This window comes from Zootoca vivipara, chromosome 9, assembly GCF_965207765.1.
Source record: "Zootoca vivipara chromosome 9, rZooViv2.hap1.1, whole genome shotgun sequence".
NCBI classification, from domain to species: Eukaryota; Metazoa; Chordata; class Lepidosauria; order Squamata; family Lacertidae; genus Zootoca; species Zootoca vivipara.
In genome coordinates, this window is record NC_142592.1 from 56,610,606 (window position 1) to 56,681,642 (window position 71,037).

The window sequence follows — 71,037 nt, forward strand, 5'->3', positions numbered from 1 at the left end:
TTGCCTGTAGGCCACAAGCTGGCTACCAGGATTCTACAAAAGGCCATGCCGCTAATCTTTTAGAAGAGACCCCTCTCGTTTGTTTTATTATGTCCCAGTTTCCAGAGCACCTTACAACAGCACTTGGCAAACAAATATGGGCTTTGTTTTGTCCGCAGCAGCCAGAGAGACACTGGAGTCTGGTGTTGGAATGCAGTAGTGTTTATTTGGCCTTCTTATAAACACTTTCCCCCCAAAAGCAAGACAATTCACAGGATTTGACAACTACAAGTCATGTGTTGTTGTTCCTTTGGGGCAGCGGCAACAGGATTCCCAACTATACCAGTTTTGACCGTTATTTAATTACCACCACTTCAATATTAGCAGCTTTGCTCTACAACATTTTGAAATATTAAATAAATAAAGTGACTGTTTTGGATATTTACAATTCTGAGAGTTCAGCTGGCACAAAGACGCTCATCTTCTACACTGTACAGGGCTCACCTGCCACGAAGTTATCAAAATACAGTGCTGACATCTAGAGCAAAAGGAGCGAATAGCAGGGTTGTTTCAAGGGGTCTTGCCTTAATCTGCTGGTTCTGAAACTTCAGCAGGCAGCTTGCCAGACAGCACGAAAGGCCCCACCAGCCAGGAGAGAGGGGTGTTGTGAGTGACATATTCCAGCAGCTCATCCATGTATTCTCGCGATTTCTGCACTGTCTGGCAGCTCTGGGCTAGGAGGCTGCCGGGGAGGTCCTGGAAGGATCTGACCGTGGAAGCGGCGGCATGAAGTTCTCCAGTGCTTTGGCTGACTGTCTGCACCTTATCCTCCAGGCTAGAAGGGAATCCTTGGATGCTGGACACCAGGGTTTGGCTAACGGTCTGCAGGTGATGGATCAGGTACTGAAACATGGTCAGGGTTTGGCTTTCTACCTGTTGAGACAAGCAAGCCATTACTGACAACCCGTATTTCCGAACAGGGACAGAGGCAAAAGCACCATTGCAAAGACATACCTCTAGCTGTGTCATGTCTTTGCTATCCTTTGCTTCTGGGTTTGCCTTGTTCCATTCGATCAACATCTGGCTAAGCTTCCTTTCACCCTCATGAAAGGTCTGTCCCACACCTTGTTTCATGTATTCAATCTGGAGGGGAACAAGACACACTGGTTTAACTTTAAACAGGAACTAAGTTGTCAACATGGCCAAATTCAAATAAGCTCAGTAAAGTGTGTCCTCCGCCCCCCCCCCCCAGACAAATCTCTCTGTGTGGTGTCAGGAATGGCTTCCTTGGGCCTCTGGTTCAAAAAGCTACATGGCACTTTAAAAAAGCCAGTTATGTTACTATTGGATATTTTTTGTCCAAGCCAAAATAGGAAAAATAGAGCTCGTGAGATTTGTGGTTTTTTGGCCCCCCATTTTTTTGCTTATAGAAACAAACGGTAAGTGGTTGAAATTTGGGGATATTGCCTCCTACTATGCTGGTGACAATATGCTAGATTATGTAACATGTCTACTTTCCCCAGGATAGGTTTACCTTAGTATGTCGGAACAAGGTTGAAGCAATACCATCTATGGAACTCCCTCTATGATGAATGGGGAAACTGTGGCTCTCCAGGTGTTGCTGGAGCACATCTCAACTTGTCCTTGACTGTCGGCAGGAGAGTACTGCACGGCAAAGCCGCGCTGCGCCCGCCCACTAGGGTGGGGGTGCTGGAGCAATCTCCGCGCCAGGGCGCCCGACCGGCTTGAGACGGCCCTGCTGTTGGCCATGCTGGCTGGGGCTGAAGAGAGCTGAACATCTGGAGGGCCAGAGGTTCCCCATCCCTGTTCTGCCTTGCAATTTGTCACCCATCTTTTCTGGATAAGTTATCCAAGTCAGAAGAATATCAAAAGGCATCAGATGGAAACATCACTCTAAGCTTCATATCTTCAAGGGCCCTTTAAGATTTCTAAAGAGGGGTGTGTGTGTGTGTACACATAGCTAATGGAGCATTCCTCAGCTCAGGGATGGGGAACCCATGAATTATGGGCTTAGCCTAGTCAGGAATGATGGGAGGTGTAGTCTAAGAAACCACTGGAGGGGCTACAGGTTTCCCACACCCACGCCTTAAGCCCCATATAAGAGCTTGCCACAAATTTGCATTTGGGAAACTCTGAAAGGGTCCAGTATCACATAACCTGGACTATGCATCCCTTGCATATAAGCTTCAAAGTTCATATGGTGCAGGTGTGGAAAACCTCTAGCTTCCCAGATGCTTGCTGAACTACAATTCCCACCAGCCCCACCAAGTCATGGCCAATAGCCATGACAGGAGTTGTAGTTCAGCAACATCTAGAGGGCCAAATGCCCCCCCTACCATAAACTAAGCAAGGTTCCCCTTGGGAGTCAGATCAAGGTCAAATTCCATTCCATTCAAAGAAAATGTGGACTCTGAAATGGCGGCTTTAAAATATTTGATTGCTCAGGTGCTTTTCTGTAATTCAAAGGGCGATTTGCAGTGGCACAGGGTAGCCTTAAAAGGGGGATCCCAAAAGGCGAGACCAAGCTCATACCATGTGAATTATCTGCTGAAGTTGGGAGAGAGACTCGTGGATCCTTTGCCTGGCTCGTCTGATCTTTGCCACAGCATGCAAGTAGGCCCTTTGGCGGAGTCTGCTTGAAAGGCAGCCCAAGCGCACCAGGTATTCCTGCCGCTCACGCTGCTGCACAGGAACCACCACACTGCCATCCTTTGCCACTGCTTCAATCTCAGCTAAGGAAGAGAGGACCACAGTGGATTCAGCAGGGGGCAGCCTTGATGCATTATGCTCCTTTAGTAGAATCACGTGTAGGGAAGGGAAAGTTTCACTGCCCATTTGAAGGGGCAACAGGGCAGGGAATCCGGGGCCTTTTGGCATGCCTGGTGTATTGCTTGCCAAGTTCACATTGGAAGGCAAGGACTGGTGCACAAAGTGTGCTTTCCAATCGCTCTAGCATACAATACCGTATTTCGGTGCCTAGTGGAAAGCTGCATCTTTCATAGCACAGTTTCTATTGTTCAGTGCAAGGCATGCAGCTGTAGATTTGTACAACGTGGGTCCCAAGGATGTAGGTATGAAAAACACAGTACTCCCCAGATAACTCCACAATGTCTTGCGGGCTTTTACATTTGAGGTTTCCTATCCAAACGGAAGTCAGATGGGGAGAGATTGAAAAGCAACCCTGCTGCTCTCCTTCCCTCACCCCAAACACAAGCCGTTGCACCAATGCCCTGCTCCTTGAAAGAGTCAAGGGGATTGCAGCCCATTACCGTTATGCACTGAAACAGATTCCTAACTAGTTCATAGAATCAAATTGTAGAGTTGGAAGGGATCCCCCAAGGGTCATCTAGTCCAACCCCCAGCAATGCAATAATCCTGCTGACAGGTGTCCCTGGGTGGGTTCGAACCACCATCCTTCTTGCGAACTGCCGGACACACTGACCCATTGAACAGATATCTGAGAGACTGTTTCCTTCTGTATATACCTGTCTGTGGGCTGAGATCTTCAGAGGCCTTGTTAGTGCCCTACCAACAAAAGTAGTTTGATTGAACATGAAACAGGGCCTTATCTGTGGTAACACCCCCCCCTCCCAAGGCGGCAAGACTAGTCCCTTCTCTAGTATTTTAGGCAGGTAATGAAAACATTTTTGTTTGGAATGGCTTTTTAAAACCTCTGGCAATATATTTACCTATCTGGCATTGAACTCTGCTTCTCCTTCTTGACTTTAAAAAAGTTTTAGGAAAGAGGTCATTGCTTTTTAAGTTACATACCCAGTTCTTCATCTGTTATGGGGAGATATTCGTCTATCAGGTCTTCAGATCTGCCAAGCATTGCCTCAGCACCACTGACAGCTATCTGGCCCATTCTGGATTCCATAACAGTGGTCAGACTCTGGCCAATAGCAGACTTGGTTGCCTCCATGCCATCCTGCACAGCTTCTTTCGTCATGCCTACAACTCCAGACAGCTTGCCGGCAATGGCGTCCTTAGCGCTTGCAACTGTGGACGACACCATCTCCTTGGTGTCGGAAGCAACCTGTGAGGCAGCAGAAAACCACACTTCGTTTCCATACAAATACTCGCCGGCAATGTAACAGAACCATGCCATTATCTTGTATGGAAGGATAATATTTATTTAAAGTGAAAATAGTAAGAGCAGGCACACGAAATCATGTGCATACTTGGGCTGACATGTTACTTGACCAGAAAATGTTCTTGAAATAAGAAGAGAGGATGCCCAGGTGCCAATAAGGGCCAATGGCAAACAGGCCTGACATCATCTGCCACTCAGTGGTCAGTTGATGCCCCTGATCTCTGCCTCCCTGGACTTTGGCTCCTAAGGTCCCAACCTAGCTGCACCACAGCTTACCTTGTCAGCTGACATCTGAAGAATTGGCAGCTTCTCCTCCAGGGCATCCAAGCCCCGGGAAGCATACACATTTGCTGCTGCAACTGCAAAGACAGAAGATTGCTATCTTATTGCTTTCTACTACGCCAATATGAGAATCTCAATGTATTTCCAAGTCTTCATTTTCACAAGCTTTAGCTTTCCCATCTACAAACACACCTTTTGCAGCTTTAAGAGAGTCGCAGCTTTAAGAGAGTCGCAGCTTTAAGAGAGTGGCATTATTCTAATACCTTTCTAGATTTGTAAGGGCAATTTGAAAGCCTCACCCCAGGGATGGGGAGCTGCCATGAATGCAACTGGCATGAGTAGAGAAGGCGGGTGCAGGAACCAGGGCAATGTCACCAGTTTTCAAGCACAGCTAAGAGCTTTCCGTGATGCTACACATTCATACATGCCCTACAGGGGCAAAGTTACCAGTCCAGTAGCACAGAAGGATGTATCAAGGACACAAACTACCTGAATTTCACCATTACTCAGTTGCTAGAAATGGTAGACCAGTTCTCAAATTTCATTTTATTTTAAAGCATTTACTTTGCTCCCTTGGAAAAATTCCTGTGGACACCTATGCATGCAACCATCTCACGATATAATCTGAACATGCAAACCACCTCCACTTATTAAGCAGGAAGTTACTCCATGGACATTGCATCAATAGGCATTTTTGTCCCTGGTGTTTCGCCTACCCTGTTAGAAGTCTGCCCTTGACTTACTCTGGGGTTCAAGTTTAGTCAGGATAGGATGTGCAGTGCCAACCACCACTTCTTTCAGGGTCTTCATGCCCTTCTCAGCAGCATCACAGAAGGACTTCACATAGGGGTGGCTGCCCTTGGTAGAGTTGTAGGCGTTCGCAGCCATGTCATAGGCAGAGCTAACCAATGGCATGCCGGCTACTCTTCTCAAGACATTCTGCACAGGGAGGAAATATTTCGTCAGAGTGTGGTACGTACAACCTGCGTAGCCCTGCAAAACCAATTTGAGCTAGGACTAACCGACACGTGTCATTTAAAACACTTTGTACAAAACAACCCGTAATAATGCATTTGGGAGGCTGTTCATTGCATAGACTTGTTCACAGCCCATTTTCTGAACTCACCTCTTCCTGTGCAGATGCCTCCTGGACCTCGTCATGGGAAGACACATTTGCTTGGCCGTTGGAAGACATAACTTGGCACTGCAACTAGCACGAGCTGGAAAAGGAGGTTTAATAAAAGGAGTTTATTGGCCACAGAAGAGTTGCATTGACCTAACAAGTACTGAACAAGACAAATCACTCTCATTTTACTTAGGAAGGCTATCATGTTTTGGCTCTTGTCTCCAAGAACTTAAGTGAAGCTCTTAAAACAGAAGTGTTTGTAGCTAGCAGCTCACTAAACCCATGACTACAACGCTGAAAAAGATGACACCCCCAGTTCTCTCTTAAGTGGAGAGGACTATTCCCCAAATGGGAATAGGTCTGTGCAACTTGGAACACTGGTCCATCTCACTTAATAGTGTCTACACCTGGGGTCACCAACCTTTTTGGGGCCTTGGGTACACCTGGAACTTTGAGAACGTGCCATGGTCCCCAATCACAAAATGGCTACTTATGGGGGCATAACGCAAAATGGCTGCTGCAAAGGTGTGGCATAACACAAAATGGCTGCTGCACCTAAAACAGCAGAAGAGACAGAATCACAAAATGATCTGTATCGGCCAATTCTAGCACCAAATGAAAAGTGGGCATGTTTAAGAGGCCGTATTTGATGTAAAAGAGACTGACCCATTGCAAAGAGGAACTACTCAGAAGTAACAAACAGCTTTATACTGAAGATCTTTTGAGGGGATTTTTACTGACATCTTTCATTTGTGCCTTGCAGGAACAGGCACACTGATTCACACAGGAGGCCCAGTGGTACACTGACCAGATGTCTCTGCTCTTCCTGCTTGGAACTTCTGAGGTTCAAACCTGGGATCTTGTGCATGCCAAGCAGACTGTAGGGCTAAGTGACCATACTAAGATATTATCACCAAGCTCCAATTAACTCAGCAAGATCTATTTTTGAATAAAGGACCACATTAGCACAAGGAAGTGTTGCAACATAACCACTTATTAAGACATATTTGCCATTTCCTAAATTTCTGTTTAAGTTCTCATTGCTAAAGACTGCCAGTTGGAAAGAAGGCCTGGCTTTCTTGCTTTGCATCTGTAGAGCAATATACAGATATGGTTATCTGAAAGCAGAAGCTGCTGCTCTCAGCTTACTTATATTTCCTTTCCTTCCCCCACAAATAAGCCAAAAAGATCAACTGCCATACAGAGCCTGGCAACAAACACCTTCACAGATAGAAAGCAAATGGGACACACTTTCAGAACAATGCACTATGCACACCTATCACAATCCCAAACCCTTTTTACTAACCCTCTTACCTGTAAGGGAAAACCACCAGAAGAACACACTAGTCACCCATACATTTCCCCTTTTAAATAACTGTGATGATGTCCTGGGGTCAGGGTAAGGTCATGAATGATCTTCAGAGAACCAATGAAAATAGTAGCTTTCTTTCCCCCAATCAGTTAGGAATAGGACAGGTGGAATATGTCAAATCATGAACCCTGAGAGAGGGTGAGAATGACATTGCTTCTCACCTGTGCTCTGTTTTGCCACTGCTCTATTAGTAGCAAAGCTCTCTCACTCAGATTTAATTCTCTCTCACTCTCTCTCTCTTTTTAAAACAAGATTTTATTAAGACATTTCATAATACGGTATAATAAAAACAAACTAACAACTCTAAACAAAAACAAAGAAGAGAGAGAGAGAGAAATACCTTTTCACAGGTAGATTTACCGTAATTCTCCATTGTGGGTTATTATGGTGCTAGTCCCTGCTGTTCCTAGTTTGTGTTATTGCTTTCCTAACCTATCCTGAGGGATCATCGAAAATCACAGTATATATTTGGCCTTTTCAAACAGAAATTATGTAAATTGGTAATAAAGCTTTAATAACTAGGAGTAACTTTTTATATATATTTTGGACAGGATCCTCTGCTTTTGACAGCTTCAGGACAAACAGCATTTTAATGAATGAAACTTCTGAGCATGAAAATGCAATGTTAGCTTTACCTGATGAATTCCCACCTGCTATGCTTTAGTTAAAGAAATAAGCACCCTGCCAGAAGAAAATGTGGCACCCAATCCTTATGATCTCATGAAGGCAACAAAACATACTCCACACCAGGCACCCCCAAACTTCGGCCCTCCAGATGTTTTGGCCTACAATTCCCATGATCCCTAGCTAACAGGACCAGTGGTCGGGGAAGATGGGAATTGAAGTCCAAAACATCTGGAGGGCCGAAGTTTGGGGGTGCCTGCTCCACACCATCAGCCTGCATTCAAATGTCCTGCTATAGCAGGATATGGGGAAACTGTGGTCTCCCAGGTGCTGTGCGACTCCAACTCCCATCAGGCCCAGCCAGCACGGCCAGTGGTTAGGGATGATGGCTGTTGGAGTCAAACAACATCTGGAGGGCCAATTCTCCCCACCCCTGCCCTAGAGCGGGAGCCCTCTTCTCACTTTCAAAGCCAGGGGAACTGAACATGTGGAATTTGGGGCTGGAAATCAAAGCACACTTACTATGAAGTAAACTTCCTGACTTTAGTGGGGCTTAAAAAGGTAAAGGGACCCCTGACCATTAGGTCCAGTCATGACCGACTCTGGGGTTGCGGCGCTCATCTCGCATTATTGGCCGAGGGAGCCGGCATACAGCTTCCAGGTCATGTGGCCAGCATGACTAAGCCGCTTCTGGCGAACCAGAGCAGCACATGGAAACGCCGTTTACCTTCCCGCTGTAGCGGTACCTATTTATCTGCTTGCACTTTGACGTGCTTTCGAACTGCTAGGTTGGCAGGAGCTGGGACTGAGCAACGGGAGCTCACCCCGTCGTGGGGATTAGAACTGCCGACCTTCTGATCGGCAAGCCCTAGGCTCAGTGGTTTAACCCACAGCGCCACCTGTGAAGGGCTTACTTCTGAGTAAACATGCTTAGGATCACAATGTGATAGTACTTGCACACCTTGTCTGGATGGAAGATTTTCATATTGCCACACTACATTCTGTTTGTATGACATGTTTGTATGCAATATGTTTCATATTTTCTTTTTTTATATACATTTTCTGTCTATAGTGGACTTACACCTCTGTGGCTTCCAATGCCACACAGTAGACAGGGAACTGTGTCTCATATAGTACTTTCAGTCACATGATGAGCCAGCTTCCATACTGCTGAGAAACAGACGGAACTAGGACCACAGAAATGCTCATCTTTTCACATGCTCAGAGACCCCACATGATGACCAAGTCTCCATGTGACGAGCGCTACCAAGCCCCTATCAAGCAGTCACAACGTGACCAGTGCTTGTTCGAAACCACTGCTTGTGGATGCTTCCCACTCACCAACTTTTGTGGCTGAAATTATCCATGACGTCCAACAGGGCAGAGCGCCACTTGGGAGGCGATGCTCTGAGTTCCTCTCCCTCTAGGCTTCAGGTTGTATATATGTGTAAATGAACCATATATCCTAAAGGCACCACAGATCCCACTGTGCCTTATTGTCCTACAGGAAACACAAACCCTGCGATCTCACATAGCGCAGAGATAGAGGTTAACAATATATTCATATGTTAACTCTTTGCAGAACCCTCTGCTGTTAGCATTCTGAAGTCCCCCAATTAGCATAGCTTCCACCCTTATTTGATGGGGATCCCAGCAAGAAGCAATAATAATAATAATTGTTATGCATTGCTCATCCCTTCCATACATCATCTTTGCATACTGAATAATTCCTCCCTAGAAGAGGACAGCACACCCTCTCGCTGCAGAGTGGAAAATTTCAATTGTGAGGGGTAAGCTTCCAGAAAGTTGAGGGCAAGCAAGGACAGCTGTTAAATAAAGAGCTGCTTACTGTACTGCTTTTGGCTGTACACGAGGCTGGCCCAACTTCTTGCTGAAGCAGAGACATCAAATTAAGCAGAATACTTCCAAAATAGGTGAGAATTGAAAGGCTCTTTCTCTCTCCATTTTTGATACCTGTCTCTAGCAGGCTGTGTTTAGTCTGAGGCTCAGAGCATTTGTGCTTTGGGATTCCTTTTTTTAAAAAAATTAAAATAAAATAAACATACATAGCTCAACCTCAGTTTTGCTGCCCTGTTGTAGCCATGTAAGCAACTTTAAAAAGGGGGGGGGTTATGAATTGAAGCAAGCAAGGGCTAAAGAACCAGCCACAGGATCTGCCCTTAATTCTCCCCTCCTCTCGCAGAGTTAGGATTAGAAAAATCTACCTCACAGGGATGTTGTGAGGAAGAAAAGCGGGAGAACCATGTACACCATTTTGAGTTTCTCTGAGGAAAGGAGGGATGGTAGCTGTAACTAATAATTAGTACTAATTACAGGTAGGTAGCCAGCCGTGTTGGTCTGACGTAGTCGAAACAAAAAAAAAAAAATTCCTTCCAGCAGCACCTTAGAGACCAACTAAGTTTGTTATTGGTATGAGCTTTCGTGTGCATGCACACTTCTTCAGTTACCATGCACACAAAAGCTCATACCAATGACAAACTTAGTTGGACTCTAAGGTGCTGCTGGAAGGATTTTTTTAAATAATTAGTATACAAGCAAATACATAAATATTCTTATTATGTTATGTACCTCAGCCAATCAATCATGGGTGTTCACATCACATGAACAACCGGTGTACGAATTATTGAGCTGTACACATGCACAGTTTTTCAGAATGTGCACAATCTATGTAAAGTGTACAGTTTAGGGCAGGCACCTTGGTTTTACTGTTTTCGATGCCTGGTAAAACAAAACGTTTATTTTTGTTTACCCAAGCTTACCCCGGCATGTAATTTTATTGTACACATTTCTTTTCAAAACTGTATCTATATTTTGATCATTTCACTAAATCTACTATTTTCGTTGCCTTTTGAATTATTTTACACCATTTTGTGTAAAGACTTTATTTCTTATTAAGGGGTATATCCAGTTGGCTAATGCAAGCAACTCTTCAGATGTTACAAGTGGAGTCTCCCCACACAACCCGGTCATTCTTAAACACCCTCTGTGTCGAGGACCGCAATCTGCTAAAGCAGCCGTGAACAAGTGTGGCAGGTCACCCTCATGGAGAAATTGACATGGCAACTAATACTTGGATACTTGGACCGAACCTAAAGCTGGATTTTAAAAAATAATAATAATCTGGATGCCTGTATTGCTTTGTCCTCATTTTCTTAGCTGAGTAGATTTGGCAGGTTCAAGTTATTCAGCAAGGGGAAGATGCTTATCACTGATTAATTTCACTATGAATGAATGGGCACTGTGGTGCTTATCTTGTATTCATTGGAGCTGCGCATAGAACTGTCACAAACTGTTCCATGGCCATTTGGCCCTACTATGTACAAAGGTAGGTTCCCCCTCCATCCAATACCCAAGTGTGTATGCCTATTGTCCAAGTGATATACAGTTGGGGATAAGACTTCACATGCTTGATGAAGTGGCTTCTAGTCCATTAAAGCTGGCAATATATCTGTTAGTTGCCAAGATGCAGCAAGACACTCTCTCTCTCTCTCTCTCTCTCTCTCTCTCTCTCTCTCTCTCTCTCTCTCTCTCTCTCTCTCTCTCTGTGTGTGTGTGTGTGTGAAACATGTAGTGACAGAAAGGCATTCTGATAGAGATCAAGGAAGTATTTTGATGGCAGAGGGTGAGGTCCAATATTAAATTAAAAACTGAATCCAAAAGTGATCCAAATTGTACTGAAATAATTAGAAGCTTAGTGCTCAGGGGTCACCGTCTCTTGTGGCTAACACAATACAGTTACAGCATATTTAAAGCACATGAAAGGCCCCCCACTGCAAGAATCCTGGGAACTCTACTTTGTGAAGTATACAGTGGTACCTCTACTTATGAATTTAATGCGTTCCGAACGCACATTCATAAGTCGAAAAAATGTGTCAGTCGAATCCCATAGGACATGCATTGGGAGAAAACATTCGTAAGTCGAAGCAACCCTATCTAAAAATTTGTAAGTAGAAAAAATCCTATCTAAACAGCATCCAAGATGGCGGACGGAGCTCCATTCGTAAGTAGAAACATTTGTAAGTCGAGTCATTCGTAAGTAGAGGTACCACTGTACTGAGAATCACCATTTGGCTTCTACTTGCCTCAGTCCGCCTCATGGATGTGCTGGCCCTGGTAGGCTCTATGGTGAACTCGCTCGATGGGTCTTGCATCTAGGAGGGAAGCACTTATCAGCTGGAATGCTGATAGAAAGGAAACTTACTGAGTTATAGTTTCCACAGCAATGTAACTCTCACTCCTTTACAATAAGGCCTTTCAAGATACCGTCAAAGCACTGGGGAATGTGACCTCCCTGCTTGGTAAGCAGAGGCTAATGGAAAGCAAACAGGCCCTTTTCTGATGCTTTGTTCAAAGGCATATCGTGAATTGTTATGGTTTTCTTGGGCTTTGATTGGTGTCCTCAGCGGGGTTAGAAATCCATCAAGACTTATCCATGGCCTTAGACAATCCACTTTTTTTCAGCCTGCAGCCATGTCTATAGTATGGTTATAGCTATAATGGGAGAGCTGTAACAATTGCTAAATTAAATGTCCCCCAAACCAATTTACCTACAGAGTTTGTTACCATATTTTAATCAATGGTGCTTGGTTTCATATATATTACATGAATGAAGCAATGCATATCTGGGTATATCATTCCTTCTAAACAGGCAGCCCTGTTTAGGGAAGCTTTTAATGTTTGGTTTCTGTATTTTAATGTTTTGTTGGAAGCCGCCCAGAGTGGCTGGGGGAACCCGGCCAGATGGGCGGGGTATAAATAAATTATTATTATTATTATTATTATTATTATTATTATTATTATTATTATTATTATTATTATTATTGTAACAGCAAACTCAATTGGAGGGTGAGCAGGTCTGTTGCCCAAAATGGGCCACTGGGGAACCAAAGGGAATTATCAGCATACTTGGTGGAACCCCAAGGTTTGCAGAGTTACATTTTTATGATTTCTTTCACAAGATTTATCTACCGCTTGATTAAACCTCAAAGCAGTTTACAAAAAGAATAAAACAACCATTTAAAACATTCAAAAATAAATAAAACACTAAGCTAAAACCCAAATTAAAGCACATGTTGACATTCTGTATGTCTGGGTAGGCTTCCCAAAACAAAACTGTTTTCAGCAGACACCAAAAACAGTACAGTAAAAGCACTTGTCTGGTGACAATAGGCAGGGAGTTCCAAAGTTTGAGTGCTACCACACTAAAAATAAAGAAAAAAAGATTTCTTACAAATGCAGAATGTATATTATGTGGCACCTATTACAGAGCCAGTTCTGCAGATTGAAGTGTTTGAGGTATTTGAAAAACCCACACCAAATAACACCCAGGACTGAGCATGCTCAGAAATTTTGAGTGACGATTTTGAGTGACAATTGAAAAGGAATAACAGAGCAAGAATTTCTTTAGCTCCTTGCAACTTTTACTGCCATAAGGACCCTTCTTTCCTTTTGAAAGAGTCTAGACCAGGCTTCCCCAAACTTCGGCCCTCCAGATGTTTTGGACTACAATTCCCATTTTCCCCGACCACTGGTCCTGTTAGCTAGGGATCATGGGAGTTGTAGGCCAAAACATCTGGAGGGCCGCAGTTTGGGGATGCCTGGTCTAGACTCTTAATGAAGCAGAAAAGCTTTCTTTGGCTGGTGGCAAGGTTACATCAATTGATAATTATGTAGAGAAATGTTGTGTATATGACTCCCTATTTATCTTTTGTCCTTTGGAAGCTTTTTCTGTGACCTCGTTTTGAAGCCAGAGTGTGACTCTCAAGGTTTTGAGACCTTGGCAGTTGCTACTATGTTTTGAGCCCATTGAGCAGTTGCTTCATAACAGGTTCTGAAAGAGGGGAAAGAGAGAGAGAAAGATTGTGTTTAATATTTATAGATCAGGTAAATTTATTTTGATTGGTCTGGAAACTCCCTTTGGGGGAGAAAAGGCAGGTAACCAAGAGTGGAGGTTAAAATAATAATAATCAATATGGGAAGTTGGTTGCTGATAGATGTGAGGCAAATACTGGAGAAAGCTGAGGTGAAGTTGGATAGCTGAGGCCTGAATATTAAGCTATTCTTCTCTGGTGTGATAACTATTCTTTGCTGGTGAAGAGTAGGAGGACACAGAGCCATCCTGTGTAAAAATCTTACTGGAATAAATAGCTTTTAGCAGCTCTATTATTTTTAGCTGCTCTATTATTAATGTTGCTAATATTGTTTGAGTACTGATTGCTGTATGGATTTGTTAACCATATGACGTTTGCTGTAATTCCGATGTTCAGCTTATTTTTCAGTTGCTGCTTTGTTAATAGTGTCTTATAGATTGTTGCAGCAGGAGAGGGAGACGCCTTGGCTTCTTTGGCAGCCTGGCTCATCTCTGCCTCGACTGCCCTCCTCTCTTGCTTCAGTTCCAGCTCCTGGACTTCTGTCTGCCACAGACTCTCCCTGCTCACTAAGCCCTGTTACCTCTTCAGCTTCCAAACACTTCCTCCTCCCAGGTTTCTCCCTCTGACCACTCATTGCCATCCCACCACCAATCCCCAGGCTCTGAGCCTTTTGTCCCATGGGGGTTCCCCAGCTAGTGCCTCCCCACCATTCTTCTGGGTCCATTCCAGATGACTTGGCCACAAGAAGAGACAGTGGTGGTGCATGGGAACCATCTACCAAGAAGTATATAGGCATCTTATATGCCAGCTGGACCTGTTAACTCAAGAAAATAACAAGAACCTTCCTGGATCAGACCAAAAGCCTATGTAGTCCAATATCCTGTTGCCATAGTAGCAAAGCAGATGCTTCTAGGAAGCCCACAAGAAGATGGGTGCAACACTTGTGTTCCCCAGCAGCTGATATTCAGAGTCGTATTGATATGGGGAAGTAGTAAAACAATCATGATTAGTAGCCATTTCTAGTCTTAACTTCTATGTAGATGATGCATTTATAAAACAAATTATAGATGTTTCAGGGAAGTGAGAATCAGTAGCAATGGGAAATTTCAACTGCCCTGAGAAGTCAGCGATAAAATTCAAAACGACATTGATCGGATGGAAAACAAGAGCCAAAACTAACCTAATGAAATTCGCTAGAGGCAGATGTCATAATTTGCCTTAAATGCATGGTTATAAGATGGAAGATCCAGAACTTGGTCGCAGTACATGAGAGAAATCTAGCTGATCACAAGGTGAACATGAGGCAAGAGTGTGATGCAGCTGAATTAATGTGATTTTAGGCTGTTCTAATGATACCATCATTTACAAGTCATCGGAATTAACAGTTCCATTTTATGTTTGCCCTGTTGCAAACCTAAGGCCTTCTGCGTCCAATTATGGGTGCCACACTTTTAAGAAAGATGAGGAGGAGGGTAATATAAAGATGGTCAGTGGTGTGGGAAACAAGTCTGATGAGGAAAGGTTGGAGAAACTTTGTGGGTTTAGCCTGGAGACAACAAATCAAGACCACAGAAAGGGCATAACACTGGCTAGTCAAATACCTGAAAGTCTGTCATGGATAAGAGGGCAGACTTGTTATTTGCTACCTCAGAGGGCCAGACCAGATGTGATGGTCTCGAGGGCAGATTTTGGTTGAACACCAATAGAAATTTCTTGACTGTAAGGGAGTTTGACAGGGGAACATCTGCCTGGAGTGGAAGTTGCTGGAAGTTTTCCAAGAGGCTCAACAACAGTCATCTCTTGGAGATGCTCTAGCTCTGTAGTTCCTGCATTGAGGAGCGTTTGACTAGACAACCTACCAGGCTCACTCCAACAGGGGCAGAATTTGGTAATCTTTTGCAATATGACGCCCTGTGTGAGGCAAAAATTTGGCAACCCCTTGAATGGACATTCTCAATTTAGTGCCCATTTTGCAGAGGAACTGCCTGCACCACCCTGAATCCAGTGCTGCACTCCCAACTCTGTGTTTCCATTAAAATAATTTGCATTTTCAGCAGAAAATGTTGTGCTTATTGGATGCCCATAGCAGCTCCAGCACAAATTCTCTTTTTCAAAGGTGATGTTGATGTGTGGCAAAAATCAGGACCCTTACCACACAAAGTGGACCTGCACAATTGTAAGCTCCTTTTGGGGCGAGTTATTGGCAATAGTTAAGTCCATGAAACCACATTACATTTCAAAGATATGCACGCTTTGATGAATTATATCCCTACTTGGAAGTTGTAATGGAGCTACACCAGGCATCCCCAAACTGCGGCCCTCCAGATGTTTTGGCCTACAACTCCCATGATCCCTAGCTAACAGGACCAGTGGTTGGGAAAGATGGGGATTGTAGTCCAAAACATCTGGAGGGCCAAAGTTTGGGGGTGCCTGAGCTACACATTGTCAGCCTTCATACAAAGATGGATTTACACTCCCTCCACTTATCTGATGTGTGACCACAAAGATGATAAATATGAGAACAAGTCTCGAGAGCTATGCTTCATGGTTGGCAATTTAGCATACAGTGGTGCCTCGCTTAACAAATGCCCTGCTTAACGAAATTTCCGCTTAACGAAAGGTTTTTTCTAGCGGAGGTTGCCTCGCTAGATGAATTTGTTTTACGAAAAATTCGTCTAGCGAATCGCGGTTTCCCATAGGAATGCATTGAAATTCAATTAATGCGTTCCTATGGGCAAAAAAAATTCAAATAAAATTCAATGCATTCCTATGGGATTCGCTAGATGAATTTTTCGTTATAAGACCCGTGGAATGAATTAAATTCGTCTAGCGAGGCACCACTGTACTTGTATTTCCCATTTATAGCAAAAAACCTTAATCTTAATGCTTCTGGGAAACCGCCAAGAAAGACATGTTGCTCCCCAGAAACAGGCATTCAGTGACATTCTGCCTCAGCACATACAGACATAATAGCTAACCGATTTTGCTTTTATTTATTTAATGACATTCGTATGCCTCCTCATAACTAAGTTCTCTGGGGAGACTGCTTTAGTTAGCGACGGTTTTGCAGTTGCAGTTCAAGCAAGCATATTGGTCTGGTCTCTCTCTCCTAGGACAGCAGTGATTTCCACATTTGAATATGTTCTGAGAGTGATATATCTTCGGGAAAGGTCTAAGTTTTTGAACTACTGTACTGATGCATTTTATTATCAGGAAACAACGACTCACACCATTATAGTAACCAGGCAATTTTATTAGAAGCAATACTGTAAGAAGAAAACACTTCAAATCCTTTAGAGAGAGCTACCCATGTAGCAACGAACAGACTGCACACAAACCTATAACTTAGAAGCTCCCAGTGTGGTGCCAAGGCAAAGGTGTGTCCAGAAAACAACAACACAGTTTTAAAACACAAAAGGCATTAGAACTTGTGTCTCCCATAAAAAGTGTTAACATATTCTGTCTTTTCAGATGAGGGGAGGAAACCGGGGGAGAAGTGGTGGTACAAAAGTTGGATGTTACTATTCACCTCTCTATAATTCCAACAGCTCGTATTGGCAAGGATGATTCTGCCAAATAAAGATGACACATCGCTTTGTTCTTTAAAATACCTCTGCTCAGAACATATCGCATCTAGGCTGGAAAAGGTTTATAGAAGATGTGTGGAGAGGACAGATTATTTATTTATTTATTTATTTTTCATGCCAGGAAGTCTACACAAAAAGTCCACATTTTCTGTTTTGAAAAGTTTCAGGACCAGACTTAATATTCGGTTTTGAAAGGATAATCCTTGTGGTTCGCACACCTATGAAAAGAAAGAGTTAAATCAGAAGTTTGGTTTTCACTTATGCCAACGCCTATTTTAGGGGACCATTGCAAACTGGAAGCATGGAGCACCCTAAACTCTCAAAACGTATCTATTTAGGCCAGCACAATTTGTGACCCAACAAGTAAAATGTGGCCTTCTAGTCATACACCCAAGGCAAGATAAACCCCCCGTTTTTCCTGCCCCCCTGAAAGTGCAAAAAGGGGGACTTGTTGAGCATCTGTAAAAACACAATATTTAGCTGGTGGTCACAAGTTGTTAAGGCCTTATCCAGCATCACCCCCAGCAGACACCAGCTGGCAGCATGAACATACTCAGTACTATAATGGATGTCCTTGCTGTACAAGGAAGAATGTCCACAGGGTTTATTGTGGGTTTTTTTATTATAAAAATGATATTACAGCAGTGTCTAGAAATTGAACTTGAAATTTGAGTGCAAAATGCTGAGCCTTCAAAGTACGATAAGACAATTCCACAAAGTTTGCCTTTGCCAGACATTTTTGAAATTTACAGCAAGACCATCCATTTAAAAAACCTTAAGAAACCAGGAACATACTGTAGTAAACCTCAAACCTCAAAGCAGAATGCTGAATGTTCACAATTGTGGAAGAAGCCACATGAAGAAAGTATGAAAAGACACTTTGAATTTTTTAAAAAAGGGGGAAACAGCTGAGGAAACGTTTCCAACCCATCTCTGCCTCTGGAACTGAGAAACGACTCTTTGGATACCAACCAGCTATCTCAAACAGTGGTGCTGTCATGGCAGGACTTTGGCACAAGACATCCAGGACTCCACTCTGCAAATGAGAAGGACGTCCCCCCCCCCCCAGTCGCTGCTTGGATGGCTTCCTTTAACTTCTAAGCGAAGTTAAATATTACCATCTAAAGCGAAAGATCCCCAACACACTAAGAAGTCCCGACTGCACCACTGATCTAGGAATTAAAGCAGGCCTCGAGATTGCCCTGAGAGAAAGCTGATTCACAATTCTCCTAAAAGCGGCAGATACGCCAACAGAAAGTGGTGGTGGGGATTCTGTGGTAAAGCTTACGGGACATCTTAATGAGAAAATGGCAAGAGCCTGTTTTAAAGGGGTGGTTAAACGCTCAGAGCTTCCAAACTACACTCATACCTCAGTTTAAGTACGCTTCGGTTTGAGTACTTTCAGTTTAAGTACTCTGCGGACCCGTCTGGAACGGATTAATCCACTTTCCATTACTTTCAATGGGAAAGTCCGCTTCAGGTTAAGGACGCTTCAGACTTCCAGAACCAATTGTGTACTTAAACCAAGGAACAACTGCACAGCAGAGTGTGACCAAGTCAGTAGTCATGCCTATCAATGGTAAGGATAACGAACCTGTTTCACAGGTCAGGCAATTGTTAACTTTATGCTAATCATAACTGCCAGTTGTCAGAAATGATTAAATGATAACCGAACCAGCTTTTTCAGCCACTGGGTGAAAACTGATTTAATGTCCTCTAACAAAGGTCCAGCATTAGCAATAATCACTACTGGCAGATCTCTGGGTTATTTGTAGTAGATCAGCAAGAGATTGCAACTGCCAGTCCTCTATAGTGGTGGCTACAACTGAAAACGTTCTGCCCCCACAGACTGCCCCACCTGCAAATTCAGATTCTGGAAAAGAACTCTGTGGGGGAGGAAATGGGAGCGGATTTTAGTGTGAAAGGGCCTGAAGACTTGGTTCTGGTACTGATCACGAATTCATGGACTGAGGAAATGTTTAGAATAATCTTGTACCGGCAATCTTAATGCATGTCTGCATTATATCATATCTCACGAGCTTGATGTCTGCCCACCCCAGACTAGAACAGGATGGTCTTCCTCTCTGACTGCCCCAAATGCACTGTGTAAAAGAAGGTTGCCACAAATGCCTTTTTTAAAAAATGGAATTACTTTTATCATTTCCCCCCAAGAAGGTTGTTTCCCCAATCACCTTTTAACGGTTTTGATTAAAAGCTCTTTTGATCTATTTAACCAAATGTCTGACTAAGCACTGTAGAACTGTTCTACACTGATCCTGGACATGAGAGTTCGACAATGCTGTTAATCAACCCTTTTCGATTTTCCAGGCCCTGCTACTTACGTGCTAAATGCACACACTCTCCAGTTCCTGTTGAAACTGAGAATGGTTTCCAGCTCCTGCTTAGTCAAGTCAAAGTCAAACACCTGGCAAGGAGAAAGAAAAAGCAGAATCTCCAATTCATGGCAGGTTCACAAGAATTGTGGAGGTTAACATCACTTGTTTTATGCATTATTTGCGTTTGCAGCCTGCCTCTTCTTCCTAAGTGTTCAATGCAGCACACACAGGAGCAAAAAACGGAGTAAATAAGCAAAAGCAAGAGTCATCCCATTTTACCTTCACTGAAATCTTAGCCAATGGCCCATCAAATCCAGCATCCTGTTCTCACAGTGGCCAACTAGATGCCTGCGGGAAACCGGCAAGCAGAAGAGCAGCTCTTCTCCCGAGGTTCCCAGCAACTGGAATCCAGAAGCATTGCTGCCTCCGAAAGTGACGCTGGTCAGGTTGAGAGATGCCCAAAGCAGCCTAGTAGAGTTGGCCTCTTTTACTGGTTTGGGGGTTGGCTCCAATTAGTTGGGGGAGGACATTTAGGGCCAACTCTGAAATGGGGTGAAAGGAGGCAGTGAAGTGGTTTATACCCTTTCTGGGGGAATGAGCTTACAGCGGTGGCAGCAAGGACTCAGATAGATGACATTCCCAGCTCTACCTGGAGAGACCAGGGATTGAACTTAGGGCCTTGAGGAGAGGACATGGTGTGTGTGTGTGTGTGTGTGTGTGTGTAGATTTCCCAAGCACAATTACCACCCCTCTCTCTCAGTTTCTAGACTCTCCTCAACCTGTGGTAATGACAACAATTTCAGAAGAAGGGAACAGAATGACAGCCTTTGAGCTGTTGGTCTTTATCACTCATTGCTGTCTTCTTCTGGTCGGCACAGACTCTCTAGGCTGTTTCTCAAACTTGGGTCTCCAGCTGTTGTTGAACTACAACTCCCATCATCCCTCAGTCCAGTATACCTGAAGGAGCGTCTCCACCCCCATTGCTCTGCCCGGACACTGAGGTCCAGTGCCGAGGGCCTTCTGGCGGTTCCCTCACTACGAGAAGCCAGGGAACCAGGCAGAGGGCCTTCTCGGTAGTGGCACCCGCCCTGTGGAACGCCCACCCACCAGATGTCAAAGAGAAAAACAACTACCAGACTTTTAGAAGACATCTGAAGGTAGCCCTGTTTAGGGAAGATTTTAATGTTTACAAGATTATTGCATTTTAATGTTGGAAGCCGCCCAGAGTGGCTGGGGAAACTCAGCCAGATGGGCGGGGTATAAATAATAATAATAAATAATAATAATAATAATAATAATAATAATAATAATAATTATTATTACCCCTGACCACTGCTCCTGCTAGCTGGGAATGATGTGAGTTGTAGTCTTTTGCAGCTGTTTTGCCTGGATCTTAAAACTGGAGAAGTCAGGAAGTGAACCTAAGCCCTAATGTGTTCTCCCGCTGAGCCATCTGTCGGCAGATATGCAATCAAAAATAGATTATTCCCTTAATGGTAGCTGTAATTCATGTTAAGAGTACAAATAATCCTTTATTTGCACCAGCCTTCCCCAACGTGATGCCCTCCAGATGTTGCTGGGCTGCCATAATCTCTGTTCACAAGGTAACTGGAGGGCACTTGTTTGGGGTGACATATGGCATGTAGGACCCGAACTGATCCCGTTGGGAGCTGATCTTACTTTCAATCTTACCTTGAAGTTTTCTTCAATACGTGCAGGAGTGACAGATTTGGGAATCACAATGGTATTTCTTTGGATATGAAAGCGGATCAGGACCTAATGATCAAGATAAAGCCAAACCAAGTAAATCTTCCTGTCCCAAGCCACAAATACATTAAACATTAGATTTGCCAGGGAAAACACACACCACATGCTCTTTAGCAAAATGGCACCCCTTTCTGCAGAGTTTGGCTTCAAGTCTCAAATTCCTGAATGGAGTTTAACTGCTGAGGGATCCAAGGGTTGTGGGTCTCCCTCAGTTTTCCTGGTACACATCTGTTGCCAGAAAGTTTACATCCTTGAAATCCCCATGACAAACGCTGGCTCCCTCGGCCTGAAAGTGAGATTAGCACCGCACTCCATAGCCACCTTTGACTGGACTTAACTGTCCAGGGCTCCTTTACCTTTTTTTTTAACCTAACGGCAAGGAGCGACCTCCCCCTTAGCCTAGTATCTACAAGTGCTAACATTTTAAATCCCCATTTCAAGTAGGAGCAGTGAAGAAATGAGTTTTTGCTCACCACAATTTAACCTTGTATTCATTCAATAGGAGGGGACCTGGACATTGCTGAACACAGGAAGCCATCATTATTTGTGCATCTGGCCTAATCACATCTTCCTGCCAAGTTATTAGGTTAGGTATTTCTCAGGTCTGCTTGCCTGCCCACCGCCCTCTTTCTGCCAGTCCACCAGGTTCTTTGCTTAGGCACTCAATTCAACACATAAATCAAACACACCTGAGCTGCAGTTTTATTGTGCTTAGCAGCTATCTCTTTGATCTTGGGGTCATCCAGGAGAGAGGGATCCTCTGGCTTGGCCCTAGGAAACGCAACAAAAGCCAAAAGGTAATGAATGGTACCAAGATAACTCGCGTTTAACAAAAACAGAAAGACTGGTCAGATGCAGAGGAATAACAACAACAACAACAACAACAACAACAGCAAGAACAACAACAATTTATTAATACCACACTCATCTGGTTGGGTTTCCCCAGAGCTTCTGCACCTTTTAACAGGGAATTTCATATAGGACTTTTATTCTCTACACTATAAAAAGTACCATCTGCAATACAATGGTACAAGCTCACCCTACAGGGCTGTTACAAGCACATAATAATAATAATAATAATAATAATAATAATAATAATAATTTATTATTTATTATTTATACCCCGCCCATCTGACTCTGGGCGGCTTCCAACCGAATATTAAAAACAGTACATGCATGCATGTGAATAGCACCATCTTTCAACAGATGAAGGTGCTAAGCAAATGCTAATTATAAGACTCCTACTTCCCATGCAGTAGCCATACAAATAAATTAATAGGTAGATTTGCTGGATTTACTTCCATCGGTGGGTCTGGCTGCCAAGAAGGCAGTTTCTGCACATGATATAAAGGGAAGTGAGGGACAGATGGTGCTCATCCACCTGGGAAGGTAGCCCATCAAAGAGAAGGAAAACTCTGAACCTAAACCTCCACTGCCTTGTGGGATATCTTCAAGAGAAGAAAAGGCTGAGGAGTAAACCCTACACAAATCCGGAGCCGAGTCCCTAAGACGGTTGGATGGCACCTTGTACGCCTCCTTCTGGAAACTCCTGCAGCCAAGCTGGTGCCAAACATATTGCTCTGCTTTCCTTTCGACCACATCAGGAAGGCCAAGGACAGTAGGGTCTTGTCATCTGGGCACCCCAGGACTTCCATACCCACTGCCCAGGCTTGCGCCCCAGGGAGGTCACTTCAGTGCATACCTGCCCAGTCTCCCGTTTTCCGCAGGAAACCCCTGTTTTTAAAGCCATTTCCCGCTGTTGTCCCAAATGGCGAAATATCCCGTAATTCCCCCGGATTTTCAAAAATCGGGCAGAGCGGCACCGGAAGTCACTTCTACGCATGTCCAGACATGCCTAGAAGCGACTTCCGGTGCCGCTCTGCCCACGTCTGGGCACCGGAAATGCCTAGAAGCGACTTCCGGTGCCGCACTGCTGCTGATCCCGGATTTTTCAGTCCGGGAGTTGACGGGTATGCTTCGGTGCTGCTAACACAGCAGTTTGACTTTACCCCTGGAGGCGCACTCCACTGTCTCTTGAGACTGACAGATGCCAACAAGACAACTTTCATCATAGTGGATCGCTTCAAATCTAAATGCTTAACATATTTGGGGCTGCTGGACCTTGGTTAGTTATCCCTTATCCCACTTCCATTCCCCATTTACTCACTATGATGTGGAGCTCCAAGCTCATGGCACATTTAGCTAAGCACTAAAAGACAACCAAACATTCTCACCATGGTCTGTCAGGGGAGCCGAGGGGGCTATACGCTGTGACAGCGATCCCTTTGGACTGACAGTAGCTGATCAGTTTTTCCTGGGTAAGATACGGGTGGCACTCAATCTGTAAACATAGAAGAAAACAATTTGCCTTATTGCACCCATCAGTTATTTATTTATTTATTTCATTTTAAAAAGCCACTGCTTGATTGTAAAAAATAATAATAATAAGGGCAGGCTGCAATTATAAAAAAAATAATAATAGATAATTTTAAGATTTGCATTCAGAGATCAACTATGCATATAATAGGAAGTTTCCTGGCAGGTTTCCTGAACAGCTACTGGCAGTTGAACAGGCAAGCCGTAATTCATCTGCAAACATAGCTCAGCCTCTTTAGAAAACCACATGGCGGGTTTTACTTTTCCCCCCAATGCCACAATCTCTGGTTGCTGCACTCCTGATTCTCTCCATATAGCCTTTTCTTGGACTGCAGCACTTACTATTTCATAGTTGGTGGGATTTTCACAGGGCACTCATAATGTTCCCATTTAATAAAAGCCTATCCGCTTTCCCCAGCGATTTCCTCCTTCTCCAGCAGCACTTTCAAATGCCTGATTCAATTTCTCAACCACCCGAAAAAGACAGTTATGCTGGTCAAGGCTGAAGTAGAAGAACGAATTTTAGAAGAACAAGGAATAAGAAATGGAATTAAGAAGGAGAAATGCAATTTCAAATAAACAAAGGAATCAAGCAAGCGCCAAGCATTATTTTCTCCCATTGCCATCTCAGGTCAAGTTGGCTTTCAAGGTTTTTTTTTGCCATGGCACAAAACCCTGCAGAAACCATTTATCAAAAGCAGTGGCGGGATGTGCATATATACCAGGAACAACCAAGTTTTTCTTGCATCTTGTTCAACATTCTGTGGGGTGTGGAGAATTGTGATCACTCCAGTCTTTATTGATTGGGGCTTAGTCTTGCTGACCAGCCAAGGGTGCTGAATTATACTGCGTAGAGCTGCATCGTTGCTGGGAGTTTTATTTCTGGGTTCAACTACTTTATTAAGGTAAGGCATAATGGCAACTTCCCAAAAAACTCATGCATGAGTTTTGCATATATATATTTTTAGTCAGTTCACAGCCAGGACCCTGTAGGATACCATGTTCTGGCAGTATCCAGAAATTCAGCTGCTTGTTTGAAGGAAGAAGCACACTGGTGAGGCTTCTGTGCAGACTTACTGTATGAATCTCGCAGAACACACAGACTATATTTAGGATGAAACAGGATCCTGAAACATTCTTGTCTCTGTCACACGATACCTTGGTCTCAGTATGCACTGCTCTTTGGGGCTTCATTTCCTGCTCACTTAGCATAAATAACATACCCACTCACTCCATTCCAACCATCCTTTTGTCCGCCCACCATCAAAAGGATTAAGAGCTAAGAGCTCAGATGCAAAATCCGAAAAGTTACCATTTAAAAAAACAAAAATGACTCCACAGTGGGAAGTTCAGACAATTACAGGTGAAACTCAGAAAATTAGAATATCGTCAAAAAGTGCATTTATTTCAGTAATGCAACTTATTATTTGTTATTTTTCTTTTCTTTTTTACAAATGTTTTCTTTTGGAAATTCCACAGTAATAAAACAAATAGTTACAATAATACAAAAATAAACAAAAATAAACATCACTATTACATTTCATTAATTACATTCCATTTATAATTGACCCGCCTAACAACAAATAATTACAACAAATAAAGGCTTGACATATCTTGCTTTGCATGTCATGTATCTATCTCATATATTGGTTTCACCTTTTAAGTTGCATTACTGAAATAAATGTACTTTTCGACGATATTCTAATTTCCCGAGTTTCACCTGTATTTTGACCGAGCAATTTCCAACTGAGGGGCGGACACCATAGCAGGTGTTGATTCATGGTAATTAATTCAGCCAGTTAATTTTCAGTGCCGCCAGCCGAAAACCTCGGGCCTCCAAGCCTTTGAGGCTGATAAGAGCGCAAAGCAAGGGACAAGCTCTTGCATACTTTAAGTCTCCATGTTTTCTGATGGGGAAAGTTTTGTGTGTTCTTAACTCTTTCCTCAACGTCAATGCAAGGCGGGGCATGTTTACCTCTGGCTGGATCGTGCCCTCAGTTTTCCTTTTCTGTTTTGTGGTTTTCAGATACTTAGAAATCAGAAGCCACAATGTCACCAGCTTCCCCCCCAAAAAACACATTTCTGAACAAAATTTGTTACCAGCTGTGAACAAGTGGTTGACTTACCTCTCTCATGCAATCAAGTACAGTGGTACCTCCGTTTAAGAGCGATTTGGTTTACAAACTCCACAAAACCGGAAATAGTGTCTTGGTTTGAGAACTTTACCTTGGTCTAAGAACGGAATCCGAATAGTGGAAGGGCACTGGCGGTGGGAGGCCTCATTCGGGAAAGCGTGCCTCAGTTTAAGAACGGTTTTGGTTTAAGAACGGACTTCTGGAACAGATTAAGTTCATAAACCGAGGTACCACTGTATGGATGTATATCCCTATCAGTACAAAAGCTATGTTTCTCCATTTTTCTGAGCAGAGCCAGGACAGAATGGAAGATATAACCTGAGTTGTGCAGCTGATGCACAGCAACACGGGGATTCAAATTATGCAAGTAGAGAACACTTTGAGCTTGGTTGCACACACTTTAAAACCAGCACTCCCATTCAGGCATAAATTAACCTGCCATAAATCAGCAGGACCGGTTTACAGAAGCACCGTACAACCAACCAGTACTGATGGGGGGGAAAGGCACTCTCTTCTTCAATGACTCAGCATTGTCAAGCTACAGGCAGCCCTTCTGAATTCGTTATGAAGCCCTGAACAACTTGAGCCAGTTTACCTACAAAACTGCTTTCCCCTTTCGATTGGTGGATTATTTTTTTAGTGTGGCATCACTCAAAGTTTGGAGTTCCCTGTCTATTAACACCATGGAGACACTTTCACTGTGCTAAAAACATTTTTTGTTTCAATAAGCCTACCCAGATGTTTATTATTACAAATATATTTGTATACCGCTACATCACTAAAATATATTGGAGCGCTTTACAGCAATAAAACTACACAGTTAAATGACGAAAAAAGAGAGAACAAGAACAAAAAGGTAAGAAACAAACATCAGTAAACCATCAGTGTAACGTTTAGAAAGTTCTAGTTGCAGGTAGGTAGCCGTGTTGGTCTGACGTAGTCGAAACAAAATGAAAAAATTCCTTCCAGCAGCTTAAGCTCACCAAGCTTAAAACCATGGAGAGACCTGGCTTGAACAGAGACGTTGGATTCTTATCTCATTATACATGATAAAGCGATCCTCAGCCACCTCGCCCCTTGCTTTTTCATGCAAGTCCATTTGCAGTCATTTGCAGTCGTCAACAGCTATCAGTCAGTCAATCACCCATTTCCACCACCCCTCCCCACCCTTTCTCTACATATAAGCGTCTGGGGACTTCTAATTCAGTGTATCTGAAGAAGTGTGCATGCACACGATAGCTCATACCAAAATAAAAACTTAGTTGGTCTTTAAGGTGCTGCTGGAAGGAATTTTTTTATTTTGTTTAGAAAGTTGATCTTAATCTGTTTTTAGTTTACTGTTACTTTAACTTTTCCAGTGTCTTACATTTTATTTTTTAAAATCTTTTTGGAACAGTGTTTTGAGGCTTTTTTTTTAAAGTTACTGTCACAGGGGATGCGTTGCGACTACTCTAGAGTAACGACTATCCAGACCTTTGCCTTTTCATGCTTTTATTAAGTGCAGGCTATTTACAGTGCTAGAGCTATACAGGATACATCCTCTTAGTCTGACCCAGAACCCTGGAATGGCGCGCTCCGCGTCTTCTTCCAACATAAGAGTCTGGGCACCCCAAATCTCCTCCCGCGTTTCCTCCTGCGTAATTCCGGAACCGGAGGGAAAAAGGGTCTCCTTTCCATGTTTTCCTTCTCCCCCTCTTCCCCCCCCCTCTCTTCCTCTCCCACATGCAGCAGGGGCTCTGCTATCCTGCCAGAGCCCCATCTCCTTCTTCCTCCTTCCTCACTGGACTCTTCCCCCTCCCCGCTGGCGCTGCTGCTGGTGGAGGAGCTGCTCCTCAGGATGGGGGGGGCTCTCTGTACTCCTTCCCCCTCACAGTTACAATCAAGCGGTGTATAATTTTCGTGAAATAAATAAATAAAAGCAACACGCTTTCCCAGTCCCAGGCGTGGGTGCTGCAGAGAAACAGACTCAAATCTAAGTTCAGCTATGAAATGACACCTCAGTGACATCGTCCAATTTCACAGGGCTGCTGTGAGATCAAGGATTCCAGTGCTGGAAATGACTATGGACATGATATGATGTGGATTAAGAAAAGCAGAATAGCCATAAATTAAGAAGTTCCTTACAAGCACTGAAATCTGTCCATCTTTTTTTTTCTTGCCGCTGTGAAATGACCAACCCTTCATAATCCCCTAAAAAACTTCAGTTTACATCGTTGGGCATCCTACCTGATTATTTGCAGGCTTGTACTTCAACCCGGGCTTGTTCAAGATTCTCTCGAGCTGATCGCGGTTGAAATTGGAAACTCCAATAGCCTTCACCAATCCAGCATCCACCAGCTCCTCCATTGCCTGGTGCGCGGGGGGGAGACGACAAATGAAGACCAAATATTACATAAACATGTTGCAAACATAAATCTCCCCACTGTCCTTAGGAATTCCTCCTGGTCTGACTTTGGAAAGCTGTCACACTTTTGAGCCTGCTAAGCTCTCATCTAATGAGATACACCTTCAAAACTTATCATATGCACCTCTCTGTGAACAGGAGCAGAATTTGGAAATGGGAAACTACAGACCAAAAATCAGTTCCACACAGAAATAACTATTTGTTCAGGGGGGTGGGAGCACATGTGTGTGGTGGTGTTTGGGGATGACTACTCCCCACTGGTAGTGATGGAGGAAGGGGGTGCGGTGGGGGCGGTCCACCCTGGGTGTCATCCGGGGTGTGTGACATTTGGTCTGCCACCCGCCCATGACTCCCAAGCCTACCCCGAGCCGTTGGGGAAATGGGAGGAGCTGTGCCGCTTTGCCGGCGGCCTTCCCCCTTCGTTTGGACAGCTCAGGAGTCGGGGGAGTCTTGGGAGTCTTGGGCTGGCGGCATGCCATTGCCCTGCGCTCCTGGCTGGAGGAGGCAGGCAGGGGAGAGGACGGGAAGGAGGCAGGCAAGCAGGGCAGTCTTAAGCAGATCTGGCGCCCTGGCACCGTGGTGCGACGGATCCCTCCGGCGCCCCCGCCCCGGTTCCCAGCGCGGCGCCACCCAGCCTGCCCGTAGGGCTGGCCCTGCAGGCAAGCAAACAACCAACCAATGGAGGGGGGCGGGAAGGAGAGAGGAAGGAAGTGGGATCAGTGGGTGTTCTTTTCATTCTGCCTGGAAGACGAGCGCCTACAGCTAGACTATCAAGTGGATTTAAAGGGTCACTTTGGGGCAAACGTGGAAGGGATCTTGCAGTACGTTTACACAGACCTACTGGATTTAATAACGCTCCTAAGGGAAGGCCTGCCTATATCTGATAGAAGCTGCCCCAAGGTTAATATTTTCTATATTCAAAGCAGATTAATTCCCTAAGCACAAGGGACGCGTACTGAAAATTGGAATTTCATACTCCCTTGTAATAAATGTGATCTCTCTCTCTCTCTCACACACACACACACACACACACACACACAAGAACGCACTTTATCGGGCAAGTCTAGACTTGTCTGCTCAAAAGGAAGTCCCATTGTGTTGGGGACCTGGAAGGAGAGAAACAAAAGCTCCCTCAACTCAGGACCCAAACCCTGGAATGCACAGTAGGAAAGGTGGGGTGTGAGGGAAGCGATGGATGCAGCCAGCGCTTAAAAAGGGAAGAAAATGGTTGCTGTCTTTCTATCTGAGCTGGCTCCCTGCCTGTTACGTTACGTGCAGGGAAACCCGTATGGGGTTCCTCTCTGCGTAAAGTCTTCAAGCTGTGTAGGGTGACTGAGTGGGAGGAGGCAGGCAGACTCCGGAGGCCCCGCGGTGCACCCCGCCCTCACCCCTATGGGCTGATCACCCCGCCCCTGGGCAGCCGAGTGGCTTCCTCCGCCACTGCCCACCGGTTCTGTTGTACATGGCATCTTGTCTGGCATGGCCACAATGGGGAAGGAGAACTCGGTACATATTTTTAAGTAAATTTGCTTTCACAAATAAATCTGCAAACATCCTACCAAAGTCAAGAGCAGGGCTGGGGAACCTTTTTCAGCCCAAGATCCATGCTCCCTTTTAAGGAACCTTCCAGGATGCAGGACCAGAAGCAAAAGTGGCCAGGGCACTGAATGACTATTAGCTTTGTACAGCAGGCTTGTTTCTACAAACTCCTCTCTCTTCTCTATCTTCCATCCAGAGATGCAAAAAGGCACCATCAGAGTTCGACACATTCAAGTCAGGCAAAACCACCCAAGGAGAGTGCTGGCCAATGAGATAAGATGTGTGCCTGGCATAAGAAGCGTCCAGGGGGGCAGGAAGAGGGGCTCAGAGGGCCACATCTGACTCCTTGGTCCGAGGTTTGCAAACCCTAGTCAAGAGGGACTTTTCTATGGTATTTGCAACTATGCACAGCCAATTCCATGTAAAATCTTGAGCTTTACTTAGTGGGGAAGCCCTCCGAGGAACCGATATATAGCACAACTTCAGCCAATCGAAATCTGGAGGATATGCAATAAATAGCTGCAAGCTATGCAAAAGGTGCACGCAATAAATTGCACACAGAACAAAGAGAAACCTTTAACTGCAGCGGAACATACTTCCCAGGTGTCCTCAAACTTCGTGTTACTGGGTATTATCATGCCTTTTTCATCAGATGGGAATAGGTCCTCTCCAGCCTGTCAAATGCAAAGCAAGAACATAAGCAGGTGTGCTTTTGAGTAGATGAGGCTGTCTTGTGCAGAGTCAGACAACTGGCTTTTCCCAGTCCCCAATATACTTTAACAGGATGCGCCTTAAATTTAACCTGGGACCTTGTGAACAAAGGAATATGCTTTATACCAAGCCAGACTATATTCCTGCCTTACCTGGAGATGCCAGGGATTGACCTTAGCACATTCTGCACAAGAACCACATGCTCTGTTACTGAAATACATCACTAGTGTAAAGGGGACCGTGTGGCATCTTCTTTCTACAACGGGGCAAGAAAAGCCAGGCTCTCAAGCGACACCACTGCTCAGCCAACCAACCAGATCAACCAAACGCTTCACTTATTTTCCTTAAAAACCATAATTCTAGAAGGTAACCGGAGCAATCTCTGTAGATTGTTCCTCTGTTGTAAGCATGCCTGGAGGTGCGAAGTATCCTAAAATACTCCTGGCAGAATCATCACAGCTCCCTGCTCCAGGATCTCAGAAGCTTGAGTGTCAAGCTCACAGCTTTTTCAGGCACAAGTGCAATGAAAGAATACCAACCATATGTTCCTTTTTATACCTTTAGCCAGTGGTGAGGTGGTCCAGGGTCTTGGGTAGGTGGGGGAGGTCAAAGACCCCTTACTATTTCTGTACTGGGGTCCCCATCTCCAGCGTCCGAGAGTCGCCCAATCAGCATGAAAGGGGAGCTCTTTTTTTTTAGCCATCATATTCTCCAAAGCTGAACATTTAGGAACACTGAAAACAGGAGGTGCTCCAGTTTCAAGACAAAGATGTGCAGGTCCGTTACGTACAGTGGAACTTCGTGGAAAGTACACACTCTGAAAGGAGGTATTGGAGAACTCCAAACCATTTGCCCGTGTACATCCACAGAAAACAGTAGCTCTGACTGAAACACAGCACATGGAGACCTGCACTGATTGTTACAATGCATCCCTAATCCTTGTTGTATAATTATAGGATTACTGTATAATATTAGAAGGGTTGTGGCTGTGACTGTCGTGAAAGGACCCTGCATTTTTTTGGATTTGCCCCTACACTTCTGCCTTTAGCACTTCTACACACTTGCCTTTAGCAGAAGTGGCCAGAGGTTTCCAAATGTCGCTCTACCACTATAAAGACTTTGTGAGGTGCAGCCAGCAAGGGAAGGAAATGTGGTCTGTGCGAGAGCTTCTCCCTTCAAGTTGCAAGGATACCAGATGCCTGACCCACCGTAACTTGGGAGCAGGGCTTTTAGTGCAGCTGCCCCAGTTTTGGAGTGCAGCACCCTTGCAACGATACAACTGGTGTCCACTATCTGGAAACAACTGAAACGTTTGTGTTCAGACCAGCTTTCTCAGCTGGATGAACAGGTCTCTGCCATGGGTGCCTACTTTTTTATTGTTTTGATTTATATGATGTAATTTGCAGTGCTGTTTTCAGCCATTTTGATTTATTTGTGTGCGTTGCCTAGAGGTAAGGATAGAAGCTGATAGACAAACAAACAAACAAACAAGAATACCTTGAATCCCACAGGCCAGTGAACAAGGTAGAGGTCTAGGTACTCCAGCTTCAAGGCCTTAAGAGTTCCTTTACAGGCACCCTTCACCATGGCTTTCTCGTGGAATGTGCACCACAACTGGGAGGGGGGTGGGAAGAGGAAGGATAGCAAGAACACAGGTTAATTCACCAGATTACATCTATTCCACAATGTTTTTTTCTTTTTAAAATAATAATATTTTATTCTTTATCTCACCTGGGAACTTTCATAGAATTGTGCAATTGCAGAGTTGGAAAGGACCCTCAGGGTCTTTCCTTTCTTCTCCCAGTCTCTCATCCTGGGAAAGGTCTCCTCTTCCCTACCTCTCACTCAAGAGTTCCTTCCACCACAATGTTATCTTTCCCCCCTGAAGAAAATTGGTCTATCACATGAACTGATGGAAATGGAACCATTAATCCAGCAATCTTGCAGGGCTGGGGAAGCAGTGGCCCTCCAGAGGTTACTAGAATGCAACTCCTACAATCCTTGAGCACTGACAGGAGCATACAACGGTTCCTTCACAACACAAAATTCACTCCTGGCTTCTCCTAGTTCCTTTGTTTCAGCAACATAGTCTTTTTTTGATGGTGGCTGTGGAACAACTAGGAGTCAGAAATCCTCGGTAATGCCCTGCACATCGCTCAGAGATCTACCAACAGAACCTGATCCACCTTCTGCTCACCTCTGCTCTAAAGGATCGGACTTTCAGCTTGCCGGGGTGGGGGTGGGGGCTTGCTATTAGACCTAGCTTTATCTTTGGAAGCCCAACCATCTTTCATCAGCTGGGGCCGATATACCAGCTCTGGTCTCTCCTACCCTAGTCAGTTACTCACATCCATGATAACGTCCCTCACTGCTACACTTCGTTGGATGGCCACCTGTCACGGATGCTTTAGTTGAGATTACTGTACTGTGGGGGGTTGAGCTACTTCCAACTCTACAGCCCTATGATTCTATGAAAACATAGGTTACAACCTGGACTGTGTGTATGGGATAAATCTCACCAGTCCTGAGCAAACTGCACTGATTCCTCGTCTATTCCCAAACCAAATGCTAGGTGCTTGTCTTAAAATTCAAATCCCTAAATAGCTTATGACCAGGATAAGCACCTCCTCTCGGTGGAACCTGCCAAGGTAAGAAGCTCACCTGTGGATATGTCATATATGCATTATCAATTAAATATCTGGAAAGTGGCCCACTGGCAAAATATTATGGTCCCTTCTCTCTGGGGACAGTCAGCATCAAGCAAAAAAAGAAAGTTTAGGAGTACATTACAATCTTGTTGCAACCCACTTTTCAAACCCCAGCAGGTGAGATAAAGTGAGGTATAAATGTAAATACCTTACTGACAATGAAAAGGTCCTCACGCTTTACAACCCCGGCCTTGATTTTCTCCTGGATTCCGTTGCCAACCTCATCTTCGTTTTGGTACACATAGGCACAGTCTATGTGGCGATACCCCACGTCAATGGCTTTCTTCACAGCCTCTGCAACTTTCCCTGGTGGGGACTGAACAACAGAGAAATCCTGTTCAAGCATCCCATTAACTTGCTACACCTTCCTCTTTGCTCCACCATTCTGTATGTATCCATTGCCAAAACTCTGGGCCTAGCACAGACATAATACTTCATGAACAGCAGCCACCATGGTTGGTCACCTTGGTCTGACTTAGTATAAAGACAGCTCCTTGCGTTCTTCCTTTCTTCTGCAGGCAAATTAAAAAGCAGCCTTGTCATGCTTGTGGAATCTTATGTTCGCATCAAAGGCTAATATTGGGGGCAAGTGGGAAAGTTTTGAATGGGTGCTAACGTGTAAATAGTCATTATCACCATCAGATTCTTTATATAATACAATTTTCTACATATTCAGCTGCACTCAAAGCAGCTCACATAAAAAGCAGACTAAATAGTACAGTGGCTATATAATAAAAGGCATAATATCACTACAATATAACACGTTAAAAAAAACCCGTACCAACGGTTAACAGTTCATTTAGCATCATAAAGTTGTAAGGGACCGTGAAGGCCATCTAGTCTGACCCCCTGCAATGCAGGAATCTTTTGCCCAAGTGGGTCTCGAACCCACAATCTTGAGATTATGAATTCCATGTTCTACCAACTGAGCCATCTCAGTTACTAGTGTCATCAGTTTTGGGGCAGCTGTTAGATGTAACATTACTGGATATGCTTTTATCTGTGTCCCAGGCAATGAATGTATGTAATCAAAATGCATTTGGCTGCCCAAATTATATTTTCAGGCATGTGCTTTTCTTTCCTCCCTCAGATGCAAGGCACGTCACAGGAAGACTTGGGAGCGTGTGAGAAGTCCAGACCCTCAAGGGCTTGCTGGAACTAGTAGACCAGGAGATGGATCTGGCTATCCCTCAAAGCATCTAGCAAAACAGCAAATGGCAAATAAATTTGTAGGCCCGTTTCATTCAGGATGTCTAGACGCCACCCATATTAAAGGCCAAAAGCTGCAGTGTTTATTAGATTGAAGAATTAGGGGAAGGGAATCTTGTTTGAGACAGCAAGAGATCCTGCTTGACTGACTCTGTGTCACTGCTAATCATCGGCAGAGTGAATTGCCCAACATTTATTGGATTGCACCGAGACCTCTAGCTTACTGAAATGAACAAACTGCCAACAAAAGGTTGTGTATTGCGATGCTGGTGAATAATTTTCAGGCTGAAACACTGACATACTGCCTATGTGGTGAACATAGAAAACTGACAGTCTTTCAGTGAGCTGCAAGGCCAGTCCAAGGTATTAGTACTGGCAATCAAAGTACCTAGAAGAGCACCTCTCTCAAAATAATCTCTGGGTCTTTTCAGGGAGTCTTCTCTTCTCATGAGGTGGCCAAAGTATTGGAGCCTCAGCTTCACGATCTGTCCTTCCAGTGAGCACTCAGGGCTGATTTCCTTCAGAATGGATAGGTTTGATCTTCTTGCCGTCCATGGGACTCTCAAGAGTCTCCTCCAGCACCATAATTCAAAAGCATCAATTCTTCGGCGATCAGCCTTCTTGATGGTCCAGCTCTCACTTCCATACATCACGACTGTACATCCATTCCATACATCATGACTTTCACACTATGCCCTCAGAATATTTAGAGCAGGGGTCAGCAACCTTTTTCAGCCGTGGACCGGTCCACCGTCCCTCAGACCATGTAGTGGGCCGGACTATATTTTGAAAATTAAAAATCAACGCATTCCTGTTCTCCACAAGTAACCCAGAGATGCATTTTAAAGAAAAGCACACATTCTACTCATGTAAAAACATGCCGATTGCAAGACTGTCCGTGGGCCAGATTTAGAAGGCGATTGGGCCGCATCTGCCCCACGGGCCTTAGGTTGCCTACCCCTGATTTAGAGGGATGCTACAAGAAAGTTTGGTAGTACCAAAATTTTTGGTACTCAAGCAGCAGCAGATCTATACATTATGTACTATATTGCTCTCTGTATTCTGAACCAAGAACTAGGTTTATCCTTGATTTGCTAAGCAAGAGGCCTGATGACCTATTAGTTGTCTGGTTTTGGCAAATTTGCGAAAGACAAATTTGTGAGGTTCACAGTTGCTGCCCCAAAATTGAAGATAACGTGGTGGACTGTAAAGATTTAATTGTATATATATTCTTTTTTCCGGTGGTTGATATGACCATGATGGTCAAAACAACAACAAACAATAAACAAACTTCAGAAACAAAAATCCTTTTGGGGGGTGGGTGGGTGGAGCAGAAACAGGTTCAGTCTAAGGAAGAGGTGGAAGAGAGAAAGCTTGCGTCAAGTTCTCAGTAGAGTGTGTGTGGCTTGCTGCAGAGTCAAATGGCGGTTTCATTTCAAGTCTCCAGCACCCTTGGGAATGAAATAGCTCTTTGTTACCTTTCTAAGCACACCTCCTGAAAGGTAATGCTGCAGGGCTTGCGGGGGCTGAGAAGCAAATCAGCAAGGCTTGACTGGCAGGAAGGAAGCTATAGCTTTTGATTGCTCAGAGCTCTCAGAAGAAGCTTGTGATGAAAAAATGGTTCCTGGGACCTAAAAGGTGCCGTCCAAAATATCTGGAGGACACCAGGATGGAAAAGGCTGAACTATGCTAAGCCTCCGATTGGCCAAAACAGGCTGAACTACAAGGCCGGCTTCCAGAAATTTACCAGCACGTTATGTCTTTTTGTCCCACGAGAACACCATCATTTTAAGTTGACCCTTAGGAAGCTGATTATCTTCAAACCACTGGAAAAGAAAGAAAAACAAGCAAACCAATAAAGGCGTTTTACACTTTTTCCTCACTAAAATAAAATGGCCCTCTGCAAAACAGAAGCTGCCGCTGCTCCTTGTAAAAAAAGGAGGTTATTTCCTCCTTTTTCATTTGAGGCCCAGGCAACATGTTTGGCCAGGCAGAATCACACCTGCCTCATGAAAATCTACAGCACAGGTGTGTACACGTACTCCTAATCTGGAATAAGATTATAAAGACGCCCAAAGAGTATAACATGCAAGCACAAGCAGTTTCCATGTTGCGCTTTCTCTACAAACTTTGCCAGCTGCTTCTCCAGCTCCCCCACCGCTGCTGTTTATCTTACTCGCTTCAAATTTAAGTGGAGCCTGCAGCTACACTTACTGGTTGGGTTTTGCAGTTAAGAGTGTTGGACTAGGACCTGGGTTCAAATCCCCAATCTGCCATGAAACTCACTGGGTGAACTTGGTGGTCCATTCACATTTTCTCAGCCTAACCTTACGAGGATTGAATGGGGAGGAGAAGAACCACATGGAGCTCAGTGGAGAAGCAAAATATGTATGTTATAATAAATAGATAGCTGCTTTTGTGAAGTGTTCCAATGGGCCATACCTCCCAGCATACTCCATTTCCACCCAGTTTTCTGTCCCCAACTCAGCATTTCATGGCCATTGAGGACACACTGTCCTCATTAAAGATCAATGATCATTACATTCCTCTTCCCAGGTGGTTCCCCATCCCACTAGGTTTTTTTTTTCTTAAGCATTTCTTTTAATTTCTGCAAATCTCTGGGTTCTCCAATGTCTGCTGATACCTCCGCCCCCCTGAGCATGTCTAGTGCTGTTCTGGCTATACAGGTGTAACTCGGAAAATTAGAATATCGTCGAAAAGTGCCTTTATTTCAGTAATGCAACTTATTATTTGTTATTTTTCTTTTAATTTTTACAAATGCTTTCTTTTGGAAATTCCACAGTAATAAAATAGTTACAATAATACAAAAAAACAAAAAAAACATTGCTATTACATTTCATTAATTACATCCCCGCCTAACAACAAATAATCACAATTACAACGTATCTTGCTTTGCATGCCATGCATCTATCTCATATATTGGTTTCACCTTTTAAGTTGCATTACTGAAATAAATGCACTTTTCGACTATATTCTAGTTTTCTGAGTTTCACCTGTATAAACCAAGGCACTTGCCTCTGAACATCGAAATCCAAGGAAGTGATACTTGCAGCATCTCTCAAGATGCAAAACTGCCTTCCCCCTTTAAGGAAAAAGATGTGTTTTTTCTTTTTTTTAAGAAATAAAAACAAATGTTTTCTTACACAGCTTAAACCCGAAAAATGGCATTAGCAAAGCTTGGGAGATCAAAAGAGACTTCACTGCTTTTTTACAAATAGTCTCCTTCACGCAGGCAATAAAATCTAGCAGGATGAGAACTTTCCATGCCACTCCTTGAAAGGGACTCATTGAACCGAATAGAACTTCCAACTAAGCGTGCATAAAATAATTCTGCTTTAATGCCAAAAATTTCCCCATTGAAGCTTCTTTGCCTTCAACTGCTGCACAATCTGCAAAAATTCAGAAGGCAAATATTATCCCCCAGCAGCCAGTGTCAAGACAAAAGCAATCTTCCTGCAGAATTCTTATGTCACATATAAAACACTTAAGGGCCCAACAGGAAAAAAAGAAGTTGGCAACTGTGCACTTCATCCCTATTAGTTCCATAAAGTTGGGGGTGGGGGCTTACTGCCAAATTACAGAGTTTAAGAGCAGCAGCCCTGGGCATGGAGGTACATCAGAATTATTGGCATTAGGATTTTTGGGGGGTTGTTTTTTTTTTGTTACGGTGGTAGTGGAGGAAAACTGTGTTAGAAAGCAGTCTTAAAGTTGAAGTCAGTTATATAAAATAGGACAAACCATTTCCAGAAACCCATTTTATAAACCACTTTCACGCTAATCCTGACCCGTATTTTTTATTCCAGTAATGTCTCTGCTCCTCTACCCACAAAAAATATCCAGGCACCACAGCACAAGGAATTTTATTCATGCAATTTACTAATCTTAATAAGCACGCAATGGACATAAAAAATAGTATTCAAGGAAAGAGGACGGAATGTTATATAACAGCTGCTTGCATTTCACAGAATAAGGAATTGCTCCGCTCTCTATGCCACCCACAAGACAAATTAAGCAAAATCTGCGAATTATATTAAAGGGGATACGGATACCAGAGTGTCCCGAGAGGCAGATCTGATTAAAGGCAAACCGGAAAAAGCAGAAATAAAGTAAAAACAGTAAAAGCAGAAAACGTTCATCCTATTTTTGGGCGTGCAAAACGAAGCGAAAGCGAAGCTTTTAATTACTTCGGATGCTGCCAGACGCAGTGGAAAGCTCTGTCCGGAGCGAGGGGAGGAAAAAGATCGCCCAGCAAGCATGAAGTGAGAGATGGTGGCAGCGGCAGCAGCAGGGGGGGCAGATGGAAGATGCCATCGGCCTCAAGAGACCCGCTTATCATCCCTCTTTCTTGACACGACAAACACCCACCTTCCAAGTGCCCAGGCCCAGAATGGGCATCTTCGCTTTGGTGCACAGCTCCACGTATTTGGCCATGATTTCCGGGGCGCCGATGGGGGAGCGAAATGCCACGCTAGGCCGAGAAGCTACGCGGCGTAAAGCGAGCTGGAAGCGCAGCCGCCGCCAAAGCAGGCGCATTTAATGGGCTTCTAGCCACGCCCCGGCAGGCGCTCGTCGCCCAGAGGGGGCTGGAGGAAAAACGACGAGACATTTTATGTTTGGGGGCTGCTCCCTCCTGACAACAGGCCCGCGCCTCCTCGTTGTGCGCTGCGCAACCCAGCGCCTTTTGATTCGGAAGGGAGCGCCGCTGATCCCCGTTAAAACATGCGCGCGTAAAAGCGCAACTGGAGATGTTGGAGAGGGGGGTGGTAAATGTGGCTTGCAGTTTATTAGACCCTCTTTGAGTGTCAGATCTTGACTTTTTCGCGGCGATCGCAGAGAGGAGCAGCTTTCCGCCTCCCCAGGCCGCCGCACATCATCCTTGCCCCAGAGAGTCGGGCCGGCTGCCTATGAAGGGACCCGGCGCCGGCCCAAGCGGGGTTAGGAAAGCGCAGCTGCTTTGGGAAGGGAGGGAGTGGGGGGGGGGGTCGGGCGACGGGAGCTGGGCTCGATCTGGGCGAAGAAGTCACGGCCTCCGCAACAGCAGCAGGTTGGAAAGGATAAGGCGGAGCAGGTGCTTGCCCCGGGGTGCGCAAAAAGCGAGCCTTAGGTGGGGAGGCATGGGCGTAGGTAGGGGGTACAGGAGGGGGCAGCTGCCCCCCCCCAGAAACAAAAAATTAATGTAATTTACAGACCATAACCAGCACTTTCCCCCTCCAAAAACTGAAGTGGAAAGGGCTTTGCTTTAGCAAGAGCAGCTCAGTCTCCGCTTGCTGGGGGGCGGGGGCGGGAACACAGCTGTAACAAAAACACATCAAATAAATAAAGCAAAGTGGCTGCCGGTAGTTAAGCAGTTAAGACAATGGAGCAGATATCCCTAGGCAAGATGTGATAGCTCACCACTTCACCCTATTGTTCTTCAGTGGGAGTTGTTGATGAGCATTCAGGGATCACATTAAGAGTTCTATTGGCAATTTAATGAGGGTACAGAGGATTCAATTTGACTAATGTGGCTCTGCAAGGCTAAAAGGAAGTGAATAAGAAAAAGGGGGAGCTGTAGCTTTGATAGACACAGTGATGTTTATAAAAAGCAGTGGCGTTCCAGTCTGCCCCTCCTCCTGCATCTGTATACTGTAAATCAGGGGTGGCCACCTCCCAAGAGACTTTGATCTACTCACAGAGTTAAAAACTGGGAGTGATCTACCCCCTTTTGGGGGGTTCAGGTCAAAGCTGTTGAGTTTTTTTAAGGAAGGGAAGCCCTGTTTTTTGGGGTTTAGGTCAAACTTGTTGAGCTTCTTTTAGGAGGGAGGGAGGCCCATTTTTGTTTAGGGCTTCAGGTCATAGTTCACCTTTTTTTAGGGAGGAGGAAAATTTTGGGGGAGCTTTTTTTAGGGGTGCCAGTGATCTAGCAGTGATCTACCACAGACATCCAGTGATCTACTGGTAGATCACAATCTACCTGTTGGACGTGCCTGCTGTAAATCAAGCAGAGAGAAAGCTGCTTACAAGGCTCCTGTACAGGCGTACCGGTATCTTCCTCTTGCTGCAGAGTTCCAGCATCACAGCGTCACCCAGAGGCACCTACATATATGAGTTATCCCTCTCTCTATTTTTTCCTTCCTTTCCTCCCTCTTCCATCCTTAATAAAATACTGGGGGGGGCAGATAAGCCCCACATAGAAAGCCCATCAACATGGGGGGGATGACTCTTTCAAATACAGTGGAACCTCGGTTTATGAACACCTCGGGCTACGAATTTTCGGTTTACGAACGCCACGGACCCATCTGGAACAGATTAATTCACTTTCCATTACTTTCAATGGGAAAGTTCACTTCAGTTTATGAACGCTTCAGTTTATGAACAGATTACTGGAACCAATTACACCCATGCTTCGGGTTAAGTACGCTTCAGGTTGAGTACTCCGTGGACCCGTCTGGAACGGATTAATCCACTTTCCATTACTTTCAATGGGAAAGTTCATTTCAGTTTATGAACGCTTCAGTTTAAGTACTCCGCAGACCGTCTGGAACAGATTAATCCACTTTCCATTACTTTCAATGGGAAAGTTCGCTTCAGTTTATGAACGCTTCAGTTTATGAACAGACTTCTGGAACCAATTGTGTTCATAAACCGAGGTACCACTGTACGGTATTTACCAGTAATTGGGGGGGGGGAGGCCCAGAGGCCCCTAGGAGTTGGCTGCTATGCCTAGGAGTAGGACAATTCAAGAAAGCAGAATGATGCATATGCTATGGTAATATATCAATAGAATCATAGAATTGTAGTTGGAAGAGACCACAAGGGTGGTTGAAGTGGGGATCAAGAGCCATGTGGGGAGGGGCTTGTTTTGAATTACACTAGGCAGGTGCAGAGCCCAGGAGACCCCAGAGGGGTTCCTAGGGGTGAGAGGAGGCTTAAACAGCGGAAATCCAAAGAGGCAATGTGGAGAGAGAATTGCTAATTGTATTATTGAGCTAGATCTGATCCTATAGTTTGCATTGCTTGCATTGTATGAATTCTGACTGTATGGCTGTAGCCCTGGGGTGTCTTGCTTGAAATGCTTTCCTCATTGCCTCTATGCCTCTGTGTGTCAATGTGCAATCAAGGCTAAGAGCTGACCTTGTCTGGATCACAGAGAAAGGCTTATCAGTGGACGCACATGGAAGCTGCTATACTTGACGCATAGTCTTACTCAAGGCTGAGTGAGGATGCTACCGGGGCAGCATGAGTCAGCATGTGTTTACCGGACACAGGAAGATCCTTATATGTACTTGTGACCCCCTTGCGTACGCACATTTAGAATGTGGGGGATGTCATCAGGAGTCTCTCTAATTAGAGATTAAAACTCTTTCTCTGGAACTCAACCCCGGTGTCTTATTGACTGTCTCTGTCCTTGCCTGGGCGCAACTTAAAGGACCCTTAGTAGCTGATAAGGCTACAGCAACACCTATTTGCAAGCCTCAACTATTTCCTATTTTTGTTTGCTACAGCCAGGATCTCTAGCCTTGGGGGTGGGTGGGGGTGGACACTCCCATTCTCCGTGCCTATGAATTTAGGGTTAGTCTGCTAGGTAGGGGGGAGTAGCTTCACTCCCAACTTCTATTTTCCTCTTTTCTGGGTTTGAAATGTTTTTAGGCAATAAAGCTTTGAACCTTCCTTTTTGGCCTGGTTATTTGTCCTTATATTCCCTCTCAAAGGAAAACCCAATGTGTGGGGTGGCCTTTCATCCTGGTACCCTTTCATACCCTGTGCAAAGAAAGATCCTGAGCCAGGGGTCAGCAAACTTTTTCAGCAGGGGTCCGGTCCACTGTCCCTCAGACCTTGTGGGGGCAGGACTATATTTTGGGGAAAAAACATGAACTACTTCCTATGCCCCACAAATAACCCAGAGATGCATTTTAAAATTTAAAGGGCACATTCTGCTCATGTAAAAACACGCTGATTCCCGGACTGTCCGTGGGCCAGATTTAGAAGGCGATTGGGCCGGATCTGGCCCATCGGCCTTAGTTTGCCTACCCATGTGAGCTGTCTGTGTCTACGGCGCATCATCCCCTTGACACACAGCAAGCTGTTTTTTTAAAGTTCACTATCTAGTTCCACCCCAAATCTGTTGGCCGTGACAAACTGGCTTTGGAGGACGTGCATTTAAACTGCAAAAAAACAAAACAAAAAAAACCCCACCCATTTTTAAACCATGAAATGTATTCCTACTTGTTCATAAATAATCCCAAGGTCCTTCCATCATCTAGCCAAGGCAGTTAAAGAACAACAAGCTCAAAATTGATTTTAACCTCAAGGGGAAATTCTGCTCTGCTCAATGGCCTCAAGGGAGATCACAAGCTTTCTTGTTTGATCTTCAACAGCTAAATCCTATGTAACAAATCTTTCTCATACTGCAGCCAGGAAAATCATGAGGGTGTATGGGTTATTAGGGGAGGGGTAGTACCTCTGATGGGGGACACATTGTGCTCCTTCTGGGGTTGTTTGTCCACCTTTGGTCCCCACCCTGCACTCAGCTTTCACTTGTGGCTCCTAGAAGTTGTCAGCACACGACAGCAGCCACACCCAGGGAACGGTTTTGGCGGGCTAAACCAGGTGAAGGTAGCCAATGGGTCTCAAACCCTCGGTGAGTTAGGGACTTCCCTTGCATGCAAAGACAGGCTCCAGCAGGTTGAGCCAATAGCGGGTCCAGTGGGCAAGATGGTAATTTCTGCACCTGCTGTAGAGAGAAGTGAGGGGCAGACAGGGATTGTCAACCTGGGAAGGTAGCCTATCTAGGAGAAGGAAAGCTCTGATCCTAAACCTCCGCTGCCTTATGGGAGAAGAAAAGGCTAAGGAGTAAATCCTGCACAAATCCGGAGTGCAGTTCCTAAGACAATTGGACGGTGCCTTTTATGCCTCCTCCTCCTCCTGGCGACTCCTGCAACCAAGCTGGTGCCAAAACGTATTGCTCTGCTGCTTTCCTTCGGACCACTTCAGCAAGGCTGAGAGGGGGGTCTTGTTGTCTAGGCAGCCCAGGACCTCCATACGCAGTGCCCAGGCTTTCACCCTGGGGAGGTCACTTCAGTGCTGCTAATGCAGCAGATTGACTTCACCCCCAGAGGAGCACTCCGTTGTCTCTCAAGACAGATGGATAATGAAAACAACTGCAGCCCCATTTTGAAAACTGTTAATTACAAGCAAGAAACCTGAGGAGGTAGTCTCGAATAGTTCTGCCAGAGGAGAGACTGCCACACCTTCCTGGTTTGCTCTACTTTGATTTATACTGTTTAAATTGACTCTTTTTAAAAACTTTTTAGCTTAGTTTTTAGCCTAATGCATCCTACCTAAACCTAAATGTTTTAAAGGAGTCAAAGTCTAAGGAAGTTGTTTTAAACTATTGATTCTCATTTGGATACGAGTCAGAGGAGTGCCGGGGCCCTCAGCGTTAATTGAAGAAGGAAAGCCTCATATCTTGTGGCTGCTCTTATTTTATCTATGCTTGTTTGCACTCCCTACCATCATCATCTTGGCTAAGGAATTGCAGTGAGACTTTTAAAGACTTTTTTAACTCTAAGCAAAATAATGGTATCGACCCAGAGTGGCTGTAAAACCTCAAGGTCTTCACCTACTTCCAAGAAAGTGCAAACAAAAATAACTTCTTGCTATCTAAGCAAGGGCAAAGTGGGGGTGACAAAGAAACGGCAGAACCCAGATTCTATCCCCTCCCTTGCCAAGCCTTCTAACAAACATAACAAAGGACCTCCTGTGCAGAGAGAAGATTGTGCAGAGGGAAGTTACACCAAGGGGACAAAGGCAATTGTTAAAACAGCTGAGTCACCTCCGAAAGTGAGTCCTAAATCCCGAACACCCCATGAATTACTCCAAGTCCAAAAAATCGAGGAATTAATGTTAAAACAAATCTTGGAACTGTCCTCGGGAAGCGTTAGAACAACTAAAGATCCTAATCCTCAACTCATTGAGGCAAATGAAGAGGATCTATCAATTGTTAAGTGGCTTGTGCTTTTAACTGAGGACATTGAACACATAAAATCCTTTCTCAGTATTTGTACTAAAATTCTTACCATTGTGACAGATACCTGTAAAACTTTCTGGGAAAAATATGGCAGTGTGATCACAGAACCCGTAAGTAATAATACCCCCCCCCTTTTGCAAAAATAAACCACTAAAGAAGACTAAAAGAAGCTGCAGGGCTAATGTCCATAAAAATGTTAAAAACGCTAAGGCAATGAAATATAAAAAAATGGATTTTAAAAAGCTATTTAAACTTCTTGAGAGTCCCTCAAATAGAGTGAACTCTGTGACATCTTCAGTGAAGAAGCCACCCAAGCTGCCCAAGCAAAGGAATACCTTAAACTCTTACTCAGACCATGCATTGGAACTCTCGGACTCCCCAGTGTCTCTACATACACCAAATCCTAAGCAAGATCCCCTGATCCAAGGTCCACGGGCCTACGTCTTATCTGCAGACAAACCCAAACTCTACAAGAAGAAAATTCCGTCAGATAATAACAGGAAATTGGTTTTGTCTCAAGACAAGCTTGTTTTATCAAGATACCCTAAGCCTCCAGGATTTCTATCACAAGAGGAACGTAAAGCCCACCTATGGAACCTTTTAAAGGCATATATGCCAGGTATTCTTATCAATCCTACTGACCTAGCTCACGTCGAATACTTATATTTTGATGGCTTTCATGCTAGGGTGGTGGCCTCATTTCGAGACCAGAGATTGGCCAAAACAGTGTACAAATGCAGAGACCGCCTGAAGATAAGTGGCGTAAGAATATCAAGATATTTCAAAAATGAGGCATCTCCAACGCCTCTTTTTCCCTATCTTGCAACTTCTTATAAGATTGACCAACTTGCTCTAATTGATATAAATCCTTCAGATGGAAACTCTAATCACCCGACCAACTTGACTATCAAAGAACACCAAAAGATGGACTCCTATGACCCTATGCGTGCAACAAATCAAGGAAACGACCTGGATAGTTTTGAAAACAACCTATTATACTCCTACCAAGCTCTCCCTCAAGAAGCCCAGAACGAAATACTCCACAAACTTGACACCTTGCGCTCCTGTCTGATAACCCTAACGAAAGATCAGATGGAGCCACTTAAGCAAAACTTGCCTGACTGTGTCTCAAAATCTGCTCCTCATCTATACCATCATGAGCTAGATTTGTGGGTTGGAAAACCATCTGCCCCTCTGTGCTGGCAGGTAGATGCAGAGATGAATCCACTCTCCAACAAGCCGGAGGTGAAAAGCTCTCCCCTAGCCTCAACCTCCATACAACTTCCTTCCGAGGCAAATATAGTTACTTCATTAGCCTGGGATAAAATGAGAGAACTTTATGAGTCCGAACTGGGTACCTCACATAAAGTGCCTAGCACGGACATGCGGGTATCCAATTGTATTAATCCATTCTCTTCTAATGTGAGTAAGCTGAAGATGTCCTCAGATATTATTGCTGAAGACCCGATAGATAATCCTTCTGGCGATGTAAACAAATCTAATGGAAATGTGCTCCCCCTATCGGATTGACCATCAGTATCCCCTAATCAAAGATCTCTCCAAACCTTTTCAATTATGTCTTGGAATGTAGCCGGACTTTCGTGTAAATTAGCTGATTCTGATTTTATAATTTTTTTTATCTTCATGATATAATCTTTTTTCAGGGAACTTGGTCTCTTAAACCTTTAGAAATTCCGAATTTTACCACTTATAATTTACTTGCTACCAAAATCTCAAAGAATGGACGCCCCAAAGCCGGTCTGATCTGTGGTATTAAACAGTCTTCTAACCTTAAAATAAATTATATTAGAAATATTGGACAGTATGCTCAACTGTTATCATTGTTTAATGCACATAAGGAAATTTTTCTTCTAAATATATATTTCCCTCCCATAGAGTCGGAAGCTAAATCAGATTCTGGTTGGAATATAGTCTCTGAAGAGCTGTATTTAATACACAGTAAATTCCCAAACGTCCCCCTGATTGTAATGGGAGACACCAATGCTCGAATTGGATCAGACAATACAGTTCTCTATAAACGCTATGTCTCAACTCTAGCTGAAGATTCTCCACTTCCACTGAGATTAGGGAGAAATTCGAAAGATAATATTATTAATAAAGCGGGAGGAAAACTTTTACAATTGATTTTGGAATTTAATCTTACATTTTTGAATGGTTCAATATGGCCTGATATCCCAGGAGAATTTACCTTCTGCTCCAAAAGGGGCAGGAGTGTAATCGATTATTCTCTAGTTTCTGTTGAAATCTTAGATGAAGTTTCCTCTTTTACAGTTGTAACCCGCTCAGAGAGTGACCACTTTCCAATTGTTTTAGCGATGTACAGAAATCCCAGAAACAATGATACCTGTCCTCCTATTAGTGCCGACAAGACTATGCGAAAAGAATTTATATAGAAGATAAAAATAGGGAGGATCTATTAGCAGTATTTGAAAATAACCCAGTTATTCTTGAACCTTTGCTAACCAAAATCTGATGCCTTTGGCAGACAATGATTACTATTATAATACTATACAGGAATTATTCTCTTCTTTTTTAAATCTCCATCTCAGCAACAAACCTTCAAACAAGTATAACTGGTTTGATAAAGATTGTATCAACCATAAGAAAGAACTTATAACTTGTCTAAAAGAAGCTTCTGTTACCAACTCCCAAGATCTTTGGAAGATCTACTTTGAAATGAAAAATACTTTTAAGAATATGCTCCTAGAAAAAAAATCATGTCTGCACAAGCCAAATGGTCCAAAATTGTGGCTGCGCTAGAAATTAAAGATTCTAAAACCTTCTGGTCACTTCTCTCAATAAAAACTACCACTGATCTCCCCAATATAAGTGATGAAGCCTGGGTTACGTATTTTACCTCTGTTTTTTTATGATCCTCAAGCTTTTACAAAGAAGAATTTTAAGTCTCCTGCGGCAAGAACCACACAATTTCAAATTACTGAAGAGGAGATGAAAAGGATAATTCTTTCGTTTAAACAGGGAAAATCCCCGGGTATGGACGGCATCTCAATAGACTTGCTGAGACCAAATGTGGAATGGTGGGCCATTAATCTTGTCCCGCTTTTTAATTCTATTTATCATTCAGGCCTTGTACCAAAATCGTGGAATAACTCAATAGTGGTGCCGATCTTTAAAAAAGGCGATAGGAACTGTCAAGAGAACTACAGGCCTATTAGTTTGTTACCATGCATAAGCAAAATCTATGCCAAATCCCTGCTTATTAAACTGGAACAATGGATGCTAACCAAAGGTCTGCCTGGTAAGGAACAAGCTGGTTTCAAGGCAGGCTCCTCAACACTTGATCAATGTTTAGTGTTAAGTCACCTTGTAGATAAATATGTCATGAAAAACAAGCGAAGACTCTTTGTGGCATTTGTAGATTTAAAAAGTGCTTTCGATTCGGTCGATCGCAACAAACTGTGGACCAAACTGGAACACCTTGGTATAGACCCACATCTACTGATACTGATACAAAATTTACACTCTAATAACCAAATATATGTTAAAGTTTCAAAAGATGGTAGACTTGCAGGTCCAATCTTCAACAATCGAGGAGTTAGGCAAGGCTGTGTCCTGGCACCTACTCTATTCAATCTATTCTTATCTGATTTACCATTATTTCTTCAGAATGTAACCTCTCACACTCCTTATCTAAACAATATCCCAGTTTTTTTATTACTATATGTAGATGCAGCAATTATCTCACTTTCTTCTTTGGGTATTAAAAAATTACTTAAGAGCTTTTCAAACTTCTGCTCCCTTAATAATTTTAAAAATCAACTATGATAAGACCAAAATTATGCAGTTTACAAAAAGAGGGAACCCAAAAAACGATATAATCAATGGACATCTAATACAGGAAGTGAAGCATTTCAATTATCTGGGGATTGTATTCAAAAATAATATGAACTGGAACACACACATCTGTGTGGCAATAGCTAAGGTTAAAGGTACAGCCCACCATATCAAATCTTATTTCTTTCCCCCTGAAGGAAACAGATACATTCCAGCGGTACTGCAAGTAATTGACATGAAACTTTGTGCCCAACTTTTATATGGCACCCCACTGTGGATTTCAGGTGACCTTAAGATGCTGGATAAATTTCATGCATCCCTTCTGAGGCCATTACTAGGACTCGCAAACTCTGTAAAATATGAATCAATATATGCTGCGAGCTGGGAATATTGTCTATCAGCAAGAGCATGGCTGAGGACCTTGAAATATTGGATCTTCCTGCATTACAGAGCCCTATCCCCTAACTCTCTCCTGTATGATCTTTTAAGTGATAATATAATTTACAATCTATCATTGATTTGTAGGAGAAAATTGAATTTGATAGGGCTTAACTTAGTTGACTTTGAAAATTCTGATCCCAAAGACATCTGGGAAATTATTAGGAAGACTCTTATAGGAAAAAGTGTTCTCTCCACGCTTGAGGTTGCAAAGCACAGCACCTGTTCTCCTCTCCATTTAAATCGCCCACTGTGCAGAGATTTTCAAAAGGGATACATGACAAATTTGAAAAACCACGAACTGTGTAGGCTGTTTATGCTGGCCAGATTTAATATGTTTCCCTCGATGAGGGTGAGAGGAAGATATTTGGGTCTCCCAGAATCAGAGCGTCTCTGCAAATGTAGTAAACAGGAACCTGATACTTTGGAGCATATTTTTCTTTTCTTGTGAATTTGGAATTCATGCCAGAAGACAACTATTAGAGGCCTTGCAACTCAATTGGCTGATTTCCAAGCTACCAACTGTTCAGGTCCTACTATCGGACAGGGATGATCAAATTACTACAGCCGTAGCTGAATTTTTGACAGGGCCGGCTCGTCGTAGAACCCCGGTGGCGCAGGGCACCATGGCGCCAGCCCGCCAGGAGGGCGCCGTGAGCTGCGCCCGCCCGCTGGCCCGCCGGTCCGCTGCGCAGCTCTGCCCGGCGCCCACCTGCCCACCGCGCTGGGAAACGGGGCGGGAGGGCGCCGGAGAGATTGCGCTGTGCCTGCCCGCCCGCCACGCAGCAGCGCCGCGCCCACCCGCCCACCGTGCTGGGAAACGGGGCGGAAGGGCGCCGGAGAGATCTGGCGCACCATGGCGACAGGGGCGCTTAAGACGGCGCTGATTTTTGAGTGCTGTCCATGCAGAAAGGCTGGGCCATTACAAAGAGGTTTAGTGCTTCTTAATTGGTAGGTGATGTGCCAGTGTTCGGTTGTAGTATTTATATATATCTATACTCTTCCTGGAGTTAAGGAACTGACTGGGATAAGCCTTGCTCAACTGAGTCTGTATTTTATATAATCTGTATATAAATTTTATGTGATAATGTGTGGTTTGACATGCCTAATAAAGGATATTTGTTTGTTTGTTTGAAACCTGAGGCACGAACTTACTATGGCTTAAAGAAGCCATTATTTTCTCCTCCACAGCTCTCCACCTGCACTCTGGAAAAATAATACTAAGCTTGCAGGCCTGATTATTAATTTCTGAACACTCAGAAGCACCAAACTTCTTTCTCTTCCTCAACTTTTAAAATTTATTTATTAAAAGTTTTCTTGATTTACAAAGATATGTGCAATGTCTCTCATAACATTTTTAGAAATCATGGAGCAGAATACATGCAGCTCCAGACAATGGTCAGTTCCTGGGAAGAAGAGACCAAATGGCAGTTTTGCAAGCAAACCAACTTTTCACAGTGCCCCAATGTTGCCAAAGTGCTATTAAAGAAACAAAAGGTAGAAGGAATTTCATTGGGTGCAGTTTTTCACCCTCACAGGAGCATTGGAAGCTGCCAGCCAGACCAATAGTCCATCTATCTCATTATTGATTATACTGACTGGCAGCTGCTCTCTAGGATTTGACAGGAGACAGTCTCAGCCCTCCTTGCAGAGGCCAGAGATTGAACACGAGGCCTTCTGTATGCACTGAGCCCTGTCTCTCATGCAGGGTCAGGTTATGTTGACAAAAGTTTTTAGAACTCTCACCAAGTTCCCCCGCCATATAGTTTAAATATAAATATGCTTGTCATTTCACAGGTGCAAACAGGGACACATTTGTGCATCACTCCTATTCTCTATCACAGATCTCTCCATTGCACATTGCTGGAGGTTATTATTTGCCTATGGCATTCATTTACCCTGGAAATGCTGCTCTGGTTTAAAAGCAAGTGGGGATTTCTTTTTGTTCTCTAATGAAAGATCTAAATACACACATATAATTGATCCATATATAATCGACCTCATGATTTTATTAACATGCTGGAGATAATTTTTTAAAAAAATAAAGTGGCATGCTCAGAATTGCATGTCATCATGCCTGATATTAATATTCATGCCTATGCATTTGCATATGTGTGTGCAAGAAAGGTGAGCCCTCCCCCTCAGCAATGTATTCAATAAATGTGTAAGGGGAGGTGGAGGGACTGCAGCCTAATTCTACAGCTGCCTCCACCCCCTGGCATCCTCACATTTGCTATGAGTGAGAAGGTGGACTTGCTCTATGCATGTCCTGATTTGGCCAGGTGGAGTTCAGTGCATGCCAATGTAACAGGTGGATGGTGGGGGGTCAACAGGTGCATTGGTGCGGCCCTGCAACCTCCTCGCCTTATCTGAACACTATGTGTGTATGTAATCTAGACCTCATTAGATAAAATATCACCGGATGTAACTTTTGGGGATGTGAAGGATGGGCAGTATCACATAAGAATAGTTTCACTAGCACACCTGTGAAAATAATGACAGAAATGTTAAAAGCCACATTCAGAATCTCTGCAAAAGGCAGAATAGGTAGAAGCAGGGACAGTTATTTATCCGGGATAGATAAACACACAAACTCCATGGTAAACAGAGATGATTAGATAGGGAAATATTTTGCTTTTCTTTATTACAGTACTTCCTTAAATTAATGAAAAACTGACCTCTAGTGGCTGAAATGGGAAACAGTGCATTATCGGTATATCCTGTGGCAGCCTGTTTTGCAGATGTATTGAAGAACCACCATTTACCACAACCGACTTTTTTTTTTTTTTTTTACAGATAATGAATAATGGTAATAAAGTATAGAGGAATACGAAAAAATCGTGCATTTCCCCCCGACATGAAGTTGTTCGTGTTTAAAAGTGCACCAAGATTCATAGTTGTTTTTGCCAAAAAGTAGTTGAGACTGCTTCGACAGCCTGGAGCTGTTACCGGTACGTGCCTATGTACATAACTTGATGGCAACAGCTTCATATATGAACTACTTTGAAAGAAAAGAATGGCATTTGAAGTGGCAAAAATATTCATTTGTGATGGCTCTTTGCATTTTTGCCAGTATTCACCTTAATTTGCAGTTATTAAATACAACCCGGCTGGGGCAACCCAGTCTGATGGTACAAAGAATAAAATTTCCATCCGATGGCTCTGCTATGAGTAGGCATGACTACAGAAGAGCTGGAACACCCCCCCCCCCACACACACAACAGTGTCCAAACGCTCAGTATTTTCTTTGCTTAGGGGCCTCAATCATAAAGCCATTTAATAGAGAGAGCAAGTCCCAATGAGCTCAGCAGGGTTTACAGTACACACGCGCAGAGGCGCGCCTGCACGTGCAGAACTGCAACAAAGGAACCTACACCAGCGTCCCAGCTAGACCACCAACGCAAAGCTCCAAAGGCGGCCCACAACCGGCGAACCAGCTGCTTATTGGCTTCGAACCACGTCGATCATCGCTCTGCCCAATCCAGTCCCTCTTTCCTCACGTGGCGTCACCTGGTAGTTGATGCCGCGCGAGTCGTTCCCGGTCACGTAGTCCACGGCCTCCCTCTCCGCTGTTGTCATCGCGGAGCTCTTCCTGATAGGCGGCCGCTCCGCTTCCTATCTGTGAGCGGCAACCCAAAGCTCCAATCGGAGGAGAGTATCCGAGGGGGCTGGTTAAGTTCTCGCCCCTCCCGCCACCAAGACCCAGCCTGGAGCTGTTAGCAACTGTCGGCGGCCACAGCTGCATCAGCAGCATTTGCACGGGGGCTGTCTTTGCTTTCGGCGGTCTGGCTTTCTCTTGTGCCAAGGTAACCGGTGGTCAGAGCAATTTTAAATATTCGCATGGGGAATAGCCCAAAGTAATATAATGGCGAATAAATTACTGGTGCATGGCGGCAGTTTAGGCTTGCTTTGCTATGCACCATTTTAATTTTAGTCTTGGCTTGGATGTTGCTATGTATTCTGTTCGCCTTGCCTCGACCTCTTGAGTATTTCTCAAACTTGCGAGGGCGGCTCCCATTATCCGTAGCTAGCGGGGCCAATGGTCGGGGGTGATGGGAGTTGTAGTCCAACAACAGCTGGGTACCCAAGTTGGAGAAATACAGTGTGAGGTTTAAAAAGAATGGTGTTTGGAGCTAGATTTTCGAGACTTGGTCTTTAGTCCAGTGACCATTGTCATGGATGCGATTCTTTCATTGCGGGGGTGGGGTGGGTCGACTAGATGGCACTCAGGGTCCCTTCCAGGAACGGTTCATGATTCTGAGACCATAGGAAGCTGCTTTGCACTGAGCCAGGCCTTAGGTCTAATCTAGCTCAGGACAGGAATCCTGTGTACAGGATTGCACTGACTTGCAGCCATACAAAGGTGTTAGTGACAGGGGGATTTATAGGTTGTTTCTGCTTGTGATCTGAGTCCATGTTGGATCTCTGTATCTTTTAAGTGCACATGTTGTGCCATTTTTGGTTCAGCCGTAGAAACTTGTGTAAATATACAGTAGTTGGAAGTTATGAAGAACTTCTTTTTCTGTCCAAATCACACAAATTGGAGAAGGAATTTTGAATAGCTATGCTATCCGAGTAATATCAACCAACACCTTGTAAATATTCCTTTACCAAGCTTTGCTTTTGTGTGTGTAACAGCAGCTGGATTCACAAACAATTAGGGTATTGCAATTAGGTGATCATTCTGGGTTCTTCCTGCAGATTGCCTTTGATCAGACTTTTGTTTATATTTTAAAGCAGGCATCCCCAAACTGCGGCCCTCCAGATGTTTTGGCCTACAACTCCCATGATCCCTAGCTAACAGGACCAGTGGTCAGGGATGATGGGATTTGTAGTCCAAAACATCTGGAGGGCCGAAGTTTGGGGATGCCTGCTTTAAAGGCTCAAGAGTAGGACAGGCATTTGAACCCTATTGGATGGTAATCCCACCTCTTATGTAGGTCAATATGCAGCACGGGGGGGGTGGGGGTGGACTGAGTGTGGGATTGCCAGATGGAAGAGGCCTGAACATTTTATAGCTCTGCAGAAGAGATAATTTTGTCAAATTCTCTTGCCTACGCCAATAAAAGGTGCAGGTCCCCTGTCTAAGGCAGGGGCCAATGGTTAGAGTGTTAGACCAGGACTGGGAAGACCATTAAATTATTGGTCACTCATAAGCAGTTATTCCCTTTTTGCCTGGTTTACCACATGGGGTTCTTGGAAGGATAAAATGAGGGACTCAATGTCTGCTACCCTGACCTGAGCTGTACGGAGGAAGGGCAGATTAACACAACCGTTAAAAGTACTGGAGCCCTGTTCTCCTTTGCACCTGGGTTGGGAGAAGGAATAGAGAGCAACATTTGGTTCAAAAATGCCAACAGATGAGGACTGCATGTGCATCATCTCCAACCCCCTTCCAACCATCCTGCCCATATATTTGTAATAGTGAAGAAGCCTGTCTTGTTTGTACACTGATGTTCTTTGCAGAAACGGTTTATCCTGGATTGCCCCTGTGTTTTGTTCTCCAGGAGCCTCATGGGAACACTGGGGAGTTCTCCTTTAACCTCTTGAACAGATCATGTGACAGTGGTAACAAAAAGAACATTCTCGCCTGTGTGTGCTGCATTTAACAGAACCAATTAGTTATTGTTTTCTGTCCTCTGGACAGTTAGATAACTACAGTAGTACTGGGTGTTTCTGCAGTACTTTGAAAGCTTCTCTTTAGGATTTCCACCTTCTTTTCCCTTGAACAGTTGCAGAGAAAGCAGGAATTCAATATCATATTTTTGTTTTATCGATGTAGAGATGTAGTGATTCTTGAGGTGTTACTCGCTGTTTTTATTCTAAAGGCACAAGTTCTATGCCAGAAATATGGTAACAGAACTTCTGAGATGGAACATGTGAGATGTAGAGTTGTTATCTGTCTGTGGCCCTAACCTTGTGCAGGTGAAGCTTTACAGAAATAAAACCTTTGAGAAAAGCTCTTTATCTGCTCAGTTTCTGCATAAAGGCACAGAAGCAGGACAACTGCATCAGCATTTGGAGCCTAAATACAATGCCTAAAGAGTTCCTCCAAAGGAACCTGTGTTTACTTGAACTTGAGAGGGGAAATGAAAATGGAAGCTATAGGGACCTGTCATGTTAAAGGTTAACCTTGTAGAGGAACTTGGCAGGTATGACTTCTATTAATATCACTGTGAGGCACTTAGTCAGCTGAAGGCGTGTGGATCCCTTCTCTGGGAGTTCATGGCTGAAAGAGTGATAGAGAACAGGCGACCGTTCTGTTGCTTTCTGTATCATTCATCTGTACCAGACATGTAGTTAAACCAGTGTTTTTCAAACTTGGGTCTCCAGCAATTGCTAGACTACAGGTCCCATAATCCCCGACCACAGGTCCTGCTAGCTAGGGATGATGGGAGTTGTAGTCCAACAACAGCTAGTGACCCAAGTTTGAGAAACACTGACCATCTGATATATAGTGACTGCAAGTAAGCAAGTGGTAGCTTGGCTCACAGAACATAAGCAGAAATCAACGGCAAGATGAGTGTTTGCGTGTTAACATTGCTGGGTGCCTCCGTCCGGTGTCTGCATTGCCATGTAGCTGTGTGTGTTTGCCATCTCTTTCCCCTGCCCCATTTACCAGATTGCAAGTGCAATCCTATTCACGTCTACTAAGAAATAAGAACCACTAAGATTAATGGGGCTTGTTCCCAGGATAAATGGGCATAGCATCGCAGCATAAATGCCCTCACCAAAAGCTGTTATTTGTCCTGTAGGGAACAAACGACTAAACAACAACAACAGGGAACAAATATATGTAATATCATACAGGGAGCATATGAGTACTGATAAATATTTCTTTTGGAAGGCAAATAACAGGGAGGGGGAGGTGATTTAAATTGTCGAAGCAGTATGTGTATGTGGAGGGTTTAAAAACACTTTCCACTCCAATCCCACACCTGGCTGCCTTGATCTAAAGCAGGCACCCCCAAACTGCGGCCCTCCAGATGTTTTGGCCTACAACTCCCATGATCCCTAGCTAACAGGACCAGTGGTCAGGGATGATGGGAACTGTAGTCTAAAACATCTGGAGGGCCGAAGTTTGCGGATGCCTGATCTAAAGGGAAGAGTTGGCAGATCCTATTCTCAGATCTCCAAAATCCATGTCTGTTGTGTCTGAATGTGTAGCTACATTCCAGCTACTGTACTGTATTCCACCAATTCCCCATTGTGCAGATGGTGGTGGTAGATTAAGTCAGACCAGGAAGAAATATCCCATTTCTGGATTATAGAAAATATTAGACTGCATGCCTCACCGCTCTATGAAAACTAACCAGTAGTCTTCAGAGCCCAGAAGTGCTGCTTAATTTGGGAAGAGATGGACTGAAACCGTATGCCAATGTCTCTTAATGGGATGCCTGTTTGACAGTGGGCAGACTTGGTTTGCTTTGCGCTCTGGAGAAATTGTGGCGGCCCTGTAGCTTGGCTTCACTGGGAACTGCATGTCACAGAGAGCGCTCTAATTTTTGCAGACAGCTGAACCTAGCGTTGGCCCAGCAGGAGGGACTGTTTATGTAACAGGCCTTTCTCCCATCTCCATGCTGTTTGGGTATGAAAACTGGAAATCGAACAGCAAACAGGACTTGGGCTTTAAGCAAAGTTTGAACTTCAGAGTTCAATTGCCTGCAGTTTCTCAGGAAACAACGCAGTTATCTATATTTATTATTTTTATGCACTAGCAAGTAGATTTTTTCTAGCCCCAACTCGTAGATTCTAGTATCCTGTTGGGGAAGTTGTGGCTCGAATGCTTCTCCCTAACATGCCATGTGTCAGTGTTCAAGGATTTATGTAATTTTGGTTTTGTTGTGTATAGCGGAGTATTCACTCATCTGAAGTGGCAAAGCTCAGACACAGTTTTACCACCTCAGGGAATACTAATATTTGATTCTTCCCCCCTGACCCCGACCCTAACTTCATTAGCTTTCATTGTGTTTTCTTTTTCTCTTTTAATATTGCAGCCTACCTATAAAGTCTTTTGCCTCATATCTGTGTAGGATGAATGCATTTCCAATGGATAAGGTGAGTTTAAATTGTTTTTATCTTTATCTTGTTTTAAAGCAGATGGTTGCATGATTATCTTTTATGGGCTCTTGTCTCGTGCCTTTGTAGCTTGGCAGGTGTCTGGGATGGGTTGGCCAAGCAAGCCATGATAAAGCAATGTGGTTGGATTTGGGCATAATGTCAAACCATACTTAAATAGAGTTATGGTTTGTAAGCCAACAATAAACATAGGTTTGCATCATGGGTTATTGGCAGAAAATAAACTAGGGTCAGCCCATTGAACTGGGTTCACATATTCAAACAAACCTGTAGTTAGGCTGGACCAGCGATGGTGTAGTGTTATGTGCAAACTAGGTCAATTTCTAAATCGTGCACCAGCCCCATTTTGATTGCTAGCACCAGTTGATGTGGCACCCTGCTTCTTTGGGGTTTGAATTTCCATTAGGTTTGAGCAGTCCTGTTATTCAAACGCTTCTTCAGTGTTACAATTCCAGTGCTGCAGTCTGAGGGTCTATGATGAATAAACTGTTATCATTGAAAGGGCTGAAGAAGTGTAGTTTATTAAAAACCTGCACAAACTCAATGACCTATTGGTAGAAGAATTAAGCTGATTTATTGGGAATTAAGCTAGTTTATTTGGAAATGGTAGGGTCCTGCAGAGGGGCTAATGAGTCTCAAAGCAGCAGAAGAACAAGCACAAAAATGTCCTTGCTTAACAGCTGTATTTTTGAGATATGGAGAAAGATGGTCACGCCCACCGTCCCCTGGACCTTCCCCCAGCAATAAACCAGCTCTATTAGAAATACAGTGGTACCTCTACTTACAAATAACTCTACTTACGAATGTTTCTACTTACGAATGGAGCTCTGTCTGCCATCTTGGATGTGGTTTAGATAGGATTTTTTCTACTTACGAATTTTTAGATGGGGTTGCTTCTACTTACGAATTTTTTCTCCCAATGCATTCCTATGGGATTCGACTTACAATTTTTTTCGACTTACAAATGTGCGTTCGGAATGCATTAAATTCGTAAGTAGAGGTACCACTGTACCTGTTATATGAGGGGTTTCCTAATATGGGCAGGTTCTAGTCAAGGTATTGAGCCCTCTTCAGGCATATAAAAAGATCACATGGGATCTCAAACTTAGGAGGGAGATGGGAGCATGGGCAGTCCAAGGGCACCAAAAGAGGCTGCTCCATAGGGTTGCTTGTTGCAAGGTTGTCAACTGTTAAGTTGTACAGTATGTGCTTCAAAGCCCCGTTCAGACCTTCCTGCTCAGTGCGGGAGCAGGTGTGTGCACACACACCACACAAACACACACGAACCTCCCCCACAGGTTGAATCTCAGGTGTTCTTTTTAAACACTTGAAAAATGGCTACTGTGAGATGAAAATATGGCACTGCCTCCACATTTTTGAACCTTGGAACTGGCATGATTTCCCCATGTCACACGGACCTTGTTTGTTATCTCACTGGTCCCAGACAACTAGGCGCCACTTCTGCTGTGCTGTTGCATCACGTGATAGCTTCTGTGCGCCATAATGGCAGAGGCCAGGTCCCTGCTACGTCTGAATTGAATCTAGACCTGTCTGCTGCCTTGCGGGATATCTTTGGGAGAAGGAAAGGCTAAGGAGTAAACCCTATACAAATCCGGACTGGAGTCCCTAAGACGGTTGGGTGGCACTTTGTATGCCGCCTCCTGGCAACTCCTGCAGCCCAGCTGGTGCCAAACGTAATGCTCTGCTTTCCTTTCGACCACATCAGCGAGGCCGAGGAGGGTAGTCCTTGTTGTCTGGGCAGCCCAGGACCTCCATACACACTGTCCAGGCTTGTGCCCTGGGGAGGTCACTTCGGTATTGCAAACACAGTGGTTTGACTTCACCCCCGGAGGCACACTCCATTGCCTCTCAAGACAGACAGGTGCCATCAACAAACGATTAGGCACGTTTAATACTGCAGCCTTTGAGATTTATACAATGTCCTGAATTGAGCTAGAGGCACATGATGGATTTGAGGGCACAGAGGTAGGGATCTTATTCAAAAGCAATGTAGACAGCTGTGTTTGCTTGAATACACTTTTTTGTGTGGATGGAACCAGAAGAGAGTCTAGGTAAGTTGTATAAGGCTAGAGCAATGGATTACAAAATGTAATTGATATGTATGTATTAGATTGTGGATTACCAGGAGTAAATAGAAATTACAGGGCGTGGGAGGATTGACTGGAAAGGAGATAACGTGGTCAGATATGTGCACGTGGAGGAATTTGATAGATCAGGAGATACACATTGCTGGTTTCAATACGCAATCCTGCATTTGCCAATTTGAGGGCCAGGTTTCATTGGGTGTGTGTTGCAGGTATTGTTTGACCGCAAGGAACTTTAATTGTGTCATCCTGGGTCGTCTTCTGCAACAGGCACATTGAGCATGTTGTCGCTGATTGGGTGAAACAAGCTCCCCCAACTTGGTGCCCTTGGTTTTGGGTTGAGGGGAGTTGTAGTCCAAAACATCTGGACAGCACTACAAACCAATTACCCGCTGCCCCAAACACAGCTGAAGTTTGGGGCATATGACGCATTGCAGTAATCAAATCTAGAGGTTACCAAAGCATAGACAACAGTGGTCAGGTTATCCCTGCCCAGATAGGGGCACAACTGGGCCACCAGCTGAAGCTGGCGGGAGGCAGTGTTTTTCTTCTACATGTTACAGAATGGTGGATGAGCTGCCTTCATCTCTCATTGCTGAAAATCTAATTGGGCAACTTGTGACAAGATTCTGTGGATCCTCAGGGTTCACCACAACGCAGTGACCCAAAGCGGTTTATCTATGTGTTCCATCTCTTTATTAGATGGTCTCTCATTAGATGCTACTCCTGTCGCAAGCCCAAGGAAGTTGCAGTCAAAATGCCCAAGTACAAACTGATCCTGCTGAGGCACGGCGAAGGGGCCTGGAACAAAGAGAACCGCTTCTGCAGCTGGGTGGACCAGAAGCTGAGCAGCGACGGGATAAAAGAGGCTCAGAACTGCGGCAGGCAACTCAAAGCTCTTGGCATTGAGTTCGACCTTGTGTTTACATCCATCCTCAGCCGCTCTATTCAGACTGCCTGGCTTGTGCTGGAGCAGATGGGGCAGGAGTGGGTCACCACCGAGTCTTCCTGGAGGCTGAATGAGCGGCACTACGGTGCCCTGATAGGCCTCAACAGGGCAGAGATGGCGTTGAACCACGGTGAAGAGCAGGTGAAAAGGTGGAGGAGGAGCTATGACGTCACCCCGCCTCCCATCACCGAGTCCCACCTTTACTACCACGAAATCTACAACGATCGCAGGTATAAGCACTGCGACGTACCGTTGGAGAAACTCCCGAGGGCAGAAAGCTTGAAAGAAGTGCTTGATAGACTCCTTCCCTATTGGAATGAGAGGATAGCTCCGGAGGTGAAGAGGGGCAAGACGGTTCTAATTTCTGCTCACGGGAACAGCACACGTGCTTTGCTGAAACATTTGGAAGGTAATGTAGTGCCACTAATTTGTGCTAACTTTTGTAAATGTGTTATAAACATTGTGGACCATCCTGTCTTCTTTGGCTATTCATTCAGGAATAAATTCTCTCTCTCTCTCTCTCTCTCTTTCTCTTTATCTCTCTTAAATTAAAAAGGGCACATTTATACTATTAGTTTTATAGCAGTTTTAACTGTTGTGGCTTCTCTCTAAAAATCTTGAGACTCCTAGGTCAGCAAGCATCCTGAGAATTCTCTGTTGCAGACCTCTCGTCTTCCTTGGAGGACTGCCTTTCCCTGGTTCCCTAGAGGGAAGGACTGCCTATTGAATTTCTTTGTCCGTAGTGTGGATAAGTTCGTAGAGCAGGGATGGGGAAATTTGTGGCCTTCAGAAGTTCCATTGGCTTTCATCTGCATGGCCAGCAATCGAGGGTGATTGGATGTGCGAGTCCAACAGCCTTTGGAGGGCCACCGGTTCCTCATCCCTGCTTTAGAAAACAAAATACCGTATATGCTTCTTTAGCCTTGCGAGCTAGCCAGCCAGATGGCAGTTGCTGACAATCTCTAGAGCAGGCATCTCCAAACTTTGGCCCTCCAGATGTTTTGGGCTACAATTCCCATCTTCCCTGACCACTGGTCCTGCTAGCTAGGGATTATGGGAGTTGTAGGCCAAAACATATGGAGGGCTGCAGTTTGGGAATGCGTGCTCTAGAGAGCATTCTCGAGTTTGCAGAGTTATTTGCAGCGATTCTTGCCTTCACCATCTTCCCAGAAAATCTGTGGACCTAAGTTATGCGGTGGAGGGTTGTGTTCCGTGTGTCTTTTGTGATGTTCTGACAGCCAAGCCTTTGCCCTCTGCCCCACTCTCGTGGCCTGTTCAGAGAGGAAATGCCCATAGCCCTGGTTATGACACAAAGTCATATGTTCGGCCCAGCTTGCCTTACCAGCATTGTGCTGATGCCTGCTCTCCAGCCCAGTAGACGAATAGCGAAAACAACCAAGGCACAGGAGGCTGAATATGTACCGCATGCCTGTCGTTTGGCTTGTGGCACTCCCGAAAACCACTTGAGCAGATGCCGTGTTTTCCTTTTGCGTGCGATATTTCCCCGTGACCGACTGATGAAAATGAAACGTTTGTATTTAGAAATGTCTTTATTCACAGGAACAATGTTTCCCAATATCAAGCCTCTCCCAATATCAAACCTACCCATTGATTGCCAACAAAACATGCAGGGCTCATTCCCGCAGGTGTCAGCCAGTTCCTCAGAAGGCTGAGGGGGTGGACGTTGGTTATTAACACGTCCAGGCTATTGCCAGACTTGGACAAGGCCTTTTCAACAGAAGTGACTCCAAGTCTGGAGGCATCTATAAATCAAAGCGACATGTCCTCATGTACTCCTTCGGTCCCTGCTCAAGCTATAGGCTGCAATACCTGATCTGACATTAGGTAACGCTGCAGAAATAGAAGGTTGTTGTAAAAGTTGCACAGTTCACTTTGCTTGCTTGCTTCTGAGGCAGCCTGCACTACTACTCAAAGGTGACCTGTCGTCAGGAAGTTCTCCCCGATGCTTAGCCGGCAGCCCCATTCTTCTAATTTGAACCTACTGGCTTCATAGAATCGTGGAGTGGGGAAAGACCTCATATGGCTCACCTGCAATGCAGGAATCTCATCAAAGTCATCTTTATCACCCTATGCTTATCAGAAAATATGGTATCAAGCAGAGGCCTTTCTGGACCGGTTGTGGGAGCAATATTTGAAAGGCCAGTGTCAATAGGAGGAGATTTCAGTGCAAGAATTGGTAGGGAAAGAGAAGAACGATCTAAGTGAGAAGGAAGTTAGACTTGCAGAGATAGTTAAACTTTGTTGCTTAATTTTGGAGCTAGTAACTTTAGTGAACTTACTTGCAAAGCTGATGCCTCCCCTTATTTTTGTTCTTTTCCCCCAAGAACCATTTTCATTTGTTGCAGGTCGGGTGGGAAAGGCAGAATGTTCTAAAAAGACCAAACCAGGGCCAGTAAATGGTGTGTAACGTAGATGTGCCATAGACCTAGACATATGCTTCTTAGGTAGCTCAGTCAGTAGAGCACAAGACTCTTAATCTCAGGGTCGTGGGCTCGAGCCCCACATTGGGCCAAAGATTCCTGCATTGCAGGGGGTGGGAGTGGAAGACCCTTGGGGTCTCTTCCAGCTCTACAGTTCCATGATTCTATGATTTCCTGTTGCATCCAAGCAGGCAATGTGGACTTAATTGCTTTTGCTCAGCTTGGTGTGTTGAAAATTGCTGGGGCCGCAACCCAAAGAGAAATGGATGCACAAGTCGCACGAAAGGTCAACCGTCTCGTGTTATGAGTTGTGTAAAATAACCAGGCCCTGGCCTTAGTTGACATTCATGTTGTCCCTCCAGCGTGTCGTCATAGAAGTTGCCCAGTACTGACTTTTGGTGTTTGGCTCACACTTTTGAGGAGGCAAGGCAAGGCAAGGCAGGAAAGAGTCCTGGATTATCCAAGGCCCTTCAGTTTATTTATTTAAATATATTTGTAAACTGTTCTTCCATTTAAAAAGAAAACATAGCAAGGCAGTGTGCACCATAAAATAAAATAAAATAAAATACTACAGTAACAAAGGCTGGGTGTTAAAAAAGAGATCACATTCAAAAGGCCTGTCAGAGCTGTACAGGTTTCAAAAGATGTCTGAAAGAAGACGGGGAAGACTGACCCTCAGGGACTGCCAAAGTGCCCCATCCTCTCTCCCCAAATCTGAAGTTGTTATCCTAGCAAGAGAAACCTTTGGAAGTGCATCGCTCAGTGATGCAAACTCTACTGGAGGAAAGGAGTGCTGTATTGGAAAGATGAGGATGCTTGTATTTGAAAGGGGACGATGACTACTCCCTATTCTAATTCCTGTCTGGAATACTCTCCCCAGAAAGGCTCGCCTGGCGCCATCTTTACATGTCTTTATGCGCCAGGCAAAAACATTTCCCTTTACCCAGGGCCTATGGGATAAATATTCTACGGCCTGTGAAAGTGTGGGGAAGTGAACTGTTAGTTCTGGTGATTATTTCACTATCAGGCTGTCTGTCATTATTTTTAATATGTTTTTATTATGATGTTCTGTAATGTGTTTTAAAGGGTGGTATATAAATTGAAATAATAATAATGGCCTACTTTTTATTTATTTATTAAAGGAGGCTCTAAATCTGGGGATTATGGTTCATCTGGAGGCAGGGACTGTCCCTCCCACCCTGGATCCCCATGATAGCTGCCCATTGTTCTGGGGAACAATTAAGGGCAACCTATTATGCATCTTTCTGCGTGAAATGAAGTATTCTTCCAGGTCATATGATCTTCACCGGATTTTGAAAGTTTGGTAAATAGGATGACACTTCGTGGCAGCTTAGGCCCAGGAGCCTCCCATGAACCACGTGCAGGAGGCACATATAAACAATCCATTATTTCCTCCTCTGCAGGCATCTCTGATGAGGACATAGTCAATGTGACTCTGCCCACGGGCGTCCCAGTTCTCCTGGAGCTTGATGAGGATCTCCGCTCGCTTGGCCCGCACCAGTTCATTGGCGACCAAGAGGCAATAAAGGCTGCCATCAAGAAAGTGGAAGATCAAGGCAGAGCCAAGCCCACTCTTGAGAAATGAAAGACTGCTTATGCAAAATGCTCTCCCTTTTACCTCTTGCCGTGTGCAGGAAAAGGATAGCGCTTTGGGCTTGCCCTGTGAGGACTTGCTTAAGTTCCCAGTAAGTGGTAGATTTTTAGCATTTTAGCACACCATTTTTGGTTATTCCTTATTTCCTTCTAGCAGCTGTGTTGGATCCTGGTACAAGTAACAGTGAATTTTGTTTGAACAACAGAAAGCTGTTGTTATAAACTTTCCATATCCTTTGTATAGGTCTTACACTACCTGAGAAGGCCAGAGCAAGAACCGGTATTCTGAAGATTTGTGTGTGTGTGTGTGTGTGTGTGTGTGATCATTGTGATCAATGGAGAAAACGCTTTCTGATTTTAACCTAGGCCTCAAGTGATATTTACAAGTTCTCAGGTTCACAGATGCTAAACAGTCACATTATTATTTAATTTAGAATACCCACCCACCCCCGAATTTTTCTCCCCACTGTTTGCAATTCGACAACTTCTGGTATAGCATTGATCTCTGTTAAACTGATTGGTGTGATTTTTGTTGCATGGCTGACAGTGTTGTTTTGAATAAAGCCCTTATATTTTTTACAGGAAATCAAAATGCTCACATTGGCTGAATTTCCCCAAGTTTTACTTCCCATGTTGGAGAGGACCATTAAAAAACAACAACACGAATCCCAGTTAGACTTGACCCATACGCAGTAATGAAGGGTGAATGTTGATGGTACCACTTCAAAATCATCATCATTATTTTTTTAAGATTAATGCTCTAAATTTTGCTTTGGATGTCAGGATATATTCTCTAGGGAGAATAGGCGGTTTCCAACAAAGCAATGCACAAGGTCAAATCTGCTCCCGAGGGTTAAGGAAACTTGGATAATATTTTTGGGGGGTGAGGGCATGCAAGCAGGAAGAGGAGATAGAGGGAAAATTCCATTGCACAGTCAGAAGTTCTTTCATTCCTGGGCTAGCATCTCCTATACATTGTACCCTGTAGAAATGCTATAGGAACAGTTGTGGGGTTGAAAGCGTATTAGTACAAAAAACCTGAAGACTTACCAGCTTTGTGAAGACTGAACTACTGGAACATATAAATGTAAACACTGATGCTATCCAGTAGTGTGTTCTTGGGACAGCCAGGCTGTGTTGAGTATTCAGTTTTTAAATAGTTCTGTGTAACTTTTCCAGGTTCAAACAGAACACAGAATACACTAATCTGTTTTAAGTACATCTATGTAAAACAATCACAGTCAATTAACAAATAGAAGGAAGCTCAGAAAGGGGAAGGATCTACAATCCCATTGATCAGTGCGACTGGTTGTTTAATTCCAGTATTTTCCTCTCTTCTGGGGTCATGACCTTCCAACAGGAAGGAGTGATAAAATAGCCACTGGTGCCCCCGTGTCCTACAACTTCCTCTTCAGACTCTAATAGACCCTTGCACTACACGAGACCCTCTGCCAGCATTTCTAAGCACAAATGCATTTATTTATATATTTTAGAAACTTTGAAGGCATTGCAAAGTTGTATCCTTGACAGGGTAGGGTTTCAGGGGAGAACTGTGGGGGAGAGATCTAAAATAATGTGCACTACTTGTTTGCTTATCCAAACTAAACTGCTTTTTTTGCACCTGTACAAGTGACAAATATAATTCAGTTTGCACATACAAAATGCTATCTCTGTGTGTATGTGTCTTTGTGAAACAAGCAAGCAGTTGTTACTACAGTAACTTCTTTCATTTGTTCCTTCCCTTTCTTCCATCTTGGAATCTGAAGCGGCGTTTGCAGGGTACCTCAGCAGTCTCCTATCCAAGCACTATTCAGACCCAGTCCTGTTTGGTTTTAGCAAGATTGTTGTGTGATGTGCCTTCAGATCAAATCCTGGCAATGACAAATATCTGTAAGGGATGAAGTGAGGAGCAATATTTTGTTAACAGGCCCCCACTTGTGGTATTTTATTTATCACCAGAGTTTATTGCCTACTTTACTAATGACAAACTTAGTTGGTCTCTAAGGTGCTGGAAGAATTTTTTAAATTTTGTTTCAACTATAAAAGACAAATCACATCAGGCCAGGTAGTTTTCACCTAGCACCAAAAAGAAAGACCGCACCAAGAGAGCTTCTCTGATAAGAGAGTTCCAACATGTGGTGCCACCACTGAGAAGGCCTTGTCTGTGATCACGACTCATCTTAACAAGGGGTGGGACTTCTGAGGCTGATCTCAATAAACAGGCATATTATATTGGAGCAAGCAGTTCTTTAGGTAACTCCTGAAACATAAACTGTTGGTCATTCTTGTGGAATTGTGGAATCACACATGTTTACATGACATATTGGCTTTAATTCAGGAGTGGGTAACTGATAGCTTTCCAGCTGTTGTTGGACTAAATCCCTCGTCAGCCCCAGCCAGCTTGGCCACGATGGTCAGGAATGATGGGACCTGTGCTCTGGCAATATCTGGGAGGGGCATAGGTTCCCTACTCCTACTTTAATTGCAAACACCCACACAAAATATTGCAATGGGAGCTGTGGCCTGAGCATTGTTGAAACAGCGATTAGGGAGAAATCTAGCATGTGCCAGAGAATGCAGATTTGCTGGAAGGAGCACAGGAAGTCTCAAAGCAGCCAGAGCCATTGCTCCGAAAGAGTGCTGTCCTGTTTACAGCAGGGGTCCCCAAACTAAGGCCCAGGGGCCGGATGCGGCCCAATCACCTTCTAAATTGGCCCGCGGATGGTCCGGGAATCAGCATGTTTTTACATAAGTAGAATGTGTCCTTTTATTTTAAATGCATCTCTGGGTTATTTGTGGGGCCTGCCTGGTGTTTTTACAAGAGTAAAATGTGTACTTTTATTTAAAATGCATCTCTGGGTTATTTGTGGGGCATAGGAATTCGTCCATTTTTTTTTCCAAAATATAGTCCGGCCCCCACAAGGCCTGAGGGACAGTGGACCGGCCCCCTGCTGAAAAAGTTTGCTGACCCCTGGTTTACAGCCATCACAATCTCTTAGTGAATTACTAAAATACAAAGGAACAGCAGAGGGAGCTGGAGTTTGGGGATTATTCTTTCTCCCACCAGCAAAAGGCAAAACGTTGCAACAGCCCAGGTGTCGACACAGAAGGGAATGCATGGATGATAATCGACAATCGCAAGTTTGCACTTTTATTTATCAACTTACCCCTCACATCCTCTTTTCTCCCCTCTTTTTAGGAAGTTTGGGTGAGCTTACATCGGGTTCAGGTAATCTTCCATCCAGGCACTAATAAGGCCTGTTTGGTTGTAACAATATGGTAGCACCAGAAGCCAGCAGACCGCTGCCTGGGTTTGTTTTGTTTTAAGAACATAAGAGCCCTGGGGAGTTAAAACAAAGGCTCTGCAGTCTGGCATCCTGACCTCAAGGTGGCTAGCCAGATGCATTCTGGTCCTGCTTGCGGGTTTCCCATAGGCAGCAGCACCCTCCCCACTTGGCAATTTCCAACAACTACCATGTATTGCCTCTGAGAGGGTGGCTAGAACTTAGCCATCATAGCTAGTTGCCACTGGACTGCCTCATCCACCACAAATTTGTCTAATCCTCTTTAAGCCACCCAAGTTGGTAGCCATCACTACATATTGTAGGAATCATATTGCTAGTTATTTGTATTTGCCTGGAAACCTAACCAAATATTTGTAATCTTTTCCACCCAAAGTTACCAAAATACACCAATGATGCAAACCAGGGATGATTTTTAAAATTTCACTTAAATATTCACTGATTTTTATCCCAGTCTTCCTCCGAGGAATACAGGTGTGTGTGTGTGTGTGTGTGCGCACGCGCGCCTATTCTCACAATAACCTCATAAGGTAGGTTAGGCAGAGAGTGTTACTGGCTAGCCCAAGGGCCTGCAGAAAACTTTGTGACTCTGTGGGTCTCCCGGACCCCACGCTATCCACTGTACCACTGGCTTTGCAGGACTAGTAGAATGGGCCAGAACAAGTACTTTGTGAACTCTTGTTTGGAATGGCTGGGTTAAAATTGGCACGGAGCGATGTCCTCGAAGGAGCTTTGGTAGCTGCTCTCCAACTCTGCAGGTTCACCAAAGCCCAAATAAAAGTACACCCAAAGGGCAGAGCAAGACATTTATTCAAGCAAAGGTTTCATTCCCAGGAGTTGAGTAGAGGGTTGTTCAGTAGCACATTGAGGGTGTTGTTATACAGTATTTTGAATCCTCAAAAGAAACCATGAGCGCAGGAGGGAAAAGCTGCCAATACGTACTGAACTGTAGCTATTGCTCCCCCACCCCACCTCTGATTTGAGCAATATACAGTGGTACCTCTACTTACGAATGTTTCTACTTATGAACGGAGCTCCGCCCGCCATCTTGGATGCGGTTTAGATAGGATTTTTTTTCTACTTACTAGTTTTTAGATTGCTTCGACTTACGAATTTTTTCTCCCAATGCATTCCTATGGGATTTGACTTACGAATGTGTGTTCGGAATGCATTAAATTCGTAAGTAGAGGTACCACTGTATATGGATGTTTTTATTTATTACCAGCCCAATCCCATGCATGTCTACTTAGATGCAAGTCCCACTGTGGTCAGTGGGGCTTACTCACTGGAAAGTGCGAGGTATTGCAGCCTACATTTATATCCCGCCTGGTTGACCATCACTGACTAGAATCCCACCGCAGTGGGTATGTAATGTGGGTCTGTGCACAACTTCCAGGAGGCCTACCTGTATATAAGTCCCACCACACAGAGAAGATGGATATTTTGCTGGTCTCTTATGGACATGTCGGGAGCTTTCATTATACCTTAAAAAACAAAAACAAGCCTTCATTGTAGCCGGTTGGCTTAATGCTCCAGTTGAAGATCTACAGTCCCATTCCAGATTTCTATTTATGCTTCTCTGGTATTTATTGAGCATATACTGTTTGTACAGTTGGCTTCTTTGTAAATTTCCATTTGTCTGGCAGAGATACGGTCAAGGAAAAAGGAAAACATCCAAGGGATATCCTACTGGTGTGCCGCTGCTTCATGGAAATGTACAACTAGGGTGTAACAACCAGGTATGAGCAGGGCCTAATGTTATTGCAACCCATCCACTTAATTTATTCCACCATTCTTGAGGATCCATCAATCACAATGAGACTTGGTTACCTTCCTGAAAGACTGCTCCAACACGATATCTTTCAAAAGCCCTACAAGGCTTTTTTTAATATTAAAAAATAGTGCTGGTTTTCAGCTGTTAAGCAGGAAAGATATCTGAGTAGTTGCTGCATTGATTTTAATGTGGACCAGAGCTCTTGAGATTGGCTGGGCCAATCCAATGATCAAACAAAGAAGTACTTGTGATGCCTGCTGATAATTTGGCTTATTTCATTCTTTTCTGCCTCCTCCAAAATCCACTTAATTTTTTTTTAAAAAAAATAAACACAAACACAGAATAGAAGCACTGTAAAAGAAATATAAGGTACATACAGGAGATAACCCTATGCTTTTGTACTCGGGAAGTAAGTCCAATTCCATTAAATGCAGCTTACTCTCAGGTAAGAGTGCATTGGCTCTCAGCCTTTGAAGAAAACCTAAGGGCCAGGGGTGCTGGGAGTTACAGTCTAAGGCAGGCACCCCCAAAATCGGCCCTCCAGATGTTTTGGGACTACAACTCCCATCATCCCTGACCACTGGTCCTGTTAGCTAGGGATGATGGGAGTTGTAGCCCCAAAACATCTGGAGGGCCGAGTTTGGGGATGCCTGGTCTAAGGAATACCTCACAGGTTCCCCTCCTCTGCATTAGACCTTTGCCTTTTCCACAGCCCAATAGGTCTTAATGGCCAAAAGAACAGCAAACCTATCTCGTCTGAGGGCTGATGTCAACAGGCATCTGAATTAAATGACTAACACCCATTAAGTATATATCTTTTGAAGCCAGATGTTGATGGACTCCATCTCCCATCATTCCCCGACTACTTGCCATAGTGGATGGGGATGACAGAAGTTGGAGTCCAACCACTTCTGGAGGGCCACAGGGTCCCCCCAGGACCTGCTCTAAGCCTTGATAGTGAGGGGGTCCATGCATGATTGTGTGCAGGCACTTGCCTTGCCCAACAACTCCAGCAAGGAAGGTTTCCCGGCTGCTGCTTTTTGCTTGAACTTTGTCACATCCTTTCCTTCTGTCCTCTCCGGCAGCAGCTGTTTCTCCCCGAGTGACTCAGCCGATTCCTTTCATCTGACAGCCAGTGGGAAACTGGCAGGAGAAGCATCTTGCATGTTGGTGGGAAGAGCAGAGCGAAGGAATGGGGCCTGGTGCTGAGTCAGCATCAGCAGAGACAGCTGGGAAGCCTAGGTCTAGAAAAGGGGTGCTGAATGGGCCTCACAGGACCCCAGAAAGCAAGGGGAAACCAGCATAGAATAGCCGGAGCCTAAAGAGCATGAGCCCTTCCTCTTGTTTCTCCTCCACATCCAACACCACCCCAGATCAGATCCTGCTAAGCCTGGTCTCTCTGTCCCTGATCCTGAAAATATTGCTCACTCGCAGCAGGCCTACAGGTTTATCTATGACCAGACAGCCTCGTATTTATTGGCATCACCTACCTATCCATTTTGAAGGAAATCAGCCCCGGGTGCTCACTGGAAGGATAGATCCTGAAGCTGAGGCTCCAATACTTTGGCCACCTCATGAGAAGAGAAGACTCCCTGGAAAAGACCCTGATGTTGGGAAAGATGGAGGACACAAGGAGAAGGGGACGACAGAGGACGAGATGGTTGGACAGTGTTCTCGAAGCTACCAACATGAGTTTGAACCAAACTGCAGGAGGCAGTGGAAGACAGGAGTGCCTGGCGTGCTCTGGTCCATGGGGTCACGAGGAGTCGGACACGACTAAACGACTAAACAACAACAACCACCAGACTTGACCCTGCAAGCAGAACCTGGCTGTAACAGCACTTGTTTCAGATTCCCAACTATTCCCACTGTTCAGGGGCACAGTGCAGGAGGAAGAACATAGGAATTGTGGCTTGTAGCTGTTAACAGACTTTTCCTCCACAAATTTGTCTCTAATAACATAACAGATCTGGCACCAGCACCCAGCATGGTCCACCATTTTGAACTGGTGCTCCAATCAGAACCAGGGAGCCACCATTTAAGTTCCCACACTGCTCCTGAAGTAGTATTAGTTTGAATACAGTGGTACCTCTACTTACAAATAACTCTACTTATGAATTTTTCTACTTACAAATGGAGCTCTGTCCGCCATCTTGGATGCAGTTTAGATAGGATTTTTTCTATTTACGAATTTTTAGATAGGGTTACTTCAACTTACGAATTTTTTCTCCCAATGCATTCCTATGGGATTCGACTTACAATTTTTTTCGACTTACAAATGTGTGTTTGGAACGCATTAAATTCGTAAGTAGAGGTACCACTGTAATTG

The 71,037-nt window shown here is 44.3% G+C and overlaps 3 protein-coding genes and 1 long non-coding RNA gene across 4 annotated transcripts in view; 2 read left to right on the forward strand and 2 right to left on the reverse strand.

The window, feature by feature from the left end:
- Nucleotides 1-564: 564 nt before the first annotated feature.
- LOC118091182 (perilipin-3-like) lies at nucleotides 565-5,609 on the reverse strand. The gene is made up of 7 exons (XM_060279427.2): nucleotides 5,502-5,609; nucleotides 5,119-5,314; nucleotides 4,370-4,452; nucleotides 3,772-4,036; nucleotides 2,533-2,732; nucleotides 994-1,122; nucleotides 565-912 (listed from the first exon to the last, which is right to left on the reverse strand). The coding sequence occupies exons 1-7, from the start codon at nucleotides 5,568-5,570 to the stop codon at nucleotides 565-567; spliced, it is 1,290 nt and encodes a 429-aa protein (XP_060135410.2). The 5' UTR covers nucleotides 5,571-5,609.
- Nucleotides 5,610-16,620: 11,011 nt separating this feature from the next.
- LOC118091214 (aldo-keto reductase family 1 member B1) lies at nucleotides 16,621-38,674 on the reverse strand. Its single transcript, XM_035127932.3, has 10 exons — nucleotides 38,547-38,674; nucleotides 33,100-33,267; nucleotides 31,741-31,857; nucleotides 30,129-30,206; nucleotides 27,816-27,938; nucleotides 23,313-23,419; nucleotides 21,768-21,849; nucleotides 21,004-21,087; nucleotides 19,318-19,400; nucleotides 16,621-17,193 (listed from the first exon to the last, which is right to left on the reverse strand). Exons 1-10 carry the CDS (start codon nucleotides 38,610-38,612, stop codon nucleotides 17,151-17,153), a joined length of 951 nt encoding a protein of 316 aa, XP_034983823.2. The 5' UTR covers nucleotides 38,613-38,674; the 3' UTR covers nucleotides 16,621-17,150.
- Nucleotides 38,675-51,946: 13,272 nt separating this feature from the next.
- On the forward strand, nucleotides 51,947-65,294 carry BPGM (bisphosphoglycerate mutase). The gene is made up of 4 exons (XM_035128148.3): nucleotides 51,947-52,250; nucleotides 56,442-56,502; nucleotides 59,331-59,986; nucleotides 63,443-65,294. Exons 2-4 carry the CDS (start codon nucleotides 56,483-56,485, stop codon nucleotides 63,622-63,624), a joined length of 858 nt encoding a protein of 285 aa, XP_034984039.1. The 5' UTR covers nucleotides 51,947-52,250; nucleotides 56,442-56,482; the 3' UTR covers nucleotides 63,625-65,294.
- Nucleotides 65,295-68,533: 3,239 nt separating this feature from the next.
- The window catches only part of LOC148684651 (uncharacterized), a 20,806-nt gene continuing 18,302 nt past the window's right edge, over nucleotides 68,534-71,037 (forward strand). Inside the window, exon 1 of the long non-coding RNA XR_015951766.1 lies at nucleotides 68,534-68,673. This is a non-coding gene — a long non-coding RNA (uncharacterized LOC148684651). The remainder of the gene's footprint in view (nucleotides 68,674-71,037) is intronic.

Excerpts from the sequence above, each read along its gene's own strand:
- LOC118091182 (XM_060279427.2), bottom strand. The coding sequence starts at position 5,570 with ATGTCTTCCAACGGCCAAGCAAATGTGTCTTCCCATGACGAGGTCCAG. Across the intron at positions 2,733-3,771 it reads CATAACAGATGAAGAACTGG|CTGAGATTGAAGCAGTGGCA; the intron begins GTATGTAACTTA and ends TCTCTTCCTTAG. Across the intron at positions 913-993 it reads AAGACATGACACAGCTAGAG|GTAGAAAGCCAAACCCTGAC; the intron begins GTATGTCTTTGC and ends TTGTCTCAACAG.
- LOC118091214 (XM_035127932.3), bottom strand. The coding sequence starts at position 38,612 with ATGGCCAAATACGTGGAGCTGTGCACCAAAGCGAAGATGCCCATTCTG. Across the intron at positions 30,207-31,740 it reads ACTGGCCTGTGGGATTCAAG|GCTGGAGAGGACCTATTCCC; the intron begins GTATTCTTGTTT and ends TGCATTTGACAG. Across the intron at positions 21,850-23,312 it reads GGCTCCCCTGACAGACCATG|GGCCAAGCCAGAGGATCCCT; the intron begins GTGAGAATGTTT and ends TGCGTTTCCTAG.
- BPGM (XM_035128148.3), top strand. The coding sequence starts at position 56,483 with ATGCATTTCCAATGGATAAG. Across the intron at positions 56,503-59,330 it reads ATGCATTTCCAATGGATAAG|ATGGTCTCTCATTAGATGCT; the intron begins GTGAGTTTAAAT and ends TCTCTTTATTAG. Across the intron at positions 59,987-63,442 it reads TTTGCTGAAACATTTGGAAG|GCATCTCTGATGAGGACATA; the intron begins GTAATGTAGTGC and ends CCTCCTCTGCAG.